Raw genomic sequence first — 72,089 nt, forward strand, 5'->3', positions numbered from 1 at the left:
CTCCTAAAATTATTTCACTTATTAATGTGATTTAACAGATTTAACCATACGTTTTAGTGCACAAGCTGCTACTCTGGCGAGACGGATTTAACATTTTAAAAAGAATGAGAAAGTGGGTTAAAATGTTATGGTCAGCAAGACATCCCAAGAACGGTTCACTGAATTTTCTTCATAGACATTCAGGACTTCTCTTGAATGTTTTTTGATAAGCAATTTCTTTATTTCTATTTTTGCATATATCATACACCATGACATTCATGTCATGGTCAAATCGATTCTTGAAAAAGAATGTATGTTTTAACAACTACAGAGCAAGATATCATGTAGCATGTCAGTGTATGAAATAATGCCCGTCCGACCGCCCGAGACGGGCTAGATTTCTGACGGACGGTCTAGATTTACAGCTAGCCAGCCCGATGATCTGGTAAAACTTTTAGATGTTCAATACATATCTTGGTGTCTGGTCTGGTTAAATCCATTTTGAAGTTACCAGCCCTGATGTCTGGCTGTGTTTTTGGCTTATTTCATACACTGATCATGTACGCATGTTCAGCCAACACTTTATATTCACAAATACACATCTGAAATATTGGTAGGAATATATTCTGTGAAGGAAAGGTCACGGGGGATAATTCAGCTGTAATTCAGATTAGTCCGAAGTCGTCGCCTAGTATTCTTGTGTACAGATATTATTGTCTTTTGCTTGGATAAATTTGTTGATCTACCTCACACTTTCTTGGTGGACGACAAGACATGTTCCCAGGAATGGACGTTCTTGCACACCCATCTTATCAAGAGATCCATTGTGTTAAATATGTTCATTGTATTTTCCGACCATCTGGGGCTCTGTCGCTTTGAAATAATCTGACTTAGCTTTACTATTGTGCTTTGACGATTTGATACTACTTTGTGGTTGACTGTGACACTGAGTCACGATCGCAAGATGACTTTGATTCGATTTGGGACGTGCCGGGTGCAGATTCTGCAGTCTGTGTAGCCACTGCAGGTAATCGAAGGTTGCCGGTAGCCAAGTCAAGTTCGTCTGATAGCTTGCAGATGATTTCATTGGTTGAAGCAGAAGGATACACCCTATAGAGTCCAGACTTTTGGCATCTGTTTTGAGTGAATTTGATCCTGTTCATCCCAAACCTGCTCTTACTAAATCGGACATTGGTAAATTCAAGTTGATCTCCGACTTGCAGCTCCAGGGATCCGCTGTTGATACAAAAAACAACAAAGGGAATATTTCCTATCAGACTTCCAAATGTCCAAACTTATTCCTTCCCTCTTTCCTACAATAGTTACAGATCATACTACTAATTGACCATTACTATCCGCGTGACTCAAATCACTCTTATATTCTAGACGTTTGTTTGCAGCATATCATGATCGACATCTAAAAGCACAATCAAATCCCCACTGAGCTCTGATCAAATAATGACATGAGTGTCTTCAATGGGAAGTTAAAGATGCAGTCTTTCAACATATTAGAAATAATAGACCATTTGCTAGCTACCAGCTGATGATTCTACGTTCGCAAACGGCGAATTGGTCAGATTATAAGATATGAAAGTGTGACTGATACCATGACGCAGGGAGGCAGTGATAGGGAATCTATGTATAGATCAACTGTTGCACACAATGACTGTGTGAAAATACTATCCGGTAATCCAGTAGACCAGGTCCAACAAAAAGCCTCTGCAAAGCCTTATTTCACATATAAGGCTTTGGTCGGACCCCTTGATCCAGCTATCATTACCCCTACTATGAAAAAGTTTGAGACGCCAGCGGGATACGAACTCCACATGTTCGCACCACTTAACCGACTGAGCTACCCAGGACTTGGCTGAAGTAGGTTGGTTTAACGGGTCTATCCTGGGATTGCATCATCGTTATACCGTGTTGACTGGAGGTAACACTGTGCCGTACGGCACGATCAATAATTCCGCTCTTACAAACCCTCTCCCTGGCCCATCTCTCAAGTAGTACAAGTTAGGCTCGTCGGCTTTCATGTCCACTTTATCTATGTTGTAAGTTTTGACTGACCATATTGGGTCAGTGGCTCGCTTAGTATAGATACTGGCCCGGCTGGTATAGATACCTCACTAGGGCCCTATCTGGTATCTGTTTCTCCTTCCCACGCAATGGAGCAGCCGACTCTGCCACTATTGATTCTAGTTTAATAGCGTCTACCAGTTTCTTGCCGGTGAGACGGGTGACTTCATGGTTGATTGCCGACACCACCTTAGGCAACCTTGTGACCCATATAGTCGATCGCTTCCCCGGGGTGGCCATCTCCCTCGCATACTGATGCCCGAATAAGCGCTCAGCCAAAGTCCTATTGAATCTCTCAACTATGGCTTGGCTGCGATGGGCTCCAGCCGTGCCACGCCTGACCTTTGTATCGTGTTTGTCTAGCAGGTGTGACACGACACCCATGAACTCCCGCCCGGGGTCAACTTGCAGCTCTGTTGGCCACGTCAGCGGACTGCGTTTGTATATGCGTTCGAATCCTCTGGCCACCTGGGCTGAATCTTTCGCGGTCAAGGGTTCGCCTTCCTTGTGCGACTGGCCACGTCCACTACGGTTAAGGCATACTTGTACCTCTTGTCGTGGGGTAGGAACAGTAGGTCTGCCTGGTGAACGTTATTAGGTATGTTAATACCGAACCTCCTTCTAGGCACGTAGCGTGGTGTCGGTAAATAGATCTGCCATAGGGCTTGTTTTTTCAAGCCACGCTTTGGCCTCCTCCGGGGGTACTCGCGCCATTTTAGCCAGCTTATCTACAGCGCTAGCTCCTTTCCAGTACCCACGTGGGCTATAGTAAATAGCCTCAAACTTTCTCTGGTTCCGTGACATGTCTTGGTTCAATTTTCTCATGCCCGTACGCGTACGTGTTTATCCCATCAATAACTATCCAACGTTTAGTGTCCATAGGTGACAGGGACGTCTTGTTTATAGTCAGTCCGTATATCTTATGCCCATCACTTCTAAGCTTCATTGAATCTGGCGTGTTTGATGTGTTGTTTAACCAAGTACTTCTTAACACCCTTAGCCTTCCGGATCTCACTATTGTCAGCCTTCAGGATGGAGTACATCTTAGGTCTCAAACCTATGTACTCGGCTATGGGCGTGCCGGCACACTCATCCTTCATCTTACCTAGGACCTTTTTATTTACCGTACTGTGTATGGCATGGTCCTTAGGGTAGTCGCTGGTGTCGTACAAATCGAGGTGTTTTTTCATGTCCTCGTACACGTCCTCGGTTCGAATCTCCATCAGCAGGGAATCCGTATCAGTGTACAGCACTTCACACCTGTCGTCGTACTGTTTCTTAAGCTTGTTGTAGTAAAAGTCGTACATCAGGTGTTTGGATAAATCGAGGATGCTCATCCCCACGTAAACAGGTTGAATTTTATGTGGCTTTTCTTCATGTGTAGGGCAACTAGGTCATCGGTGAATATCTTGCTACGGTTGAATGCCGGACTGGCTATCAGTCTCCTGAGCTTGTCTTCCTCATTCGACCGAACCAGCTTCATGGTCACGCGTTTCCTCAGGTTCTCCATAGTCTTACCAAACACCGAGTTGTTCATGAGCTTGTAGAGGTTTTTCTCAAAGTCACTGGTGGCAACCTTTCGGAGGTCTGTGTTCATTCTGATGTAAGGCTCCATCCAGGGGCTCTGGTTGAACACGAGCACCCTGTGTATTTTGGTCAGCCTCATACCCAACGACATGTACAGCTGTAGGTTGCGATAGTGAACGATGTAATTGGTCTTATTCATTAAGTTGGGCACGAATTTTCCAACGTCTGTCACCCGCCCACCTAACAAGTTATGTTGGTACTCAGACATCCAGTCTGGGTTAACCCTCATACCTTCGGGGGCCAGGGGGTAACTGTTGTGTGATGTGTGTAATGCCTTGGGGTACTCCAAGTCAACCTCGAGGATATAACCTTTGTTCGAATCTGGGGCGATGCTCATAACATCAAAATCGGGCGATACCCATTCGAATCGCCCTGTGGGTAGATACTGGCTCATGGCCCAACCGTACAGGTTGTTGGCGTCGAGGTAGAGAATGTGATTGGTTGGCTTGCTAGGGTCGTAGCCCTTCACGTATTGATTATTTGCTTCCGCGTATCGTTTGGTTGCCATGGAGATCCCGCCTCGCAAGCCTTTCTCAATGAATAGGTGCATGTCATAATCTGTGAGCAATTCCAACTTAACTCCGGTCTTTTTAAGCAAGGCATCCCACGACAGACCTGGGCTGGTGTAATACCATGCGGGGTCGAGTTTATACTGCTTGAAACATGTCCGCCTAAACGTCTCAAACACGTCGGATAACAGCAGTACATCTGTCCTCAAGTACAGGTCGTGATAGTCACCCAGATTCTTACAACTCAGTTTATTCCATACATTAATAGCGTGCAAGTAATCGTCTTGGGATATTGCCGAGTCTGTCAGATTGCTGTAAAACTCTCTGATGGGGGATAGTCTGGTCTCAGCGAACTTGGACCAACTATCCATGTACTCATAGGGGTACACAACCTTCCTCATAAGCAGGGGTCTAGTCTCGGCGTCTGTGTATCGATCGGTAATAGGGAAGGTATCATTAGAAACCGTTCAGCCGCGTCGGGACCCCTATACACTACCGGAGCTTTTGTTTCCCCATCACATCGGACGACAATGTATCCAAACCCACAGGCTTCATGCTCTTGTGTTTTCTGTGTGAAGCTCTCACCTGTGGGTAGAGTATTCGAAGTACCCCCAACAACCCGACCTGTGGGGGTATCCCCAACAGCCCCGGCGGTAGCCTCAACTGCTTTGACCAAGGCTTCAAAGTCGGCATATATGATATAAGGCACAGACATTTGGTTCTTGTGGTTACCGAATTTTAGGATATTATCACCTTCCTTAGGCATGTCGACTCGTATAGCTGTCTGCCCCACACCTTGGCAATCCTCCCGGTGGGATTCTAATAAATCAGCTCGTGTGAAGCCATGTAGGCACCGTTCGCAGAAGTGGGTCTTTTCTTTGTGTGCCCATTGGTCATACAACAGCCTGCTAAAGTGTTTTATCCATGTGTAGTGGTACTTGTCACCTCACTGGATCATGAATATATTGATAACACGAGGGGGGTTCCCCCCTTGCCCCCCCAGTTGGGGTTCCCCCAACACAGGGCTTACTCTGTGTACTATTGTTGTCTTACCTTCATGCCCAAAGACATTTATAGCTAGATTATTCTGTTTTTCTATTTTAGTTATCTGGGAAATGGGGGTGGGTTCATCTATGCCATCCCAGTTGAGCCCATCGTCTTGGGGATAGCTAGAAAGCCGGTCTGAATGAGTGTCAGCTGGAAACAAGGCTGACCTGATAGCTACCCTAAGGCAATCGTCTCCTCTATTCTTGACGTTGACCATGGCATGTTTTTTCCTATAGTAGGGGGGTAAGTCTAGGTATGACCTGCCTCTGAATGGCACGTAGCTGGCTATGTCTAGATAGACATTATCGATTTTATCTACAGCCCACCCGGACCCCAAGTGTGTGTAGCGTTCTAGGTATTCTCGTATCTGCTGAAAACTGGTATCAATTGATGCGTCTATGGTCTCTATATGGGTCACGACCTCTTGCCTACCTCTGAAGTAAGGCTGAACGTACTCAGTGACCCCAGTGGGGGTTCCCCCCACTCCCACCTGCTTATCGAGCGACATTTGAACTGTGATTTGAAATTTGATACTTCCTAGACTGTTTAGTTCCTGGTTGACCTTATCAGCTATCAGAGGCTTGATATCTGTGATATCTATATTCCTATCAACATGCATGCGCAAGCCTCTCAAATAATTACCTACAGCGCGCTCAGTGCGCATGAACTGTAGGTCAATAGCTCTATTCTGCCGTAATAGTTCTACAAGCTGTGGTTTTCTGATACGGGAATACCCGCCTAAACCCAAATCACGTACCTCGGCTTTTAATTGTTTTACAGTGGGAGGGTTTGCTACGGGGGCATGTGATAACAATGCGATTAACCCGGCTCTCCCCAGGTTTGAATAACCCGTGAGCCCAAGCTGTTTTGCTTGAGCTTTTAATTGTTTTACCGTAGGAGGGGCTTCTAAACCTAATAATCTCAACAAGGCTGGCTTCCTCATTCGAGAATACCCGATCACACTCCTCTGCCTGGCGATCCACTTAAGTTCACTAACAGTAGTCATAGTTGCGTACACACCTAAGAAGATCAATCTCTAATTGGCCCACAGTAAAGGGAGGTAACTCCTCCAACCTTGATAAAAAATATAGTGAGGTCACTAGATGGGCCGTTTCGACCCAGTACTCACATTGTTGGACATAGTATTCCTTGAAGTTGTGCATGTATTCCTGTATACTTGTAAAACAATTTATCTGGTATTGAGTCGTGATGTCCCCCTCACATGTGAAGGGGTGAGTATACTTAACACCCTCCTTAATCCATGCCACTTCCAATATGACCTGAAATCTGAAGCGTCCCCATAAGTTCAGTTCATCTTTGAGTATGTTTTTAACCAGAGATTCGAGGTCAATTTCTACAAACATAGCTGGCACGTGAGGGTGTGTATAATCTCTAATTGGGGTCTATCCTTGAGGAGGCGCCTACGTTCTTTTATGTAGTCCTTTTTATTCTCATAGATGAGATGATGTCTGACAACGTTCGGCCCCGTGAGCTTTGCATAGGCAGTAGTGCCCTTTTAACCCCGATACCACACACAGAACACACGAAGTTAGGGCTTCCCATGTGGAAACAACAGTACCCCTCAGTCCTGCATCTCCTATCACAGGCTTCTGTCTTCCCAATACGTATGTATTCGCATCGGTATGGAGCAGGTCTCATCTTTGGCATACTTATATGAGTATTTAGTCTAATGTTTTTTGCAGCCAACGCAGTGGCTGCTATAGCCAGCGCGGGATAAAGACCAGTTCCCGGTCCATTTGTCCCCTTGGATGGTGTGTAGTACTGAGCGAGTGTGGGATTGTAGTGGTTCTATCTGTTTACCTGTTAGTAGGTAGTATCTCTCGCTTCGTCGTCGACATCCTGGAATGTTTGAACGGCATGGTTCCCACGCCTGAGTTGTTCGTTAATGTAATCAATCCTCTGGACACGTTTTTTGGCGTACTCGGATTGGTGCGGCTTGTTATTTCTCCACAGCGAGGTTATGGTCTTTTCTTCTGCCTGGATCTCAGCCGCGTGTGACTCTCGTAGTTTCGAGAAGAGGAAATTACTCCTGGAAAATGCCAGGGCATTTACTAACGCCCCACCGACCATCATGGCGATCGTAGCCATCCTATATATATACATTTACTTCATAATATTTTCCGGTAGGATCCCTTGTTTTACTAGGATGTCCTTTGTAGCCATCGCCATGCCAAGGTTCATTATGAAGCATACCCATATCCTGCAGGTTGAAATCTAGCTTGATAGTCGGTTGTTTAAGCACCATTTTGGTCAACCGAAAGCGTACCCTACAGCTAGACTGGCGACCACGGTGGCGTGGTATGCATCGTTGACGAACGTTTCCCCTCAGACAATATGTATATGATATAAAAAATATATATTTTATAACATGATATGCGGGTTGACCTCTAATTTGCTCCCCAGGAATCCTCCCTGTGAGAAGCTCCTGGAACCTCCCCCTGTGTCGTGTATATAACCATGAGATAGCCACGGCAGCAGTTATGCGCCTGCAATCAACAAGAGTGGAGCCGGGTTCCACGTGATACTTTTATGGTTACACCACCCACTTTTTTACCCGGCAGCTACTCTCTTAGGATTCTTCTGCCTGGTGACTGTCACCTCGGGAGGGTTCACCTCCAGTTTGGTGCAGTTGTTGGTGTTGGGGTTGGGGTCTCCTCTGAAGGGGGGTCTCCTCCTGTGCAGTATCCATCTATACTATTATTATTATTTTTCCTCCTTAAATTGGCAATGCTTTGCCGTGATAATCGCCGCGCCGTCACCGGGGCTAAAACATACCGTATTTGTGGTACAGCACGCAGCTGATAGAGCTCAAAGGCGTGTTCAATAAAGGGTCTTTCTCAAGGGCCTCCCACAGGTAAAGTTGGCGTTCCTGGGGAATGGGAAGGAAGTATGATGCAATACCAGTGTATATCTGGGTCATAGCCGATCCTATAGTCTTTGTCATCTCGGCCCCTGAGTCTAGCCTCGTATCTCGTGTACAGCTTATCGATTTCTTCGGCTGACATTTTGTGAATTTTATCGGAAGTGTAGTCCCAAAGTAATGTTTTGCTTTGCCACCGACAATAGCGCCACCAGTCTCTCTCGCTTATCATCGTCCCCTGGCACCAACAGTTGTTCAAGCAGTTGTTCAGCAGTTCGTCAGACTCCATCTTATAATGTAACAAGCAAGTTTTAGTTTTAACAATATAGTACACGGTGAAGGCGAAACACAGAGAAATGAAGGTTAAGTTGCACATGACGAACACTTAAAAAAAAGTCATAGCTACTAAACGCTAAGTTTACTTAGCATTTGCTTAGCATTTGCTTAGCTTTGCTTAGCTTTGCTTAGCTTTTACTTAGCATTGGTAAGCTAAAACACCCTATAAGCCACGGGTTGGTCGGTCTTAAGCACTAGCTTAGCATGTTTAGTTTCAGCGAGCTGTTTCTTTACCCGTTCCCGTTCTAATTTGCTCATCACTTCATTCTCTCTCAAACACTCCTTAAACGAATCCCTGTCCTTGCAGTGGAATAAGGCCACCCATCGCGTCTGCTCCCTGAGGTCTTTCAACACCGAGTTGAACTTCTGCTTTAGCACCCAGACGTTGTGATTTGCGTGCCGGCCAGAGAAGGCCAGGTACGATAGCATGTCTTTCTTTTTTGTTATCTCGCGATTAGCGCTGCAGTCGTCCAGTATGAACAGCGTCGACTCCCCTTTAAATTTGTTGTGATAAGCTTTCAACCAGTCCTGCAGACGTTTCCCCGGGTCGACTCTGTGTACGTCCGGTCCGTCATCACCCAATGTCTTTCCGTGTACGTTCTATTCATTTGCAGAGTAGGGCAAATGATAACGATGTTGTCGAACACATCCCGGTAGTACCCCTCCAACATATCCAGCACGAAAACGGTCTTCCCACAACCAGTATGCCCGCACACTATGGCGCAGTTTGGGTCGCGGGGCAAATCAATAGATTATCTATATTAAGTTGTAACTCCGTCCATATTAAGTTCACATACAGATATAATTTCAACTTGCCCGTGGGTTGAGCCTTCTTGGTGATCTGGATTGTTATCCCCGCTCGCTGCCGTGTTGATGCGGCGATCGCTACCGCATGCAGTTTATCGTCATCCGTGGATCGCATGTCCAACCACAGCGTACTTGGTGGTCAGGTATTCACCAATCTTTGGTTATGTATGGGTGCTGTTTGATGGCCGGTAGCTTTTTTATCTCATCCCACTGCTGGTATGCCCTCATACCATGACTGAACAGCTGGTTGGGCACGCCCTCGATGGTCACTTCCACCTTTTCAATCTCGGGGTTGAAAAACTTCTCGCTCTCCCTCCAGAACGGCTCGTAATCCTCCACGGTGACGACCAGGATACCTTTCATCGATTGCGTTCACGTTCAGGTTGATATTCCACACAGTGTCGCTCTTATCCCGCACGACTGATCTATGCCTCAGTATCCGATCGTACAGCATGGCCACCTTCCCAGAGTACTGGCTTCGAACCTGCCTGGCCAGCTCCGGGCTAGTGACCATGTCGAACTCCAGAGAGAGATGTTGTCTATAGTGTAACTGGCCTCATCGCCGTTCGGCGTATGCACGACTTTGCTGTAGTCGTTAAACATTAGCTCGTATTCAAGCCTATCACCCAGCGCGGCCTGGTAAAACGGTGCATGTCCCGTTAGCAACTCGAAGTCGAGCGGCACGCAGAACCTGTTCCCGGGCGATGGCCTTTTCACCGTCCGAGATCTTGTCTAGCTGGTCTGCCGTGAAGCCGTATCCCACGCACAACCGGTCGATTTGCTGATACCTTGGTACACGTCATTGACGCGTTCTCCCTCGCTTTTCCAGAGGTCCCCATAGCAGTGAAACACGTTGCTGTCGTCGATGCTCAGCACCTCGTTACCGCTGATCTTGATGGTGTTTTTTTTATGATGGCTCGACCTACGTTCCGCACTAGCTCACGTTTGTCATTATCGTAGGTCAGCGTGAGGTTGAACGTCAGTCGAACCGTGCCTGGTAAAATGAGGTCATTCTCGCCCAGGTTTGGGAATCTAACCAGCAGCGTTTGGTTCTGGTCTATCTTGCTGGGATTGTTGGTGATGGTCACCGACTGGCGCACGGCTCTGACGCCTAGAGGCTCTCTTGATCTCCAGAAAGGATCTAGCTTCCTACCATACATTGTTATATAAATGGAATATGTAAGTTTTAATATTAAATAATGGCTGAAGGCGGTCATGAGTACATCCCTATGGATCAGATGTGGGATGATTGTGTGTGGGATGACACCACATTCACGAACAACCCCTTAAGTGCTGAACTTGTACAGCCTGCCGTCGACGATTATTACGACGCAGTTGAAAAGAGAGACAACATCAAGCCGTTGGGGCGGGACTATGCCAAGTTTACCATCGATAAGAAGGGCACGCTGCGATTGAAGGCTCACCCGGGGGTCGATATCATGAAAAAAGACGGGAAAGGACCGTATGCTTTGTCAACACTCACCAGTCGCCCTGGTGGGAGTCAACTGATCCGTGATGAACTAGGCTTCATAGATAACGGTGGCGCATGGCCTAAGCTTCCCCCGAAGGTCGTCCAAGATGTGCAAGCAGCCAGGGGCGAACTCAGTAATACTGGGGACGTACCCCAACGTGCAAAAGAAACGTCGGACAGTCTCGACAAAATATTGGCCACGTACCATGCCCACCCCTTGCCGGGTCTCGAATTTATCCTGAGGGAACTGCGAGGCCTAGACGAAGCCTTGAAACATGTACGCGGAGAACTCGTGAACAACATGGGGAAACTGAACAAAGTCGACGAGCACATCTTTTGCGAGAAAATAAAACTCGCCGAAATGGAGGACGATGATATGAAATGTCGTATCGAGGAGATAATTAAAAACCTGGAAGACGAGAGACGGACTCGGTTTGAATCCGCTTCTTCGAACCGGGAAGCCCTCCGATCCCAGATCAGTCATGTACGGGAAACCATCGATCGAGTCCTAAATGAGGACACCACGCTAGCTGACAGGATCCGAATCCTCTTCCGAGAGCAAGGCATCACCATCGCCAGCATTCTGACTGCATTGGGCTTCATCATATCAACCCTGGTGGTGTCATTGAGTGGGGGTACCCCCACACCCCACCAAGTGGTGGCGTCAAAGACTGGATAAAAAAACACCTGAAATCCCTCGGGGAGGCCCTGGCTAAACTGGCTGGTAAGGCCGCCGAAGCCCTGCCCGGCATCCTGGGTAGCATCGTCTCGTGGCTGCTGAGCGCTCTGGCTAAAACTGCCACGTGGCTTGGTCAAAACCTGTGGGCAGCCATCGTCGCCGTGGCGGGTTTGGTGTACGTAGCGGCTAAGGAATTTTTAACCAAATAAGTCCCAAACCGACCGCGACCCCACCAACCACCAGGGCTGTTTTACGATCGATGTGCTGCTGATTGGACGCCTGAACGTGTGCAGGCTGTGCAGGTTGGGGCTGTGGGTGTGTGGGTTGAACCCTGGACTCCGGGGGTGGCGCCACTATACCCGTTTCACCGGTCGTGGGTGGTGGGACGTGGGGGACGTTGACATCGGGGTTGACGCCCAACTTTTGGTCCGCCGTGGCTATGACTATTTCGTTGTTGTAGCCCACCACTTTTTTTACTCTCAGTTGCATATCGCTCGGAGCCATGTACAGTCCCACGTCGAAGACGTAGTCGACTTTCGACCTGGCGTATTCCAACACGTCTTGGTAGCGTTTGATGGCACTCGGGAGATCAACTGGAGCATTGATAGCATCCTCAACGTTAACAACGAACTGTTTCTGAGCGTCGTAAGCAGTCCCCTTACCGAGGATGTTGGAACGCGTTTGCGTCTGCGCACCCAACAGCGCCCACACGTACGTTCGAATCGAGTCGTTCAATCTGATTACCCGGCACGAGTGAACCCTCTCGACGTGTCCAACATGAACTTTTTCCAGTCATCCGCTGCCCCCTGCTCGAACCTCCAGACTCGGTAATCCTTGCTGTTGTCGAAAGCCATGTAACGGTCATCCCACTCGTTTGTTGTGAGGTGATGATACGACTTGTAACCCCATTCTTTCATCTTCTCGCTGGCATCCACGAGGGGCATGTTGTGAACGATGGGGATACCCAACCCGTGGTTCGGTCCCGGCAAACGCCAATCCGTCTTCGGGTTTAGTTCGAATTCGTTGCAAATACGTTCGTAGGCCCGTCTATCGTACTGGTTGTTTACTGCGTTCCACGCCTTGTCCTGTGGGAGCGGGGCGCTGATCTCATTGAGGATACGTCTGATCTGGTAGTACACGTGGAACGTGAACACAGACTGACTCAGCGGTCCACGCCGAGTGTCGGTCAATGTCACACCACACCCCGTTGTAGCGCACCACACGGCGAAGTTGAGTTGATTCTGCCAGAACTGCATCGGGTTGTTGAACCAAGCATGAACTACCTTGGCGTTAGTCACCGAAAACCTATACCGGTCGAACACATCTATAAACTGGGCGTTGAAATACAGCCCATCAGCGACCACGATCTTGTGCGGGAAATCTATGTCCAGTTTAGGGTAAAACACTCCAGGGGAGTAAAACACTCCATGGGAGTACATTTTAAAACTATTATATAATGAGCATATATACTCTAACATGTACATAACACTTCCAGGAATAACGAGCGGCGAGGCCGTTCAGCTGATGCATGCGATCGATAACACGTCGGGTCAACTCGAAGTCGCACTCTGCGATATCACCTACCTACCGCGATGGACTAACATCAACACCAGCAACAATAAGCTGTTCGTCAGTGGAGCTCGCAGCCAGATAACTGACGGCTACTACAGCGTGTGCTCGCTAAGCGACGAGGTCTTCAAGCCCCTGGGAGCCGAACTCAAGATGAACGACTCAAACGGCACAGTGGTGTTAATCAACAACGGAAGAAACTCCTTGAGGCTCGGTCGACCATTGGCGAGGACACTAGGTATGTCGCCTGACGAGATAAAACCAACAACTACCGTCACAGGCACGAAGTTACCCGACCTAGTACCGTACCGAGAGCTGTGCATTCATCTCGGCCAGGTGAGCACAACGGACAACATTCAAGGTGGTCACCCTTCCACGATACTGAGAGCCGTACCGGTGAAAACGGAGAAATACAACGACGGTAGAACCGAGTCGTTTTCACCGCGGCAGTATAAGAGGTTAACCCGGGGCAACATCCCTGAGCTGATAATATCGGTGTTAGATATAAATCATAATCCCGTGAATATAGGATACCTCAGCATAACGCTTCACATAAAATGACCAGCGCACAAGGCCCCGGGATGAGGTTGAAAAAATGCATCAATGCGGGGATCTCCGACCTCGGGGACACACGCGGTTTCGACGACCCCGGAGTAGATGGTAAATTGTACGCCTTGCAACTGAAAAACAACATTTACAAACGCGTTGAAGTCCCCTCCGGTGGAGCCCTAGGTGATATAGTAGATACCTCAAGAGCGGTCGTCAACACTCGGTACGCCCTAGTCAACACCGGTGATGATAAATGGATAATATACCCATCGTTCGGGGGCAAACTGTTCGACTTAGAAGATGTTGAGAGCACTACCGTCGCCCGAAACAAGCCATATACGCTCGTCTTCACCGAAGATGACAAGTGGGTGTTGTTACCCGCTAAAGGCGACTGGTTTCTCAATATTAGGCTCGGCTCCCCCTACGTGTTCACGGATAACAAAGACAACTACCTAAACAAAGTCGTGAACAACGGAACCCTGCTCGTGGCTTACGTCCCGGCTCAGAGGCGTAGCGTAGTCATCAGCCCAGTCGCCAGTATGGCAGCCCACATGCTATCGAGTAAACCGGGAGTGCAAGACGTGACATTGCAGTTGGTGTCTGAATTTGCTGGCGTGGTCAACGTCCTGGCGAGCCTACCGGAGAACGCCACTCTGATCATCAAAGTCTACCTAGGGGAACCATCGCAGGGTGAAGTCGAAATCGTGAAGGGGGTCAAACTCGGGTGGGCGAAACGACACCAGTATCACGTTTGCACTGTTTACGTGCGGGTGGGTGTCGACTCGAAAACCAGTCTGCAGGGAGTCACCGTGATCATGGAAGACACAATATCACTAACCAAGATCTTCCTACCCAACAACATCCACTTCATGGGAGTGAAGTTCACCCCTGAACTTTTATCAGAAAAACAGTTGGAAATGATCTCGTAATAGCATTATAGAAATGACCAGTCATCACCCCAGCGCTATGCTTAATGACCTAGGGGACACGGAGGGATTCGATCAGCCTGGTGAGGAAGGTGGCTCATATGTCCTACACTTGAAAGACAACGTGTATGGGCGAGCGGCAATGGTCGATCATCTACCCAAAACCCACACTCGGGGGTCTAGGAGGTATAGAGGGATTCGATCAGTATGGCGAGGAAGACACCTTGTACGTACTACACTTGAAAGACAACGTGTATAGGCGGGCAGCAATGTCCGATCATCTACCCCAAATCACACTCGGGGGTCTAGGAGGTACAAAGGGATTCGATCAGCCCGGCAAGGAAGACACCTCGTACGTCCTACACTTAAGAAACGGCGTGTACGTGTGGTGGCGTCTGCCAGACCACTTTATAGAACCCAAATGGTTGCTCAACATAACCCTCACCACACCTTACGTCTCTTTTCGTAGTGGTTGGCCTGTCACTAGTGATATCATTGAAATTAAGAACAGCGGTATCTTGCTCGGGGGGTTTCAATCCACGGGCCCTCTAATATAAGAGTTTCCCAAACCCCAAATCATCCGGGTTACATGTTAGATACAACCGGGAATACACAGTTATCATTTGGAATATACGCTGGCCTACCATTTTCTTGGTTTATGCCTCCAGGCTCCACATTAATAATAAAACTCGTTTTAAAAAACGTCCGTAGGGCCACATGGGACCTTTTATCTGGGGTGGAAATAAGATCATCTATTGATTCATTTTAAGGCCACCATTGTAGCATCATCATACGACGGGACTCGGCCCTCGGTGAGCGGTTGCTGCCCCGCTTAATAAGCCCCCCTATGTTTTGCATAGAACAAGAGTTACCTGACATTCCTTTTATTCGCCTACCCGAGAACGTAGGCCGTATAAGCCTCAAGTACATTGATCAACTGTTAACTGAAGCCCAATTAAAAAATATCTCATAAGATATATTAAAGGCACACAGAATGGGGCTGTACCCAGTCGTAGAGGAAGTAGACGGGTTCCACTTGAGACAGTTATGTGATGTAAAACGCCAAATAGAACAAGACCGCGACACACGGAAAGCACTATATAAAAAAGTACCATAGAGCTTTCAATATCGTGGACTGGACTGAAATTGCCCTTATGGCAACCAGCATGGGACTAGGGGCGCAGGTGTTGGGTTGTTAGCCACCATCGTGGCCCCACCTATAGTGCTAGGTATTGAAATAACAGCTGGGGTTGTAGGGGTGGCAGGGTTAGTGTTTAAGTTTGCATCCCACAGACTGCATCGTAAGGCATTGAAACACGACAAGATCAGGGTTCTGGGCGAAGCAAAGCTGAACACAGTAAGTGAGCGTATTTCCACGGCACTCACTGACAGTAAGATCTCGGAGGAGGAGTTTCATTCAATCCTCTCTGAACTCGAAAAATATAACATAATGAAACAAGAGATTCGATCCAAGTCTCGTAAGTCTGCTATCATCGAGGACGAGAAAAAAGTACATAGAACAGGGAGTACAAACACCCCAGCAAGCCTTTATTACGAACACCAAAGAGATCATAGGCAATTCACATTAAACTGTTTTATCGAGGTCAACGTGGCATAGCGGCACAGTACTGCCACGTGTGGCCGGGAAGTTAACTGGGGGCTCAAAAGTAGTAGATATACTGGGGGCGGGATCTAAGGGCCTGACAAAAGCTTTATTTGTGAAATAAGGCTTTGCAGAGGCTTTTGTTGGACTTGATCCAGGACTATCATTATATACACTACTTTGGCTGTGTGTGTAAAAAGAAGAATAAATGGAGACTTATAATTGATTTTCGTAGACTAAATGGACATATCATCACTCAGCATTTAGATATGAAGATGTCTCAGCTCTCAGTAGCATAGTTTGCCAGGGCAATCTTATGTTAACCTGGGACCCACAGACGTGACTTCCATCGTGTAGGCATTCATACATCCCTTGGAATCTTGGAATATGCTGGAGAGGACAATACTTTTAAGTCCAATGCGTTGGGTTTTTTTTCATAAGATTATTCTTTCCGTGGTGACATTATTGGGTCACATGGCTATCACATAGCCAGTTATGTTGACGACGGTCTATTGCCAGCTTCTCCACAAGACATTTTGAACCATATGAACTTTGTTGTGAAGACACTTGGTTCTCTGGGTGGCAGCTATGTGCCAACTACAAATGTTTGGTGTTTAGTTCTTGCGTTAGTGTCGGCACTCATACACACTCGACTTCCTGTAGTTAAACAGATTCAAAATGTTAAATGCTAAAGCGAGACGTAGTTTTAAACAAAGTAAACGCCGATCTTGGCATAATTATTTATCCAAAATACATTCACGAACACACTTGTCCAAGGTATGAAACATGATACAGAGAATTAAAGGTGATGGTACAAAGGGGTGCCTCGAAAATGGATTAGAGTTTCAAAATCAGAAACTAATTGATTGTATCAACGTTTGTCGAAAGTATAGATCTCACCGGAATCAATTTTAGATTGTTCTCATGTTCAGATTGAAAAGGGGGGCACCATCCTGGATATTAGATAACATCAACATTTAACTTTTGAGCCATAAAATACCTGAAGAATAACTGAGTGAAAGCCTTTGATATATTAAGTTGTTTCAAACTCGAAGTGACAACGGATCAGAAGACCCCCACTGATCAAACAGTTCGAAACTTGATACCACCTTTTAGGGTGGTCCTGGAAAAGCAATTATCATTTTGAAATCGTAGATTTTTTTCATCAACAAGACTGAGGCTTGCCTTGGAGCCTTCAGAGCATCGCGATTCAATGCTGATATGTCGAGGCGGATTAACCGTCATTAAAACTACGTCGTCTTAAATTATCTTTACAGTATATTTCTCAAATACGTTCTACATGCATGACATGAATCATCTTTATAAAGAACTCTGCAATAACAAATTATTACTTATTCCAACACATGGAATAAAAAGTACAGTCTGCTTTTTCTGCAGCATAAATCTTGAAAATGTAGTCCAAACCCAGGTTTACCCTCCTCAACCATGTCAATTAGTAAAGCCAGATGTGGACCTGGCATTAACTAACATGAAGAATCTGAAACAAACTAACTTATTTACAAACAACAATATAATGAATTAAGAAACGTGTGTCATATTTATAAATATATCTTCACAAATGGATCCAAGAATGGCCGTACAGTTGGTAGTGCAACCATCACTGGATTCAGAACTGTATCTTCCAGGTTACCTGATGAAGACTCCATATTACAGAAGAGTCTTATGTCATTTTTATAAACTTTGGAATATATCAATAACCAGTCTAAATATAGATATACCATGCGTTTGGAAGCGATTCTATGTGCCATTTGTGACACTATGGCTGACACCAATTTCGAATTCCTTTGCCTCGTGACAGTTCTTTAGGTGACAAATGATGTGGATTAACCATGTTTAACCATTATTGACCAGTCAGTTGTGGTTAACTGAAAACACCGAGGGACATTTCCTCAGTTTGGGACAATGCTCAAGACATGCCAGTGACATGTGCACGTGCCTGCCATTTTGCCATGCATCTTCATGTTTTGCTTCCTTCAGCTTTCAATCACTGCCTGTGCATATAGCACTCGTTATTCATGATTTTCCTATGCCATTAAATTATCAAAGGTTTTACTTGTAACATCCCATAGAGTTCGAGAAAGGCAAATCACACCACGGGATGACAGTTATCGTTTTATCTTTACGGTCCGAAGACTTCCTGATGAATACATTTTCTTCCATGGTTACAATTGACTCAATGCAACCAGCTGGGTCTAATTTGAAGTGGTGTAAAGTCATCTGAGATTGAATCTGTCGTCCAAGAACCCCTAGTTACTTTGATGCTATGGCTACGCCACCTGTTCTTGTATTAAATCCAGATGCAGCCTGCAGCAAGGATAAAGTTGGGCTTATTGCGTGCAAATTATTGAGCTTGTTGTGGACAAGCTGTTTTTGTACACAACAGGCCATTTCATTCATTGAAAATACATTTAACACTACGAGCCTAACTCTGGGTACAAAATCAAACACGGACTTACCTCTTCCACGAATATTCCCTTTCAAGATCCGATACGATGAATCCTCAAGCAACACTCACCTCTATCGCTTACATTCACGCATCGTGCAATACCGTGATCATTTGATATTTCCTTTTTAAATGAAACATCTATATGCAATATACGCATGAATATGAATATGAAAATGATTTGTGTATGAATATATTATCTGCATACGTTTCTACACAGTAAAATATACATACATGAATGCTCGCCTCCAGAGAGGGAGGGTAGCTCCTTTCAAGTCTTCAATGTTCGCGACACATCTGAGATGAGGACACAAAACACAAATTCTGGGTGTTTTCGTGTTTTCCGAGGACTTGATTCACAGGATAATCGCAAGCTACGAAGGAAGGGAAGTAACTTCTGTAACCCCACGCTGTAGATGTACAGCATCGGAGATTCTCAAATCAAGAGTAAATTCATTTATTCCTTACTTGTTTCGGGGATGACAGGAAACTGTCTAGTCGTATAAACAAGTCCTGATTGGTTAATTGTGTCATAACGTGAGTGAGTGAGTTAAAGTTTATAGTCACAGCGGCAGTATTTCAGCCATATCGTAATTGTGTCGTAAAGATATATGTTTAAAGAAAGCAGGTGTGAATACATATCGTGTATTGCCAGGTTTTATGTAATTGTATTGCAAGTTTCTGTTGTAGACCTTTGGCGGCTTGTACGTTTATATTTTATCACTATTTGCATGTATTCTTTGTATATAAGAGATGAGACACACATAAACAATTTCTCTCTCTCATATCATTGTGTGAGGTTAATTTTACAAAACATCTGTGACAACGGCATACTGTAAAGAAGAATTTACTTACTAATTTATCATCTTCGTCGAAAATAGTGTTTTGCCGATACATTTCCAGTGTATACAAATTATTGTAATGAAAGTACTAAATAACGCTAGTCTGTGACTAGCATAGAATACATCCATAGCTTGGCACTTTGTTTCATCTAGATTTAATGCAGAAAACATACGTAACCATACCAACATACATATAAAAATGTATACTACATATTCCTTGCATAGACATAAAACAAGGAGTCACATGGTAGGGCGTCATGAAATTTCCCGAATAGAATGTTCTGTACCTCAACTGTTCAATAAAGTGGCTGGTCATATGTTATCTGTGACCAGTCGTATCATGAGATACCTGCCACTGAGGAAAGGACATGGGATGGGGCGTGGGTGCAATTTATGAAGAGCGCGTTTGGTCACTCAACAGCTTGGATAGAGATTGATTATTGGCTGTATCGTTGACCAGTCGATATGCTGGGTTTCGGCTTTGTCAACTCAAGCTATCATGTAACAGTTTGTGTATTGTAAACATACACACTGGTAAAGAATATGAAATATACACAAATAGGAGTAGATAGACAATTTGGCGAGTTAATTTGTCCTCATTTGAGTGTTTTTCGATAATTAAAACAAAGGGATTGCAATCGCACCATTGAGTAGAGACAGTATTTATTTTCATATACATTTTACGCACACAACTAGTACATAAAGCATAATGGTTTGCTGTACATGTAAAAATAATCTTCACCTTGATAGGAATGAATATCCAAACTAAAGTACACGTATTGCGGAATTCACGAAGAGACACTATATTGAATTATTATAGTGTATAAACTTGCATTTGAACAACACCCCCCGCCCCCACCCCAATATTTATGAAGGTGGGTGTGCCTATATTTATACTGAATGCACACGAGGTTCATAAGATTACATATGTACATGCATGCATAAACATTACAGAGAGAGGCGTGACTCCATAAAGCAGGTTGTCCAATGATATAACAGCACATCTGTTTATTTTACACTTGTCACGGGACAAACCTTTCAACAAGGAAGTAACTACATATGTATTCTACCGGTCGAAAGAAGTGTTCAGTGATCTCCTTACTGTAGTCTGATTGAATGATAACAAGCATGTGTATCGTTACCGTAACAGATATACTATCCAGCTTTTATTGACGATGGATCAATAGAGACTGAGTTCATTGATACACGTGGTAATTACACCGGATTTGATAATTACAGAGATCAAATAGAAATGTTTTACACAATGCCCATGTAAATTGCATAGAAAACTGACAATTCAAATCAACATGAAACTTTCAACAGCTTGAACAAAAATACTTGAAATACCTTTGTGTGGCTTACATGTAATAACTTATGATATTACTTTTGTCCATGTGTGACAATGTTTTGAATTACCAACTTACTGTCTTTTGAAAAAAACGTAGTAAAAGATTTCATTGTTGTAATAACACTGACATGAATTATATTCGATGCAAAGGCGCGACGTATCACTTCATATTCCATTAGGTAACATTATCAACTTTAGATTATGGAAAATAACTAGTTACAATTGAGTAAGCTTCAAATTAGTAAGTTAAATTATGTCTAATCTATTCGAGCTTGGATGTATATTTATTTGTGTTTATACATTATGTTTCATCATATGAAACATGACAACGTAATAATGCCTAAGAAAGTAAATTCAAACTATTCTATTGTGTTTGAAATCTGTGTATGTCCTTGAAATTTCGTATATTGGTTCATGTTTATTAGGAAGTTGAAGAAGATATAATATTCAGTAGCCTCTAAACCATTACATCTAATTCAATCAATGTGCATACGAAGTATTTTAGTATCCATTCCAATGAAGAGTACAAGACAATGACCTCTGTAAAAACATCATAATCCCCTTTCCCGCCGACATGTGTTCATGTGCCAAACGATGTACAAGCCTATGATAATGATTAGCAATTGCTATCAAAACACTTTAAATACTTCTTCTGATTGACACTCAAGGTAGCATCTCTCGTAAGTAAAGCTAATATTTGCTCAGTACTACTGAATTGGTTGAAATAATTGGTACATTGCGAATTTTAAAAGTAGGACACACATGTGCGTCTCTCGCTGAATAAGAGGTGCTTTCTGCTGACGGATATATGTGGCTCTCTTTGTGAGAAACTGCCAATTACCTGCCCCATAAACACGTCACTCGCTGTAGGAGCTGATTAATTTGCCCAATATATGCGTCTCTCGGCCTTAAAGAGTTTAAGAAATGAAATTTTGCATGTATGAAATGGTGAGTCAACCCGTGGTGGTCTTAGACAAGCCCGCGCTTCCACACATGACTCAAGATGGTGTTGTTTATTTAAATGTGCCCCGAATGGCACAACAAATACGACATGTAGTGCACACTGCACAACAACATTGCCTGGGGAATGATCGCTCGGGTAAAATGGGGTGTGTGTATGAAGGTTGGGGTTAAGGAATCCTAAAAGTATTTGTTGTCATACGGGTGATCTCTTTTGCCAGCATCTAAATCTGATGACGTATCTGAATCTGCAAGGCTGAAATCTATATGTCGCACCGCTCACTAATGCCTTATTTTAATAACTTGACTTTCGGATTGTTGACATACCACTGTGATCTACAAGACTTTATTCGTTTCTTGCCTCAGCTTCTTTACAGTTACCCCGGATAAGTTCAGTGGGTTTGAGCTGCTTGCATTGTCTGGTATTTGTAAGAACACATGATCATGAAATTGCTGTGCCTCCAGGAAATCTGTCTTGAACCTTACAGCTTTCTTATTCAGGCGAGCTAATATTTTCAGAAGGTCCGATGCCGCCACTGCACGGTGCCAGTGTCTGGTCGCCGACAGATTACACATTCGTCAGATTGGGCGATAACTTATACTATCACCATTTATTTTTGTGCGTTTACCACCTAGCTTGCCTAATATATTGCCACATCACCGTTTTGTTTCTGAGGCATCTTTTTTGCCTTAGTGACCCAAGCTGTGTACGGATGTATTCTTCATCCTCCTTGTTTTCAACCGCTTTTAGCAATATTCCAGCAATATCACGTCGAGGGACATCAGGAATGGTCCTCACACATTGTACCCATATGGGGAATCAAACCAGGATCGTCGGCGTGACAATCAGACGCTTTAACCATTTGGCATAATACCATACTCGCTCACTCATAATGTTTATCTCTGTCATAATCAAAGGCACAGTTACGACATTTTCGAGGTGTAATAAGTCTAGAAGCTTAAAATGCATTGGGTTTATTTGGTTGTTGTTTGATTGTTGCTGTTTAACGCCGCATTGACCTACATTGGCCGTACATAACCACGTCTGGAGAGGATTAAAATTGATGTAGAGTAACCCATGCTTGTCGTAAGAGGCGACTAACGGGATCCGGTGGTAAGGCTCGCTGACTTGGTTGACACATGCCATCGTATCCCAGCTGCGTAGATCGATGTTCATGCTGTCCATAACTTGTCTGGTCCAGACTCGATTATTTACAGACCGCCGTCGTATAGCTGGAATGTTCCGGAGTGCCTCGAAAAACTAGACTGAATCACTCACTCTTTCAAAGACATTTCGTTTTCTTTCCATCCACTGCTCGGACGTTCAACTACGAAATAGGTACAGGATAGTATTATTCACATGAGGACTTACCTCTTCCATTTCCTCATTCACACTAGGAGACTCCGAAATTATTTAGTGTTTTTATTCAATTGATGCAGAGCATTCAAAAATGAAACAATCTTATGCAGCATGGCAATGCAATGAATATGAACGTGACTTGCGTGTCAATATACTATATATATATTATTAGAGGCACCCGCGAAGAGCCACCTACTCGTGGTGGGTGCAGGGTAACGCTAAGCGCCCTTCAACCCTCCGTTGTGGACCCGGGGGTATATTTGGTCGACCAACCCGTTCGCCATGGGTTGCGCCCCGTGTCGTTGGAGGAAGGATTCTGGTGGTTGAGGGCACTGGTTCCAGGAACAGTGTTCCTTTGCCCAACACACCACATCGGCCCTGATTTCACCTAGACGGGTGGTAGAACTGGCCCGGTTCTATCAATCGGCTGGTCACGCCAAGCCCTGTGCATGGACTATATATTTATATGTAATTGCACAAATTTGATTTGGAATTATTTCAATTTTGGTTTTGGTTCTCTTTGTTCATTTGACACATTTAGATTTTGAAATATGATGTTTTGAACTTTGCCTAGAGCCTTATACCCAGAAGGCGGTGGCTCATGGGCCAATCTGGTTGAAGCATTATTTTTTTAGTTTTTCTGCTGGAGTATATCATCCGAGTATCCTTGGTGCTGCAAGTTGGAGACCCACTAGTTTTTAGCATTGTCTTCATGATACTCCGTGGTGGGTGGGTTGGGAGCCCGGATGATGAATCTTTTAAACACTAACCATGGCTTACGAAATTCCCCTAAAAAAAACAAAACATCCTCTTCATACTGATCCTGATGATGATGACCATAGACAGCCCAAATCAATTGACTACTGGCCACGTTTTTTAGTGATGGAGACTCAAGATAACTCAAGATTGAAGTTGAATCCTTTTGTGAAACATTTGTCGGCATTCCGGTATCAGTCTCTCCTCTTAGATCGCTTAACACCAGCAAAGGAATCGTTAGAGACCGAGATCGATTGTTCACTGACATGTCCGAACTTGGCATTGCTTCAGAAATGAAAGATCAAAGGGTCACTTACGTTAAGCGTTTTACAACACGTACAAACCAGGAAACCATTCAGACGAACACTTACTTGTTTTCATTTTCTTCTCCCAATGCTCCCAGATCAATAAAGGCACGATACTGTAACATTACCGTTGACACCTACATACAAAATCCTCTGAGGTGTTTTAAATGCCAGCGGCCGTTTGCCTCGTTATATCACAGTTTTTAACAGCTGACTGACTGAGTTTAGTTCTACGCCGCTTTTAGCAATATTCCAGCAATATCACGGTGGGGGACACTAGTTTTTAACAGACAGACAATTTCAAGTCCGAGTGGGTTCAACCCTGTCTGATCATTACAATTAGGATCAGAGTGTCCCTCAAGGCAGTATTTTGTCTGTAACACTGTTTAGCATCAAGATCAATAGTTTATCAACAGTTTTAAACGATTCAATCGATGGATCATTATTTGTGGCGGATTTTAATATTTCTTGTCGTGGGAAAAATATGCATACTATTGAACGGAACATGCAGTTATGTTTAAACAAAATAAATAAATGGTGTCTTGAAAACGGCTATAAATTTTCTAAATCAAAAACTAATTGTATACATTTTTGTAAAAAAGTATAAGCCTCATAAGGACCCGGAACTATCTTTAAATGGCACTCCCATCAAAGTTGTAAAGGAAGCCAAATTATTGGGCCTAATTTTCGATTCCCATTTAACATTCCTGCCACATATCAAATCCCTAAAAACTATATGCCTGAAGGCACTCGATTTATTGATACCCTCCTACACCTATGTACATCACTGGTCCGCTTGAAGCTTGATTATGGTTCCATCGTATATGGTGGAGCCTGCAACAGCAACCTAAAACTATTAGATTCTGTCCACCACCAAGGTCATTCAGAACATGTCTTGTTGACTGTCTTTACGTCGAGGTCGATGAACCCTCTCTTACTCAACGCCGTATAAATTACCATCACAATATATTACCAAACTATATTCTAACGAGTGTAATCCTGCATTTCACTGTATCTTTCATCCTCTTTATGAGGATTTGTATAACAAAAAGTCTTCTCTTGTTCCGCCTCTTGGGCTCAGAATTAAGCCATTTATTGCTGCTGACGGCACTGAGCTGGAAATTATAGCTTCTTCCCGACTTCTTTTTTCTCCTCCTTGGCAGTTGGTTAGGCCACAAGTTGACCTAACATTAACCACATTTAAAAAATCCGAAACTAATGAATTACAATATAACAAGAACATAATCAATTAAAAAGTAAATATAATACTTACAAATCTTTATTTACAGATGGGTCCAAGGATGGTGCTGCAGTGGCATGTGCCACTGTCATTGGATGCAGGACAATATCTTCTAGAATACCTGATAATAGGTCTATATTTACAGCAGAAGCAAACGCTATATCCAAAGACACCCTAAATATAAACAATATATATAATCTTTTCTGACTCTCTTTCTTGCCTTCGGCCCTTCAGGCTATTAATTAAATCTTTCTTGTTAGCATTCACTTTAAATAGAAATCATTGAATTATATAATCATCTTGCTACTGGCCAATGCGACATCGTCCTCTCTTGTTTACCAAGCCACGTTGGGATTTCTGGGAACACAATGGCCGATCTTGCTGCCAAGGCAGCACTCAAAAAAATCTGTGACACCGCTTCTTATTCCATACTCTGATTACAAAGCTAGCATTAGAACCTACATCCGTGATCTGATGCAGAAGAAGTGGGACACCGAAGTAGGTATCAATAAATTACATGAAATAAAACCTTATATCGGTTACACTTACTTGGGTTGTCAGTCCAGAGTAGAAGAGGTCATCACACGACGATGTTGTATTGGCCACACAAGATATACTCATGAATACCTATTGATAGGTGAGGATCCTTCGTTTTGTATCCCTCGTGATGAAAGAATCACAGTCAAGCATGTCTTGCTTGACTGTGGTGGATATTTCATCACAAGAGATAATTATTTTAAATCACGAACTATGAAGGATCTTTTTCATGATATCAGTTCTCATTTAATTACAGCATTTTTAAAGGAGTTATATTTGTTACATGATTTGTAAATAGCTAAATCTTTTATGATTGGAAGTTTGAATTAGTAACTCAGATTGTTAGTGGCTGTATCCTCGAGGGGGTTAAAGTATTGTAAAATTATTGTCATCCTGAGAGGGTACGTAAGTCCCAAAACATTCCCAGTAAATTGAAACTCCCCTTTTTTAATCGTAGAATATGTGTAATTTTACTATGTAGCTAGATTTGTCTCAATTGCTTACAGCTGAAGAGATGAAGTAAATCCAGCTAGGGCCCATGCAGGAAGCAAATGGACTGTAAGTCCCTATGGTCCCTAGTATGGTGATCTACCTTCAGTTGTTGGCAATCTGTAGCCTGGTTTTATATTGTATTGTCGTGTATAGTTAAATGTTTTATATTTCGTTACTAGTTATACTAACTCCGAGCCGACCAGTCCTTGTTATACCCATTAATGCCGAGGGCCAGGCAGGGATCAGCAACTACCATTTTCAACGTCTTTTGGTACGATGCGGCAGTGACCTTCCACTCTCCGAGCGGGCGCTCTAGCCACCACACCATGGGGGCGGTCGAAGACAACCGAATTCCACTGTTTTTGATTGAAGAGGCTTAAAAATTGGTCAGTCTTGGGGTCTTCGGTCCAGCAGCACACAAGCGATATCTGACAATTTGTGCCATTACCTTTCCACCAGACATCTCCATACTTGTAGAAGTTGCAGTAACAAATCTGCTCCAAAGATGACGTAATCATGTTGCTTGATCTTCCTGGAGTTACGTCACGCGTGTCGGCAAGAGTACCGGTTTGATGCACTCTCATCCAAAGATTATAGATTGTGGCTCTTGCCACAGCGACACCTGACTTACTTATTATTAAGCTTCTCCGCAGCACGTTTAGGTTTTTGATTTGAAAGGCGTGGCATTTCCAAACAAAGATTATCATGAAAAGTTTAGTGTGTTTTTCAACATCCCACACCATGTGGGTGTTCAGTGTAAGCAAGCATTCACCGGATCCCCTCTTAAATTTGCTTTTCACAAGTGTGTTTCCTGTTTTTTAATTTTGTAGACTACAATGTCAACGTTTGAACATGAACTTAAATTTTCCCGAAATTAAAGTATTCACTCTGTATACTACTGTAAAGCAACAATGAATGACAATACAGATATTTAGTACAATGCAATTGAGTCACAAATCTAAAGTTATGGGTCATAAATATGAAATATTAAATCACCAGAGTCTTGGCATTTACAGTGAGAGCAGATAATCTAATTGAAGGTAGATTACTAAGTCAGTAGACAATCGGTCTTGACGATGTTGACAGACAGACGACGACGGTAAGCGGGTGACGGCAGAAAGATGTACACAACTCCAGTGATATGAAAAGTCTCGTGTAATTCCGTATGTGTCAACACAACAATCAGCCTTTATATATACTGATCGTGTCTAGAACATTCTTTATCCACTCAGAACATTCACGAATCATGTTGAACATGCGGCATGATAAAACAAAACAAAAAAAAGCCAGGGGAGGCAACTCTGCAGCGCTATCTCAAAAGGCGTACCGCTAAAAAATACTATCGCCATTGAACATAAATGATGCAAGATGTGAGCCGCAACTCGCACTCAAACCTTTAAACATTGTGACCCATCATAACTATCCTTAACTCATTAAGGCCGAGAGCCGCACATATGCGACACATTTATTAGCTTCTCACAGCGAGAGCCGCATATGTGTAACAACAGAAAGCACCTTTTATTGAGCGAGAGATGCACATGTGTGTCCTACTTTATAAAATCGAACTGTACCTATTATTTGAACCAATTTAGTAGTACTGAGAAAATATTAAATTTTCGTACGAGAGTTGCTACCTTTAGTGTTAATCAGAAGAGGTATTTAACGTGTTTTGAAAGGGGATTATGAGATGTTTTTACAGAGGAAAGAGTCTGGCACTCTTCAAAGGGGAGTGGATACTAAAATGCTTCTTATGCACATTGATTGAATTAGATGTAATGGTTTAGAGGTTACTGAATATTATATTTTATTCAAATACCTAATAAATAGGAAACAATATCAGAAATATCAAGGACATACAAACAATTTCAAACACAATAGAATAGTTTGAATATACTTTCTAGGTATTATTGCGTTGTGATGTTCCATATAATGAATCGTGACAAATACAAATACAAACACAAATACATGTACATCCAAGCTCGAATAGATTAGACATAAGTTACTAATTTAAAGCTTTCTGAATTGTAACTATTTATTTTTCATAATCTAAAGTTGATAATGTTACCTAATCGAATATAAAGTGATAACTCGCACCTTTGCATTGAATATATATACATGTCAGTGGTATTACAACAATGTCATCTTTTACTACGTTTGCTACAAAACACAGTAAGTTGGTAATTAAAAAAAATCTTACACATAGACAAAACTATTATCATAAGTTATTACATGTTAACCATACAAAGGTATTTCAAGCATTTTTGTTGAAGCTGTTCAAAGTTTCATGTCTATTTGCATTGTCAGTTTTCTATGCAATTTACATGAGCATTGTTTAAAAAACTTTTGTATTTGATCTCTGTAATTATCTGATCCGGTGTAATGATCACCTGTACCAATGAACTCAGTCTCTATTAGAACGCCTCCGTGGTGTAATGGTTAGAGCGTCCGCCCAGAGAGCGGAAGGTCGCGGGTTCGATCCCCGACCGTATCATACCAAAAAGACGTTAAAATTTGGTACTTGTTGGGCCCTGTCTGGCGCTCGGCAATAACGACTGGTCGGTTCGGAGTCAGTATAATGTGTCTGAGTTGGGTATTCATGCCTCACTGCGGCATGGTATCTCAGTGGGTTAGCACTATAAAACCAGCTTAAGTCTGGACTAGTACAAGCAGCCACACTTACACATACACACGCATGCACGTCGTCATATGACCGAAATATTCTCAAGCACGACGTAAAACCCAATTTCACCTCGCCTCACTCTCTATTAATCCATCGTCAATAAAAGCACGGTAGTATATTAGTTACGGTATCGATACACATGCGTGTAATCATTCAATCAGATTACAGTAATGAGATAATTGAACACCTCTTAACAGCCTCCGGTAGAACGCATATGTAGTTACACCCTTGTTGAAAGGTTTGTCCCGTGACAAGTAAGACAGCCTTTCTTTTTGTGTCCGTTAGGACGACCTCTAGCGCTAGGAGTGCTGAAGGTGCTGTCAGGCCTCGATTTGGGGAATTAGCTATAGGGAGCAAGCCTTGAAACCTTGAAACAAGAAAGGAGGCTGAGCTGTGAGATCCAGGGTTTATTCAAGCAAGTGTGCCTGAGATGGAAGAACCCAGGATTTTATACCCCACAGCTCTGCTCGTTTGTCATTATCAAGTTTCTATAAAGTTGAAGTTTCCATATGCGTTATCTACCCTATGCTGACAAGGTTTACTACACGAGGTAGGTGGTAAGAAGATGATTACCTAACAAGGTTTGATTTTCTTTATGCTTTAGCCACGGTCAGCTTGCGCCAGCTGCTTAAAAAAATATCTGTCAGCGCTTGACTGTTGCATTTACGACAGGACAAAGAGGATGGCATGATGGTAATCTCGTTCTTGTTCAACAAAAGTTGATTTTCGATTACGACTTAGTTGGTGGTAGACATGCTCCTGCTGGGATGGGACTACTTATCTGTGCTTGACCAAGGGATGTACCCGAGAAGAAAGGCCGGAGCCGACACAACTCGCTAGCTTCATCTTTGATTAATTAGTTTAAGGTTGGCGTGGATGCGTTTGCTAATTGCCTACTACTGCGCTTGCCATGCAGGGCTAAAAACAAGACAGACTATGCACAGCGACTTGCACCTTTTCAGATTTCCTATGTTATGAATAATTTGTGAAAAATATCAAAATGTATGATGAAATATATGCACTGTAATAATATCCCTATGCGTCGTGGAGCTTTTGTCCTCAAAAGCTTTTACAAAAACAGAAAAAGGGTTACAAATACCGTGGGTGTACAATGAGAATCAAAGAGGTGAGCATGATAGTGTTTGACAAACGTATACACAATGATCAAATAAAAAAATAGGATGGACATAGGATTGGTACCTTTTTTAAAAAAAATATGGTATAAGGATTGAAATACAATTATTTGACCTGAAATACAAATACACATGGCAGTAGAAGAAATCAGGGACAATTTAAAAAGATGGACAAGACATAAGGAACCTAAAAGGTGAAAAGATACATAGTAGATAATTGAGACAGGTTGAATGATGGGGGAGTTTTTAGCGTTCCCTAACAATTTGTCCTTTAAAAGACCTTTAAAACATGCCAGTTGGTTCCAAAACTTGAAAATACCCAACGTGGACTGTCGAAATATAAGCAGTAAACTGTTGCTGAAAGAGCTTGCGTAATTTGCAGGAGGTGAGATAGGAGACCGAGATTGAGTGAACGGTCGGTAAGTTTATTGGTGACATGGAAATCAGGAGTGGAGTGTGAGAGTGGGAAAGAGATATCATGAGAGATGAACATTTTCTTTGACATAAGGCAGTTGGGTGTGCAAGTAGGAAAGACACGGTGTGAGCGAAAAGAAATAGGCAATAGTGACATACTCAGGACCAGAAGTGAGTTCTAGGAGTAGACAATTGTTATGTCGCGTGTAAAAGACAAAGATGAGAATTGCTGGCAAAAAGAGAGTCGGGACAGGAAGCACAGATATCAGCAGTGAGGAAAGGGATAGTGACTCCCCATGATGGACCTGAGACAAAACAAGAAACTCAGATGGGATGACCATAATGCAGGAAAGTTGTGGCTGCAACATTTCACAGCGTAGCACTTATAAAACACAAGGTAATATGATTACCTGTAAGGGTTGATCAGAGCTCATCTACCTTGACCGAAGAGGACATGCTTTCAGGAGGAATACCATGGAAGGTCATGACCTATGATTTTGAAAAATATTTTGTGCTTCCGTTCTCGTCTGTGGCCTGATCGGGTTCTGTAAGTGTGGTAATCACTTATCATTTCAGGACTAAGGTTAGAGGCTGGTTCCCAGGTACGCTGTGGGTAACCTTCCCATTCAATTAAGTAAAGGGTTTCTCCTGATCGCGCTTTTTGGCTTTGTGAATGCGTTTTACCGCTTACAGTTGATCATCTTGTTGGGGAGATGATGAGTGGGTGTTGTCTGGTTCCTTATCTGGTTCTTGGCTTGACATGTGCTGTGTTGTGATAGGATTGTCTGGCTGTGAGGATGTTGACGGACTTGGAGTAGCTGCTTGTGAGCCTTGTCTATGTGCATTGTCAGGCTCGGAGGATGTTGACTGAGTGATGTTGCCAGATGCTCGGTGGGTTGGTTGTGACACTTCCATACGAGGAGTGGGAGGTGAATAAGGCTTGAGTCTGTTGGCATGTATGAATGATTTATGTTCCTTGTTTGTGCTTGCATTCATGAGTTTGTATGTGTGGTTTAGACCAATGCAAATGGTTCTGTAAGGCCCTATCCATTTCCTTGATAGTTTGGGTGAAAGGCCGGTTTTGACTGTGGGATCAGTCATTAGAACCTGATCGCCAACAGAGTAGGAAGGTTCCTTGGCTCTGATATCCTGAAAACCCTTGCTTTTGTCCTGTGCAGCAGACATGTTGTCCTTTGCAAGTGATTTAGCCACACTGAGGTTTGTTTAGAGATCTTGCAGATGACCCTGTGCATCCTTGCCAAGAGTAGTTTTGGGCAGTAAGGTAGTGTCAAAAGGGAGATTCATTTCCTTCCCAAACAGAAGGTAGTGTGGCAAATACCCAGTAGATTGACAAGGTACATTGCGCATGGCCATCATTACACATGGAATGAGTTTGGCCCAGTTGGTTTGGTCAGGGACAGCATATGTTCGGAGAGCCTGTTCTATTACACTATTCCTCCTCTCACACATGCCATTGGTTTGGGGACGATAGGATGATGTGTAATAGTGTTTGATATCCAAGAGTTCACAAAGGGCATTTACCAACTTGGACGTGAACTGCCTACCTCGGTCAGTAAGAAGTGTGTGAGGAGCACCAAATCGTGAAAACATTAAACAAGACTGATGCAACCTCAGATGCTTCTTGAGTGCGCATTGGGAAACCTTCAGTCCAGCAAGAGAAGGAATCAACGGCAAGGAGAACATATTTGTAGCCTTCTTTAGTCTCAGGTAGTGGACCAAGGATGTCAACATGGACACGAGAGAATGTGTCCTCAATAGGCATAGGCACCATTGGTGCTGGCTTGGTATTTGTCCTTCTTTTGGAGCGTTGGCAGTCATCACAGGACTTGATATAATTCTCAATATCCTGGTATAGGCCTGGCCAATAATACTTAGTGAGTGTTGTTTCACGTGTGGCGTCTTGTCCAAAGCAGCGTAAAACCAAACTCAGTCAGTCAGTCGTCCAAAGTGGCAACCACCAGCTTTGGAATCATGGTAAGCAATAAGAAGCTCTTTGCGACAGCGAACGGGGACAGCTAGTTGTGGGACCATGGGAGGGCGGTTGTTTTTCTGACCTCTATGCTTGGCATGATAGAAATGGTACAGAATACGAATGTCATACTCCTGGGAAAGGCCTGCAAGACTCTTCACTTGAGCATCTGTATAGGTGGAAGGAATTTCACCTTTCTCAATGTAGTCAATGATTGGACGAAGGTCAGATGACTTACATTGTTTTTCTGCCAAGCCTTCATCGTCTAGATCAGTGCCTATACTGAAAACCATAGGACCAGGTCGGGGGTTGGACCTGATTTGTAGACAAAGTCTACAGATATAGAGGATGACACGTCATCTCTGCAGGTGTCTTCTGCAGAAACATTGTGTGAATGAAGTCGTCGATTGTCAGTATTTGAATGTGATGCAGTTTTGGACTTGGTGTGTTGAGTGTGCTGTAGAGTGGTTTCTTGAGAGAAAAGAGATCATTTGTCTGAACATGTAGACACTAGTTGACTGGAGGGACGAGATATGAATTGTCGACCTTGTTGATGTTTGTGCAATAAGGCTATCGAGGGTGTAGACCTTTTGAATGAGCATGTGGATGAGAGGGGGCATTTGAGCGTGTAGAGCTCGTGTTGCCTGCGATAGAATGTGCATATGGACGCAGTCGAAGGTGTAGGCCTCATGTTGCCTGCACTGGAATTGGTAGAATGGCGGGTGGAAGCAGTTGAGGGTGTAGGCCTGACGTAGCCTGCATTGGAATTGGTAGAATGACGGGTGGAGGCAGTCGAGGGTGTAGACCTCATGTTGCCTGCATTGGAATTGGTAGAATGGCTGGTGGAGGCAGTCGAGGGTGTAGACCTCATGTTGCCTGCATTGGAATTGGTAGAATGGCAGGTGGAGGCAGTCGAGGGTGTAGACCTCATGTTGCCTGCATTGCAATGGGAAGAATTGCGAGTGGAGGCGGTCGAGGGTGTAGACCTCATCTTGCCTGCATTGAAATGGTAAGAATTGCGAGTGGAGGCGGTCGAGGGTGTAGACGCATGTTGCCTGCATTGCAATGGGAAGAATTGCGAGTGGAGGCGGTCGAGGGTGTAGACCTCATGTTGCCTGCATTAAAATGGGTAGAGTGTCGAGTGGAGGCGGTCGAGGGTGTAGACCTCATGTTGCCTGCATTGAAATTTGTAGAATGGTGAGTGGAGGCAGTCGAGGTTGTAGGCCTCATGTTGCCTGCATTGAAATTTGTAGAATGGCGAGTGGAGGCAGTCGAGGGTGTAGACCTCATGGTGCCTGCATTGGAATGAGCATAATGTTGAGAGGAGGCAGTCGAGGTTGTAGACCCCATGTTGCTCTCGGGGTGTGGAAATGACACTTGCTTCATTGGGTTGCTTGACTGGGATATGGTTTGTGAAGTGGGAGTGGGTAAGAGTGGGGATAAAGCGGTGGCAGTTACCTGTGTATATTGGCATGGTTTTGTTGAAATGGGTGGAGAAGGTATGTCTTCAGTGTTCGGTTCATGTACCTGTTCTGCATGTGCAATGTGAGATAGGGCATCTGCATTTGTGTTAGATTTGCCTGGTCTGTGTATCATCTCGAAATCATATTCTTGCAGCATCAGGGACCATCTACTAAGCCGACCAGAGTCATGCTTCGTTTTCTTTAGCCAAGTAAGAGCCTTGTGGTCTGTGTAGACAGAAAAGGAACCATTGGCAAGATACACTCTGAAGTTTTTGATACCCTCTAGGACGGCTAGGCATTCTAAATGTGTGATTCCCCAATTCTTTTCTGTAGTGTGGAGAGAGCGGCCGCCATAGCAGATTACTCGTTCTCTGCCCGGTGAATCAAGTTGGCCTAAAATGTACCCTATTGCAGTTTGTGATGCATCAGTTGTGAGTATGAAGGGCTTTGTTTGGTCAGGGTATGCAAGGATAGGTGCAGTTGTAAGAGCTTGTTTCAGCTTTTCAAATGCCTGCTGACAATGGTCAGACCATTCAAATGACACATCTTCTTTTAAAAGGTTAAACAGTGGGGAGGCTATACCAGTTAGTTGGCTACAAATTTGCGATAATATGATGCCAAGCCCAAGAAATGGCGCACATCATGGACATTTTTAGGAGGTTAGATGTGTGTGACAGAATCTATTTTTGAAGGATCAACATGGATGCCATCTTTGCTGAAGATATGACCTAAATAGGTGACTCGTTTTGTGACGATTTTACACTTACTGGGTTTTAGAGTGAGGCCTGCTTCTCTGATCTTTTGAAATACTGCCTTGAGGTGACTGAGATGTTCCGAAAAGGTTTTGGAAAATATTATGATGTCGTCAACATATATCAATATGTAACGCCAATTCATTTCTTTAAGTGCCTCTGAAAATGTGCCATTGGGGCATTTTTGAGACCAAAGGGGAGGCGATTCCATTCAAACACTCCATCAGGTGTAATGAATGCTGATTTGTGTTTTGTTTCAGGGTGAAGTGGTATTTGCCAAAAGCCACTAGCACAGTCAAGGACACTAAAAAGTTTGGCATGGCTATCGCCTACAGCATCAACGACATCTTCAAAACGTGGTAGAGGAAAAAATATGGGTTTGGTAACTGCATTGAGGCGTCTATAATCTACGGTAAAACGGTAAGAAGAGTGACGTTTTTTTAACCATGACAACAGGAGAGTGCCACTCAGAAGAACTAGGCTGAATGATATTAGCTTCTAACATTTCTTGTACTTGTCTAGAGCATTCTTTCCTAATGGCTGCATTCTGTCTGTAAAAAGGGAGTCTAATGGGTCTGGCATCACCTGTATCTATTTTGGTGATGATGTAAGTGAGTGTGTCCTAAATCTGACAAATCTGTGGCAAAACAGACCTTTGTGATTGTAGAAATGCATGTAAATGTTTTCGTTGTTCCTGTGTGAGATCAGCATCGCTGCGATCAAATTCAATGTCTTGTGAATGTGTGGTGTTAGCACTTGAAGAAGGAGAGTCAGAATCAGACGTGTCAGGGAGGTCAAGGACAGATGTAGGGTCAATCTCTGAGGCAGCAGCAATGACAGTTTTAGAAAACAGTGTGACATGGCTGTCACTTGCATTAAGTAATCTCATGCAAACTGATTTGGGATGGTTTGTAATGAGTCATTTTGCACCTTGGAGCTCCATGTCATTTAGCATTGGGATGGGTTCCAAGAGAAAAACGTGACCTTGTTGACAATGAGAAATTTTGATTGGAATGTCAGCTTGAGAGTGTGGAGGAATGACAACAGATTTGTATGGCCTTACATAACCTCCATTGATTGATGCAGGAGAGACAGACACAAGACCTTCGTGTATGTGTAAGCACTTTGAGGGCAGGTCTATGGTGACTTTGTTGGACTCAAGGAAGTCAATGCCAAAGATGAGTGAGTGATGTAGGTTATGGAAGACATGAAAGGTTTGAGAAAGATAGATGTGACCTATGTTGATGTCAAGAGAGATAGAACCTAGCACAGAGTGTTTTTCACCTCCTACACCAATGATTTCAGTGAGGTGAGATGGACCTAAATGAAAGGGTTTGATACCTATCTTGGCGTAAGAAACCCATGCTGACACAGCCAACTGAGGCACCTGTGTCAACAAGAGCTAATGTTCTGACTTGTTTCACCTTGACATGAACAGTGTTCTTTGTCAAGGGTGCCACAAGAGATACAAAATCTGACTCTTGCCTGACCCCGGAATGTTGAGAATCAGGCGTGCATGCTTTTTGTGACTGCCTACCTTGAGCATAATATGCACGCATACAAACTTTAGTATGGTGACCAGTTATACCGCAGTAGCTGCATATTGTGTTTCTATGAGGGCAATTGTGAGGAAACCGAAAAAACTCACCACATCCGCGACATCTGCCTTGAATATGCTGTGGAGTCGATAGTCGGCTGCTGGGGCTGGGTGGTGGGTGTTGCTGCGCTGAGCTGTATGGTTGATGAAGTGGGGTTGGATACTGCTGCTGTTGTGACGGTGGTGGTGGTGATGGTGGTGTCGGTTGGTACGGCTGCTGTTGCTGTGGTGGTGGTTGGTACTGCTGCTGCTGCTGTGGTGATGGTGGTGATTGGTACTGCTGCTGTTGCTGTGGTGATGGTGTTGGTTGGTACTGCTGTTGTTGCTGTGGTTGTTGTGCTGCTGGTGGTGTATGGTGCTGCTGTTGCTGTGGTGGTGGTGGTGCTGGTGGTGGTTGGTACTGCTGTTGTTGCTGTGGTTGTTGTGCTGCTGGTGGTGTATGGTGCTGCTGTTGCTGTGGTGGTGCTGGTGCTGGTGCTGGTTAGTACTGCTGTTGCTGTGGTGGTGGCAATGGGGTTGGTGGTTGGTACTGCTGTTGCTCTGCTGGTGGTTTGTACTGCTGCTGTGTTGGTGAGGAGGGTGTCTGTTGTCTGTGGTGGTGTTCCCAAGGCTCTTGCTGCTGTAGACCAGTTGAAGGAGTTGCTGACTGTACAGCACAGGCCCTGTTTGTTGTGATCAGCATTGCCACCAAGTTTGTTAATTGTTCAACTTGTTGGACCAGGCCGACCTCTGCTGTGCTGGGAGCCTACGACTGTGCAGCCAGCTGTGCCTGGTGGCGAACCTCGTCCAGGGTTGCTGGCTCCTTCGTGTACACCCACTGCTTAATCTGTGGGAGTAGCCCATTGATTGCAATAGCTACTATCACAGATTGTGGCAATGTGGAGTGCAACATGGATGATTGCACCTGGTGATGTAGTCTTCTATCGTTTTCTGCTCTTTCCGTGCTATGTGTAGAAGACCCACGTCAAAGGAACGCCGAAAACGTTGTTTGAAGGCTGCCTTCAGTGACTGCATGTTGCGTTGTGTGGTTTCAGGCAGGCAGAGAAACCATACAGCAGCGTCGTCCAAGTAGAATGGCAGAATTCTACAGGAAATGTAGTCTGAATGTCCATGGAGGATGTTAAAGTTGGCAAAATCTACCCACAAACTTTCAGCATCCTGTTGTCCGTTGTATTTTGGAAAGTGTACTTGCGCCTTTGTTGTGGGATGTTGCTGGTTGCATTGAGGCGAACTGTCAAGGGTCTGTGATGTGATGTCTGACCGTGTCTCATCCGTTGATAAAGTGGGTGATGGTGTCGTCTGACATAGAGTTGTTGTATTAGGCTGTGGAGATGGTGTTGGGGGCTTAGGTGTTTGGACCTTCTCACGGAAACTGCGCAGTCTCAACTTGTAGTTTTCAGGGTTGGCTCCAGGCATCGAGGATCGAACGTCTCCACCAATTAAGACAGCCTTTCTTTTTGTGTCCGTTAGGACGACCTTTAGCGCTAGGAGTGCTAAAGGTGCTGTCAGGCCTCGATTGGGGGAATTAGCTATAGGGAGCAAGCTTTGAAACCTTGAAACAAGAAAGGAGGCTGAGCTGTGAGATCCAAGGTTTATTCAAGCAAGTGTCCTTGCATGACATTCAATATACATCAGTTCATACATAATAATGACATACAATAATAGAAATAGTAATCAATGATATCCTAATACAGTTTAAGTCCGGTAATATAAGCAATGTGTGTTACAACAGGGTATGTACGGTAACTGCTTACAGAAACATAATGCAAGTAACTACGGTAGGAGTTTATGACTATTACGGTATGTCGCGCTTAGTGTATTGACTACGGCAGGATTTTACCATTATTACGGTATGTCGCGCTTAATGCATTAGCTACGGCAACGATTTATGACTTGTTTAAGTAATTTCCGTTATCAACATAATGCCTTGAGCAAATACGGTAAACGGCGCGAAGTGCTCAGATTTGACATATACCATTTAACTCCGGTATTGACTGACTGTACGCATTCAAACTGTAATGTTAACATTTATTTTCTCAATACAATAATTTCGGTAGATACGGTAAGTGGAACTAGGGGAGTGATATAAATATGTGTAACTACGGGGACAGACGATATAGTTTTAGCTAGAGTACTACTTCTTTGTCCCATCCTGAATTATTTGGGTGACTACGGTAAATGTATTTCGACGGTGATGTTGCTATTGGCAACGTGTAATTTCGACATATACGGAGTTAAGCCATGACCTAGAATATATGTAATGCTACATTTTTGTGCTTTACAAAACAAGACAGTAACTTAGTTAAATGAATACGTAATAATTACCAGGACGGCGCTGTTGTTATTGGCTACGCGTATTTCTTAAATTACGGAGCTAAACAAATACGGAACGAAGACTGTAATTGCAAACTACACAGATTTGAATGTATATTTTCTGGTAATATGAAGAGCAGACAATACCATTTTCTACTGATTACGGTAATGTGATTCACGTATAAACTGTTTTGTACGGCATACAACTGCACGCGGAACGGAACGTTTAATACATCAGTATTCAAATTCTTATAGTGTTGGAGAAATATCAAAACACAAATGTTGGCTGTTATACCTATCATGTGAGCGCGTATCTGAGGTAAATATACACGACTATCATTTCATCGGCGGACTATAGTAAAATACATAAACTTCGTCTTTGCTGGAAATGATTGTATAAACTCTCGGAACTGTTTTTGTGACTAAGCTACTAGAATCTAGGCTACTGAACGAGCATATAACCTGCATATACAGATCTACCACGCAAATGAATAAAAGAAAAACAAAGGCTGGGAATACACACATGTGTGTCAAAACATAGAAAAGAAATATTCGTTTGTACATGAAAAACATAAACTTGAGGAGCCCACGACGCAATGTGCATAAATAAATATCCCTGGAAAGTGCCTAATAATTAATCGGTTATCTAGAACTAGCATTTGCAATGAAAAAGTGCTTCAATGTTGTAGGAATGCTTCTAACCTAACTCTAACATTTTCCAGACGATAATTACAAAGAAATAACAAGTGAAACATAAACAATAATAAAGTTTAAAAGTTTGAAACAAGAAAGGAGGCAGAGCTGTGAGATCCAGGGTTTATTTAAACAAGTGTGCCTGAGATGGAAGAACCCAGGATTTTATACCCCACAGCTCTGCTCGTTTGTCATTATCAAGTTTCTATAAAGTTGAAGTTTCCATATTCGTTATCTACCCTATGCTGACAAGGTTTACTACACGAGGTAGGTGGTAAGAAGATGATTACCTAACAAGGTTTGATTTTCTTTATGGTTTAGCCACGGTCAGCTTGCGCCGGCTGCTTAACAAAATATCTGTCAGCGCTTGACCATTGCATTTACGGCAGGACAAAGAGCGTGGCATGATGGTAATCTCGATCTTGTTCAACAAAAGTTGATTTCGATTACGACTAAGTTGATGGTAGACATGCTCCTGCTGGGATGGGACTACTTATCTGTGCTTGAACAAGGGATGTACCCGAGAAGAAAGGCCGGAGACGACACAGCTCGCTAGCTTCATCTTTGATTAATTAGTTTAAGGTTGGCGTGGATGCTTTTACTAATTGCCTACTACTGCGCTTGCCATGCAGGGCTAAAAACAAGACAGACTATGCACAGCGACTTGCACCTATACAGATTTCCTATGTTATGAATAATTTGTGAAAAATATAAAAAATGTATGAAGAAATATATGCACTGTAATACAAGTGTAAAATAAGCAGATGCGCTGTTATATCATTGGACGACCTGCTTTATGGAGTCACGCCCCTCTTTGTAATGTTTATGCATGCATGCACATCTGTAATCTCATGAACCTCGTTTACATTCAGTATAAATATAGGCACGCCAATCTTCATAAATATTTGGGGGGGGGGGTTAAACTGCAAGTTTATACATTATAATAATTCAGTATCGTGTCACTTTTTGAATTCTATAATACGTGTACTTTAATTTGGATATTCGTTCGTATCAAAGTGAAGATTATGTTAACATGTATCTTTTATGTACTAGTTGTGTGCGTAAAATGTATATAAAAATAAATACTGTCTCTACTCAATGACTGGATTTCAATCACTTTGTTTTACCTATCGAAAAACACTAAAATGTGTTTTCGATCTCTGACATCTATCTTCTCCTATTTGCCTTATGTTTATATTTCACAGATCGTTACGATTATGTATGTTTACAATACACAAACTGTTACATGATAGCTTGCGTTGATGAAGCTGAAACCCAGCACATCGACTGTCAACGGTATAGCCAATAATCAATCTCTATCCAGCTGTTGAGTGACCAAACGTGGTCTTCAGATATTTCGCCCACGCCCCATCACCTGTCCTTTCCTCTGTGACAGGTATCTCATGATACGACTGGTAACAGATAACAAATGATCAGCCCCTATATTGAACAGTTCAGATTCCAAACGTTCTGTTCGGGAAATTTGATGACGCCCTTTCACATGACTCTTTGTTTTATGTGTATACAAGGAATCTGTATTACACAAAATTTAAATGTATGTTCGTATGATAACGTATGTTTTTTAGCATTAAATCTAGATGAAACAAAGTGCCAAGCTATGAATGTTCTCTATGTTAGTCACAGACTAGCGTAATAGCACTTTCCTTGAAATATTCAGTATACACCAGAAATGTATCGGCAAAGACGCTAATATCGTATAGATTATAAAGAATGTAAGTAAATCGCAGTATGTCACTGTCAGTTTGTAAAATTAAACCTCACACAATGATATAAGAGAAAAAAATTGTTTATGTATGCCTCATCTCTTACATACAAAGAATACATACACATGTTGATAAAATATACATGTACAAGCCGCCAAAGGTCTACAAGAGAAACTTGCAATTAATTTACATATACCCTGGAGATTATCGAGGATGGTACCAGTAGAGCAAATGTAAGCTATCCTTCAAGTAGTTAGTGAGTGAGTTTAGGTTAAGGCCGCGCTCAGCAGTATTCCAGCTATATGGCAGCGGCCTGTAAATAATCGAGTCTGGACCAGACAGACCAGTCATCAACAGCATGAGCATCGATCTGCGCAATTGGGAACCGATGTCTGACCCCCTGGTCCCGTTCGTCGCCTCTTACGACAAGCATGGGTTACTGAAGGTCAATATCCTAACCCGGACCTTCACGTAGAGTGTGCTGATGGTCAACAGTTGCAATATCTTGGATTTATCCCTCTCTGTCCCAGACATGAATAAAACAAACCAGAGTTGTCTCTTCTTCGCAGTCCCAGCTTTGATCACTTGACCAATATGCTTTGAAAACACATGGAACTCACAAGGGGAGAACACAATAACATATTTCTACAACAAGCCAATATTAATACTCCATGGCACTTAACTTCTAGGTGCCTGATCCTGATGGAGAAGGATTCAGTTCGTGATATACCTTCGAAGTAAGGTATCCTCTCAATTTGTTCTTGAAACATGTATCGCGTCCTGTCAGTTTCAGACTCTTGCTGGCAAGACAGGCAGATGTTATCCGATACATCGGAAAAAAATGTTGATTTCATCATCACCCAAAAAAATTATTGTATCAGCATCTACATATTATATGTACAAAATGAATGGACAATGACGACACAATTTATTTAAAGGTCACATGCAGTATGGACTTACCGAAACAAATCATCAAAATTGCAACGCGAATGAAAAAATGTAACGCGATGAAAAAAACCGCGCGAAATCGGAGTTCAAACGATTCACTAATTTTCCCCCAGCGCTTGGGGGGAAAGTGGTTTCAACAGTTGGGCTGCGCTGCCCTGGGCTGCGCTCATGGCACATGTGCAATGAAATAGGTTCGCGCAACTTGGAAGCTGGTTGTCCGGTGAATACTCGGTGAAGGCTTTGGTTTGAGCTATTTTTCCAATGTTTTGTTGATATTCCACAGGCGCGAGCTCTTTATATGTTATCACAGTAGATTACAGATTTAGCTGTTTATATAATTTCATTTGTCTATTTCGCCACACGTTCTTCTTACCGAGTCCTTTTCTCACTTCGATACTTAAAAGCAATGTCATTATTTAGCGTTGACAGAATGTCTAACTGTGATATAGATATGTCGTTGTCACAGACAAAACTCAATGTCTGTTTTATTGACACCTATGTGTCTGCCTGCCTGTCTACTAATGATAATATTCAATACACAACTTCGATCACTGACCACATGCAATTTGAACTTAACACCTATCAGGCTGTTCACCATAAACGATATGCATTGATGTATGGCCCGAGTTCGTTCCCTGTCACATTATATAATTACACAGACAGGCAGGTGTGATACTTGTACACATGACATGTTATGGTGTCTGTTGATTGCAAAATGTTATACACAAAAAATGAGCATGTATTTACAAAACCCAACATCTCTATATATACACACATAATGAGCCGTGGGGACATATGCAAATGAACCAGACGTTACACTTGATTGCTCACCCACCCGCTCTGACTGGGTTCGGTATCCCGGCTGCTTCATTTCTTGGGAAGTAAACCCAAGTACAAAATATTGCACTTTCGATTTGCGATTGTACGCTTATAATTTTGTTTTTATCTTTTTCGTTTAACTCCGAATTGATGTCACACTGTTTAAAGTGTTCTTATATCAGTACGATTTTGTGCAAATTAAAATAATATCATACAGTTGTAGCTTAGGTGTGCTTAATTCATTGCTGAAAGCAGATATGAAAGTGCTACTACATGCCAGTGGAGTGAGTGAGTGAGACGAGATCGGCAATATTGCAGGCACATCGTCACATCGGCGCACATCGTCAAATCGGCAATGTTGCAGACACATCGTCACATCGGTGCACATCGTCACATCAGCACACATCGTCACATCGGCGCACATCGTCACATCGGCAATATTGCAGCCATATCGTGACTATAACAATATATATTTTAATACTTAATAAAGTTACTTTATTAAATCTGTCAACAAAGGACAGCAAAACAGCTAGGTTATCACAGGTAGGAATTAACATATAAGCATTAAAACCTTTATTACAATACAGGACAATGCAATGTAAAAACCGGGCCCATGGCAGTGGAACTCATATCCATCAAAGTAATCGTTGATGTAACAGGTGGGACAACATGAACATGTTGTTTTATTTTTTCCCATCAAACACTTATGATTTGTGAAACACAACTGCAATGTATTTGTGGAAAATGTTCATAAATCAGAAGTGGGAAAATGTATATTTTACATTGAACATATATACATTGTAAGAGTATCACCTATGTACATCTTTGACAACATCATAGAGGGGACCTTTATTCTAACTGTTTATACACTTCTTTGAGAAGAGATCTTGACATTAACACATGTTGAAATATATGATCAAAGTTATGTAGTGTTGCTAATGTGAAATACAGATTGTCGCTACCACACTAATAATAATTCCCTTAGAAACTGTGCACATCTCGAATGTCTGTCAGAAACACAATCGTACCGAGGAAGCAATGCAAACCGCCTTGCTGATAACAGATGAATGCTACAAATGAAATTCACAATTCACTATGTATGAATTCTATATCATTCAGCAATTGAGTTGTGTTCCCCGAGACATACTGAGGCGAACAACTCCACTGAACACACACACAGCTGTATTGTAATATTTCCTGTTATATCAGCTTCCACATTCGTTTCGGATCAAATATTCTAAGGCGATTTTCCTGGTTGATAACATATTCTTTGTTTATATTGAATGACGAAACATTTAATCATATGTCGTTTTCCTGTAGTTTGACATTCCAGATACGATTAAAAGCAATGTTACGTGAAGGGAGCGTGCAAATTCGTTGTCCAAACTGGCTGGTGGAATACTCATAGTCATAACATCAAAACGAATATGGATTTGTTGGTAAGAGCATAAGTGTTGAAAAATATTAATATAATGTGTCTGACGAGACACCCAATATCACAAGTGACGTAAAACAGACTGACTGACTGACTGACTGAGCTTGATTTTACGCCGCTATTAGCAATATTCCAGCAACATCACGGCGGGGGACACCAGAAATGGACGTAAAACAGAAGCAACGATATATAAAGATATATGTTTGACTACTCTAAAAATAGATCAAACCCAAAAAAATGGAAAAATATATTTGTCATCTATATATACAACAGATCTGACATATTTGTCAAAGACAGGTAAAGGTGAGTGAGTTTAGTTTTATGCAACTTTTAGCAATATTCCAGCAATATCACGGCCCGGGCCACCAGAAATGGGCATTACACATGCGGGTAATCGAACCCGAGTTTCGGCTACCACTAGGCTACTCCACAGCCCCACTGAAGAAAATGGCTTACGCCCCAGTCAACAATGGTGGGATATTGCGCACGATACTTAGGGTTAAGTGAATGCGTGTTTGCTCGCCGCGCGCAACATTATTCCAGAGCCTGTAAATAATCGAGTCAAGACCTGACAATTGAGTGACCAAAATCATGAACATCCATCTACGCAGTAACGACGGGCTGACATATGTCAACCAAGTCAGCGAGCGCTACCACCCTATCCCGTTAATCGCCTCTTACGACACGCATGGGTTGCTAAAAAACAGTTCAAACCCGACTGTAAAGCGAGTGAGTCAGTGAGTCAGTGAGTCAGTCGGGTTTTACTGCTGCTTCTTAACGTTTTAGTTCGGATTTTAGATGCAGATGACAAATTAACACATTTTAACAACAGATAACGTGTTGCCAAACCGCGCATCCTAAACAGAACGTATGTTGGATTCGAACCGAGGGTCGACAGACCGTGTCTGGGCGGAGCGCAGTAATGATCCACCAATCCCACGATTCATGAGTCCCTCCGTTTGCAGTCCCTTGGGTAAGCGAGGGTTTCATTAAGTGTCCGACACACTGGCCGCACCAAAACAGTGACTCTTCGTCCATTCAGATTTCACTATACTCACTGTTGATTTCTACACTATCTGCAACACCAATATGTTATACCATATATACACATTCAGTCCATGTTGTTTCTACCACATATCGCACAAACAAAATGTCTGTCAGGAATAGCAACCTAGAGATAGTCGAGTCTGACCCTCGACCAATGGTTAATGTTATGACAACCTTTTGACGCACCACAGCTATAATGATGCACAATCAGCCAGGTCATGTTTGTTCTAAATGCTTCACTTAGCACCATTCCCGCTTTACGGGGAAGGTCTTAAATAATCTAGAATGGACCAAACTTTCCAGTGATTGCCATTCAAAATAACGACCTGCGCGATCTGTATACATCATCATCAATGGCACCGAGTGAGTGAGTTTGGTTTTACGATGCCTTGTCAGCAATATTCGAGCTATATCATCTCGGGGAACACTAGAAATGGGCTTCACACATTAAACCCATGTGGGTCATCGAACCCGGGTCTTCGGCGTGACGAGCGAACGCTTTAACCACTAAGCTAACCCAGCGTTCCCTGTTACCGAGCCTGGCCACTCAACATCTCAGTTGCCAAATTAAACATGTCACCGACCAATACCAACCCGACCTATATTGAGCGTATAACAAACAAATCCCGGTCAGACAGTACTGTATACCACCGAGAAACAGTACTCCATACTCCAAACGTCAAACATACTTACATGTTTCCTTCCGTGTTTCCTTTGACTTGTTTGGTACAGCATACAGATCAGCAACGTTTACAACACCGTCAACAGCAGGATGATGTTTAGGTGTCTTGTCTGGTACGGCGTATAGATCATCGGCGTTTACAACACCACCTACAGCAGGTTGGCGTTGAGGTGCCTTGTATGGCACGACGTATGGATCACCAACGTTGACAACACCGTCTCCATCCGACTGCTGTGTTGGTGCCTCATCGTCGGTCTCCACAGCAGAATGCTCTGGCTCACCCTCCATGGTTCTGTGTACCAGCGCGTACACATCTTAAGAGAAAAGGCGTAACCCTACTGAATTCAATGTTCGAACACATTATGTTATGGTCCAAAATGTCTACACTGTTATTAGGATCTGCCCTGTTGTCTTAACTGATTGTCGTGCAAATACATTTGTATCATGGGGTACAAATAATTCTTTTTACTATTTCGTGTGTTCGGTTGAACATATAATCATGGTGTTCCATTAAGTAAGAATATACAACTAACACGCCATATTCTCACTGAAATTACTGAACCTCCCAGACCAGGCAACACTCCATGATCACCACTCGAGTATACCAGCAGATTGGTGGTAAAGGGCAGGAGACGACAACTGTAAACACTTACTTGTTAAATGTCCCATGTTGTTTAGGGGTACATTATGGTTTCTAAAAGAACAACAATTTCATTTATTTTTCTTTCAAAAGTTATTGATGGTTGCGGGTTTCAACACTGGAATACATTAATATATACAATGATAACCAATTATTACATGTGACATGTGAAATGTACAATTTAGCCCAGTGATAGTTTCCCTATTTTGAGTTTCAGTTTTCAACTCTAGATGCGACATAATTGATACAGTGAATGACTTCGTATGTCATGAACTTAACTGGCTTTGGGCATCACCAGCAACCCGAACTAATATTATGTCTTCTTGAATAATGATTCTTGTGAATTATCTCTGGTCAGGTTTGTTGATACGACAAAGTTATAAAGAGCTGACAATCAATTTACTATATTATGCTACTAAAAATGTGATGATTTCCCGTGGGTTAATAAAATCAGTGTTAACATTAAGAAGAGATGCCACTTGTACTTATTATGCCAAACACTAATATTTATAAATGTTCCCAACAACGTTTCATTGGCAGGTAGCGTTTCGCAACAGTTCTGAATGGAAGAGTTAACTATTGTCTTCTGACCAGCTGTGTTAACTCGCATTTTCAAACCACTTCAATGAATGAAACGTTCATTTGGTATAACATACTCTTTACTTGAGGTAGTTACCTAAAGAACAATCATATAGCCATTGGTGGTGAAATATAAAACCTGACATGTCACACGTACAGTGAGACGACTGACGCTTTACTTACGTTGCATTTGTTGCTGTTTCCGGTAACTCGGCACCATTGTCTGCGTCGTTGACAGCTGTTAACCGAATTGATCATCCATGAGTTTTGTTTATTGTATCAGTCTTCACATATCTATTATCTGTTTTCCTGGGATATGTTTTAATAATAATGTGACTGTATTAAAAGCTTGAATAACCAAGTACCAGTTGTATGATACTTTCATAAAACTGTAATATAAATATACATACATGCATGCATACATACATACATACATACATACATACATACATACATACATACATACATACATACATACATACATACATACATACATACATACATACATACATACATACATACATACATACATACATACACACACACACACACACACACACATACATACATACATACATACATACACACATACATACATACACATAGGTAAATAAAAACAATGCCTTTTTCTCCAACATGTTTCGTTCTTTACTCTTCAGGAAGATTGTAGCGGTTACAGTATGACGTCATGACATATATGTCGTGACGTCACAATAGGGACAACATTCTAGAGCGACAAGGTCACAGCTTGTAATGGTTTAACATTGGTTTGAACTTGTCTATGAAGTAGTGTTGTTTTAAAATTCGTTTTACTTTGTCCGAATTTTGAACTTGATAAAAAGGAAATATTGTAAATTTAACATCGTTTCCTTTCGCACAGACATCTAGATGTTCACTCAGTGAGGTACATCGGGTTTCAGGACACTTTATTTGTTGTTTGTGGACACGAACCCGGACGATATATGTATATATATATATATATATATATATATATATATATATATATATATATATATATATATATATATGATGCTTTATGTGTTCATGAATGTTCGTGAGCGATAGTTTAATTACTTCCCATCAACTCAGAATATGATGCTAAATGATGGTAACGTGTAGCGTCCGTCATAAAAAGAGGTTCACTTACCTTGGTTGGCTTTCCTCTTTCTTCTCCTCCTAACACAACAGACACAGATAGCGACGATAGTGAGGATGACGGCGCCACCTCCTCCAGCCGAGATATATCTGATGTCATCTGGAAGAGAAAAATAAGAACTGTACAGAATTTGGTTATTGAAAATGGCAAAAGTATGATTTATGATTTAGTGGGTTATATTTCTATAGTGGCGAAATCAGGTTTGAACAGATAGGTAAAGATACGTATACAATGTTATATTTAATGTAGTTTTTTTACATATATTCATAAGAAGTCATATTATTAATAACTGTTCAAAACAGGGTCAGCCAAAGCTAGACCAGGGGCTCCTTTACTGAGGTTAACGTTAACTTCAATTCTTTAACATTGCACTAAGGTTACCTTAGTGATTTACGATCGACTTAGTGTTTTTTTAAAGGAGGCCCAGGTCTCTGGGGATCAGTACTCCAGTAGGATTTACGTCGTCACTTTAGTTACTAGTAGTCGTATTTAAATGCTTGCCAGTATATAAGATGCCCAGATGTATAACTATAGGTACATAGACAGCAGTTTTAGGAGTGAATAGTTAAACACAAACATATAGAGACATCTAAATGCGTCTCAAGAACCTCATATAAAGACATGCTAAGTCTATAGAGAAGCTATGCTATGACCTATGACTGTATGTATCATATATATGGCTGAAATATTGTCGATGTGACATCAGCTTTTTTGTCATATTTAATGTACAGAAACTTCATATAGGTGGCTTTGAAGGGGAATTAAAACATACATTGACTTGATTATTATAATATTATTCATTGTAATGTTGTAATATCGTATTTACTGATCTTATTTACTGTATCTGGTACATCGTTATGCACAATCGATCTCTCATTTTTCGTATTCATTCTCTGCCAAACACATGTGCAAGCAAAATGGAGCAAGCTAATAACGGGGCTTAATTATATTAAAATAACATTGATTATTAATTGTTTCACTAAATACACATGTAACTAAGCGTTTAACCGGTACACAACTACCTTGATTATCGCTGTGTGTGTCTGGAGTTGTCTTTCTTGATGTAGATATTCCCAACGTTGTTGGTGAATCAGTCAGTGGTGAAGTCGACTCAGAGGCAGAACCTGAGAAGTCTGTATTCATATCTGACGACGAAACATACATTGTATTTTGAATACTTCAACAACTGTACTTCATAGTACGTTTGTGAACGGACAATCAGACATCTTGCAGCCTACATCGTGTGGATAAGATATATCAGATGAATGCTATACATAGCACTGTCAGATATTTACCGCTAAATGGCTTACGTCGACATGGGTGTAAATATGTAACTAGCCTCAATAAAATGTTTAAATGCTTGAATAGGAGATAAACATTAGTTTAACTTGCACGCAACTACCATGCGTATTGTGGACGCTTGTGACTGGTGTTCCTGGATCAGTCAGGGGTTAAACTGGTTCGTTTTTGTTTCCTAAATAAAACAAAATAAAGCATAAATAATATAAACTAACTATGACACGAAACACTCATGAACAATCTACTTTATGTAACCGCCTCCGGGGTTCTGTTTTGATTGCTGTTCGGATATATATATCCATGTTTTCGAAAGAAACAGTCTCGTCTTCGAACGACTTAAGAATAACTTGGTGTACATGAGGGGAATGGTATCAATACAAGAAGTAACGGATGTATACATCTGTATTGGATTATGTACGAGTCATACAATGTTGTGTGAGGATAACAGGATACGTGTGTTGAAACAAGGAACATGTGTACATGAAATAGAACAGAAGGTCACACCTGACGTAAGGTTGTTACTACTTCTGAAGTTTTGATCTTTACATCTCCACACGTCCCCAGCTTCCAAATATTCAGTTGTAGTTAGTGTCAGGTTGTGCTGGAAGGTAGTACAGCTTACACTGAAATCCTTCGATGTGTACAGGTCATAACGATACACAGCAGTATTGTCTGTATTGTTGGGTGGGTGAATAAAGCAGTCATTGTTTGCACTCAATGTATTCAAAACTCGAGCTTCATCTCGAAACCATGTTGTAATTGACATGTTGATGGTGGTGTTGGCGGCAGTGCAGACCAAGGTGACATCATCTCTAGACTGGACCTGAGTGAGTTCTAGAGGGAGACCACCTGCAACATTCCAAGACACAACGAGTATGAGAATCAGTGAAACACACGGATCGTGATTTTCTTACTTTCTCATTATTTAAAATGTGCAGTACCCACTCAAGTTTAGCAACGACATACAACATGTATAGACCGTCGTTATTACACGCTTCTATAAACTTTCAATCGCGCCTATAATATGCAACTGATTCAAATTTTCAAATGATTAACTCAAACCCACTTCCGTTCTGTGTGTACGCAATCCATCCTATCCACAACAGAGTAACCAGGTAAATCCTGATGTCCATGTTTCCAGCACGTCCAGTACACTCTTGTCTACCATATACAGGCGTTGGTTGATGTATTCCGAATGAAGACACTTCACACGAAACAGGTTCGGAGTAACACTAAGAAACCAAGGCGGAAAAACATGGCAGCTGACCTGTGTGTGAAATACACCCCGATAACGGAGGTATTGGGCAATCTACAATCAGCAACCGCTCTTGTTTAAATGTTTTCCTGGTTTGGAAATTGATGAATACATGAATGTCACATGAGCACATGTGTTTAACACTGCAGAGAGTTACGTTTACGTTCTAATGAGCGGCCAGTTGGTCTGAACAGGGATTTACTGCTGCACCTTTGCATTCGAAATGTACTTGTACATCTCATAATAGAATAATTAGGATTTAAAATGACAACGGTGCACAGCATCAAGAGATATACAAAATTTGCGTTATGATCATTTAACCGTTTGGTGATACAAGCAGCCGTGACGTGTGCATTCATTTCACATTATAAATCACATTGAGTGCTATACAAATGTTGATGGGTGTCATAGTAGATACTATTCATAAACTTTGATCGTTTTTCTTTGATATTATATAACCATTCGAACCACAACGTCAAGTGTCGCTATAAACGAGCTTGGCGGGATGCGAACATGAATTCTTCCTGGTCGAAATGCATGTCTACATCATCTTGTGGTGGACATTTACTTAAATGTATACATTGCAATGTTTAATAATAAACCCAAAATGTTGGGGTTAGCTAGAAACAGATGCACACAGATGTAAAAAGGATTGATGATTTATTTATACAGTACAGTAATCTAATAATCATACAATAGAAACAAAACAGAAACAAAACGTCACAAAGCTAGTTGCAGAACATTCTCGGAAGCATATTGTGATGTGTCAATACTCAGTCATTCATTCCCAACAAACAGCCGTCCACGTTTTCAAATCATGTTGAACCTGTAAAGATACGGATTAGAATTGCTCTTAAGTAACCCATGCTTGTCGTCAGGTTCGCTAAATTGTTTGATCCAGGTCTTCGTATTCCAGCTGCGTAGATTGACGCTCGTGATGTCCACCACTGGATGGTTTGTCCAAACTCAATTATTCCCACAACACCTATTGATGATTTCGGCGTTTAACTACAACCGAACAAATAACATCAAATGGAATTAAGCATACGCGGTGTTTGCACAACCGATAACTCAGTGTAAACTGTTTAGAGGAAATCGACAATAACACTCAGTATTGAGTAGAGAGAGCCACAGTTATGGTCAAAACTTCATGAAGTGATCACTAAAACAAGCACTGATACTTGGTGTTAGGGGAAACGGTACGCATGTCATGATCTTCAGGTAGTATTCGCAACTCAAACACCGTTCAGGAGAGTGTTAGTTTTCGTGGTGGGTACACAAGCAATAAGCCTGCTAAAGAATGACAAAACAATGCCAGAAACGCTTAAAGATGCATATAACCTGATTACAAAAAGTATTTTGACATCACTATGTTCTCAAAGGTGGGTTTTCGTAGTCAGCATTAGGTACCGTGTTGTAGTAAACATCTATGACATTTGTGCCGGACTGTCCAGCATCTCCCATCCTGATCCCGGTGTAACAAGGGTCGTCACTGGCATCGTGAGTCAAAGTGTCGTACACAGGTGCAGCAACCACACCCAGTGACACGTCTATATCTGTACATAGAAATACACAAATCTGACACATAGATATGTTGCGACATAAATGTGCCTTAATATACTTGATATTCTTGTGTGAAGATACATACTGCATATACCTACTGGTGGCATGACGAAAGTGTTCCTCGACATTAAAGCAGAAAGCAATTTTCTACTAAGCCTCAAATTGCCGCTGATTCTTTCCTTGGCTTTGGAAATAGTATCAGTCATATAAGATATCTACTTAGCTTGTGAAGAAGGAAGAACAGTTTAGTTCATATCTTCAGAATATAAATATCAACAATTGGTTATCGATTGAGTGACTTTCCAGCAATATCACGGCGGGGGACACATACAATGGGCTTCACAGATTGTACCCATTTGGGGAATCGAACCTGGTTCTTACGCGTGACGAGGGAACGCTTTAACCACTAGGCTACCCCACCACCCCGGTTATCGACTGAAGTGTAATGGATGTGACAATCATAGTAACAATAAGTATATATTATACAAACATGGACATGTATTGGCATCGTTGAATGCATTTTTGTCTCGTCTTTAGAAACAAAATATTAGTACAACACAAAAGGGACTGAGAGTCATGTACATGACTGTGCATTTAGTTCACTTGTATCCTGGAGCCCTGCCCCAGGAGCGATTTTCATAGATTTTGCGTTACAGAAATGAAACGACAGACGGAAGTTGAGAGTCGATTTTAGCATTATCGATGCTAAAACAAGAACATCTTTCGGATGACAAATAATTGTAACATGACATGACCGTCATAACGAGGTGTTGTTTACCTTCTGTGACTTTCCGCTTTCTTTTCTTCCTTAAAACACATACACAGACCACAATGATAACGAGGAACACAGAGCCACCTACAGTCCAAGCCGTTATGTACATTATGTCGCCTTGTAGAAAAAGAGAAAAGGATAAATTAATATCAACGGAATTATATTTATTTCAGCAACACCGTGACTTGAACAATTCATATACTTATAAGTATAACTATAAGTGAGCTCATTTATTCTATGTAAACCTGGCAGTAAATCAACTAGAGTGCCACGTGGTTTTATGTAAATCTATCATGTTATCACAATAAAAAGATATCACAATAAAGAACGATAAACATAAAACAGGTTATAGATCGCCAGCAACTAAACGTATATCATAATACCAGGGGCCCTATAAGGACATATATTACCTGTATTGTATTCTGAATTAACACAATCCCTTCAGGGTTTTGCGGGTAATGAGAAATTTAGCCAAACATTAAAGGAACAAGTAAACGTCACTAAAAACACATGTATGTAATAAAATGACTTTTAATGACATGGGGTGAGTGAGCTTAATTTTACGCCGCTTTTAGTAATATTTCAGCAATATCCCGGCAGGGAACACAGGAAATGGACTTCACATATTGTACCCGTGTGGGGAATCGAACCCGGGTCTTCACGACGAGCGAGTGCTTAACTTCCCCACCTCCCCTGACATGGGACTTCTCAGGGGGAAGACGAGCGAGTGCTTAACTTCCCCACCTCCCCTGACATGGGACTTCTCAGGGGGAAGACGAGCGAGTGCTTAACTTCCCCACCTCCCCTGACATGGGACTTCTCAAGTGGAAGACGAGCGAGTGCTTAACTTCCCCACCTCCCCTGACATGGGACTTCTCAGGGGGAAGACGAGCGAGTGCTCAACTTCCCCACCTCCCCTGACATGGGACTTCTCAGGGGGAAGACGAGCGAGTGCTCAACTTCCCCACCTCCCCTGACATGGGACTTCTCAGGGGGAAGACGAGCGAGTGCTTAACTTCCCCACCTCCCCTGACATGGGACTTCTCAGGGGGAAGACGAGCGAGTGCTTAACTTCCCACCCCCCTGACAATGGACTTCTCAGGGGGAAGACGAGCGAGTGCTTAACTTCCCCACCTCCCCTGACATGGGACTTCTCAAGGGGAAGACGAGCGAGTGCTTAACTTCCCCACCTCCCCTGACATGGGACTTCTCAGGGGGAAGACGAGCGAGTGCTCAACTTCCCCACCTCCCCTGACATGGGACTTCTCAAGGGGAAGATTATACAACTTCAACGCCCTTTCAGGGCACAGCCAATAGCAATCTCGTTTTTAATATATATATATTTATATAATAATATATATATTTCCTACTAAAATAAAATACTTAAAATCAATACTAATTTGTCATCAAAATGTAACAACCAAATGGATGTCCTTTAGAAAAGAAAAATACTAAAGTATTAAAATGCCCCTTCGTAGATGGTGATTAGAAATATTAACCCCTCTTGATTGAAAAAAATCAAGCATGACATGCTTGACCCCGAGTCTTTTATCACGGAGAATCCTCGTTTTTCAGCAAATATTCATTCTTGGATGGTCAATACGACATCATCGTTAACTGAGTTCATCAATTCTCTACTGAAGAACTAAGTCGGTCCAAGCGATAGTTGGTTTTATTGCATGCAGCCTATTAGTACCTACATGGCGTCATAATTCCTTAGCATTCGATCCTGTGTGTAACTTCTAATAACAGGTTTGTAATGAAAACGAAGTGGTGTCACAGATTTGATGGACGCTGCCCTAGCAACAGAGCCAGCCTTAAGCCTCAAGTGAAGATAATCCATGCAATGAGTTGAATACAATCTGAATGCCGACTTTATGATGTCATTCACTGTCTAATGTTTCACGAACACGAAACAAGACTATGATGATGTGGAAGTTGTGACTTTGAAAGGGAAGTGAGACTACGTGTGTACCTCGTTTTGACGCAGATCAGTTGCCTAGGGCACATGGTAGTATCAGATGTTCGTATGAATGTGAGGCAAACATTAGTTTGATTAGTACACCACTACCTTCATTATCGGTGTTAGTGTCAGGAGTTGTCTTCTTTGATGTAGATATTCCCAACGTTGTTGATGAATCAGTGAGTGGTGGAGTTGACTCAGAGACAGAGCCTGAGAAGTCTACATTCAAAACTAAAGAAAGAAAGAAATTTGCTGGTTCATGTTCCTGGAATAAGAACAGAATGCACTCAGTTGTACCTTAAATACTTCTCAATATCAGTAACATATGTTATATTTGGCATTACACTTTCTTAGTAAAGTACAGATGAATACTGCACATAGCACACAGTCAGATATTTCATGGCTAATATGGTAAATCCGAAATATCGTTTACATCATCGACAGACGCTAGTTTAACTTGCACACAACCGTCATGAGTATTGTGGTGTCAATGTGGACTCTTGTGGCTATTGTTGCTGGATCAGTCAGGGCTGAAGCAGATTCGTGAATTGTTCCTTAAAACATTAAAACACACATTAAATAAACTAACTCTGACACAACCCCAACTTAAACATTCTATTGTATTTGACCCCCTCAATGATTCACTAGATGTATACTTGTGTATTGATGCATGTAGGGTGAGTCAAGGATGTGTGGGGTGAACAGGCTACGTGTGTTAAGAATAAACGTAAATGAAATAGGACAGAGAGAGAGTCACACCTGACGTAAGGTTGGTACTGTTCCTGTAGTTTTGATCTTCACATCTCCACACGGTTCCAGATTTGACGTATTCAGTTGTAGTTAGTGTCAGGTTGTGCTGGAGGTAACTACAGCTTACACTGACAATCGTCGGACATATATCTCCATTTTTTCGAAAGAAACAGTTTCGTCTTCGAACGACTTAAGAATAACTTGGTGTAAATGAAGGGGATGGTATCAATACAAGTAATAACGGATGTATACATAAGTTCCTAAATAAAGCAAAATATAGCATAAATAATATAAACTACCTATGACACGAAACACTCATGAACAATCTACTTTATGTAACCGCCTCCGGGACTCCGGGAACGAACGACTTAAGTCCAACTTGGTGTACATCAGGGGAATTGTATCAATACAAGTAGCATCTGTAGTGCATTATGTACGCGTCATACAATGTTGCGTGAGGATAACAGGATACGTGTGTTTAAACAAGGACATGTGCACTTGAAATAGAACAGAAGGTCACACCTGACGTAAGGTTGTTACTACTTCTGAAGTTTTGATCTCTACATCTCCACACGTCCCTAGCTTCCAAGTATTTAGCTGTAGTTAGTGTCAGGTTGTGCTGGAAAGTAGTACAGCTTACACTGACACCCTTTGATGAGTACAGGTCATAACGATACCCAGCAGTATTGTCTGTATAGTTGGGTGGGTGAATAAAGCAGTCATTGTTTCCACTCAATATATTCAAAACTCGAGCTTCATTCCGAAACCATGTTGTAATTGACATGTTGATGGTGGTGTGGGCGGCAGTGCAGACCAAGGTGACATTATCTCCAGACTTGACCTGAGTGAGTTCAAGAGGGAGAACACCTGCAACATCCCAAGACACAACGAGTATGAGAATCTTTCAGACACACAGATCGGGATATTCTTATTTTGTCACATCCCACACATTCGAATTCGCTTTCCAGGCACAAACCACAGTATTGAAAGTCTACTTTCCAAAGATTTCACGACGTCCAAATTACACCATAGATAATTCATTCTTCCTATGATAACAAAATGATACATACCGCGTGTGTCCACAGTCTGTCCTACCCACAACAGAGTTATCAGGTAAACCGCACAACCCATGTTACCGACAACCCAATAAACCCCTGTCGTCAACGTTCACTGAAGTTAGCTGAGACGCGCAAATGGATCACTTCTTCTATACACTACACCACATACGTGCTGGAGGGACGAGCTAGTCCAATGACACTGTTAGTTCCTGGTTCAGTTGTTGTCGAAACTGATATCTCTTATGAATAAGAAAAGGGTTTTGTTGCTTTTCGACAAGAATGAATAGATATCATGGAACGGGGCGCCAGCGGGGGCTTGAATGACAGACATGTGTCCATAGTATTGTAAACTGACCTGTCAGCGTACATTTGCCGTTTGAAAGAGATTTGGTTTCCTCAAAACCTAACAACGAGCAATACAATTCCCCATGAATCAACCTTAAGTCTATTTGGTGGTTGTCATACGTGTTACATTTGGGTTTTAAAGTCAAAGCATAGCTCAAAGGCCTTTGTCATGTACACGCCAGTCATCACAGGACCCAGTCAGATGCAGAACAGTCGTCCCAAACAGGCTACAGTAGCTAGACAAATAATGCATGCAAGGTGAGCGAATGTTAATAATTCGATGTTATATCCGATACTCGTGTATAAACAGTTACAAACCACTGTCATATGTATATAACAGCGGTATCACGTCATGATTTGAAAACGAACGAATACTTGCTAGGGGTTCAGGGATTTATTGTCTTGGGTGATGGATCAGGTGATAAAACCCTTGAAATAAAACAAACATCTCAAATTACTGGTATACAGCAACAAGTACTCATTAAACATATAATTGCATTTAATATTTTCTGCACACCACAAGGGTTACTCAATTTAAGTATGAATATAAGCTTATCTTACAAATTACAGACATACAGATGAAAATCTGATATGTAACATAACATTTAGAACATAACCCATGCATTTCCTTGACATACAAATACTTACCTCATCTCAGGGACGCAGGTAATCCACAGTCTACCGGTAAACACACGCACACGCACACGCACACGCACACGCACACACACACTTTTTCTCATATCATCCATAATATGTACCTAATCTACAATGTATACACTATAGTCTATATTAACCAAACGTGTAATAATTATAATACATAACAGTGTGTCATGATATTAAGCATATAAAATATTTACATCATATCATCATGTAGATGATATTACAGCACATAATATATTTCAGACATATGATTAAAATGATAAATTTACTAGACTAAAACATCATATCCTAACCTCCATAGATAACATACATACCAAGACATCTAAAGTAACTTACCCCAATAATTTCAGTGCTGTGATAAAGGAGACAGAGTTGGAATTGTTGCAGTCAAGAGTTGAAATTGTAGCAGTGACCAGGAAAATGAATGTTGGGGTACATAATACTCCAGATCTGGTCACATGCTCTAGAAACAATAGCAAATCAATCACTAGCCAAGCCGTGGCTGGACCAGGAGTCTGAAGAAAAATAGATCCCAATGCAGGCTTACATAACTTAATCTAAGGATTAGTTGAGTGCTGTGTTAATTCAAAGGGTTGTTATATTGCTTAACTAAATTATATACTTAGGTTTAAAATACAGATTATTTAAATTCTGCTACATTTACATAGAGGAAAAGGTTAAGCACCAAATCTACCCCCCCACCCCACACCCGACCCCTTCATTAACATGCCCGTAAACATGTATAAGTGAAACAGTGACAGTTTTTTTAGTTTAAATCTATCACTATGGCAACCCAGCAGTAAAATTGGGTACCTGGTATGATACGATGGTAGTCTGAATTTGAACCTTGAGCGCCTGACAGGCGACCGGTTGTATTCTCCACACGTTGACCAGGGGTAATATGTCAGCGCTTTGAGCATGCAATGTGCATGGATAAACGCGCAATATAAATGGACTATTATTATTATTATTACTATGGTTTTGTCAATATGTGTCCACGACTCTAATGACACCTGAGCGCCACAAAGCAACAAAATATGCACATGGATCCTGACAAACATGATTTTTCCCAAATGCAGTATGGTAATTTCACTATTTAATGGGCTGTTTTCCAATGGTTTATCATTACCGTTAACAATAGCAGGAGGTTGTCAGAAGCAGGGGAGATTGCAAATTTTTGGTTGCTATACAGCAGGGAAGTCCTTCAAGGCAATCGGAAGGCAAACAGGCTATCTTTACAGCGAAATTAGCAGACTAGGCAGAAAACATGGCCAGACTCATCAAGTGAAGGGCCGTTCACGTTCAGGGCGTCCCATGTGACGTCACATCGTGAAGACAGAGCACTTTTACGGCTGGCCAGGCGTTTTCCATTTGCATCCAGCACGGTCCTAAAGCGTCAGTGGCTGCCAAATCGTAACATTCACATTCTTGCCTCCATTCCAGAGTACATATATGCTAATGCTAGACCCCACCCTCCCGTTCTGGTGAATAACTTCGGAGCACCTTTAGAATACAGCACCACAACTTCTCGTGAGTAGGTCACGTGTCATTAAGACAAACAACCAGTTTATGAGAACCCGTCGGATGCGAACCCGCGACCTTCGGATTGCTAGCTCGACAGCTAACCGACTGAGCTACGTCCACACTGTTGCATAATGTGCACATTTATCGAGTCATTCCTGTGACGTCACGGTAATGAACGGAAAGCGTCGAATAGGTCACGGACAATTACGAAGGTTACGGGTAGACTAGGTGTCTCGTGATTTTAATCTACGGACAATTGCCGAATGGATCCGATGCCATTTGGTACACTCGTCCCATTCCGTAATCTGCAAGATAACGTGTGGCGTGGAATGAGCCGATATGCCTCAAACTGAAAAGGGTTGTTGACGTCAGGCGTCAGACGTAGATTTCACGGTGCATGCATGAATGACGTGCTTTTATATAAATCGGTGATTTTGTGACATAAAAGTTATGTAGGGAACACTGTAAGGATAATGTGGATCACACTAAGGAACGAGGGAGACATGAGCATGTGTAGTGACGGCACGAGGGTGAGTTAGCCTTCGAATCATTACTGAACAAAATTTATGTTGCGTGTGAAAGAGGCTTGAGTGCAAATTCCAGGCCAATTTCCATTAGCCCAAAATTTCTACATTAAATCATTTCATAGTGTACTTTCGACGTTTTTGGTTTCCCGTATTTGTGTGAAAAAAAGTATTAAAAAAAAGGAAAAACAACAAATGGTACTCACGTATTACACCGGACCATCTATATTGGATTATGTCCCTTACCCTAACCCTAAACCCTAAACCCTCAGCCCTAACCCTAACCCTAACCCTAACTCCTTGAAATAATCCTAATAAATAGAATGCATTGACCGAACCGGCATATGACATTTTGGTGGCTTCGGTATGCTCTTTGTAGGTGGTGCGTAGTATCCAGTGGAGTACTCTGACGATTTTTTTCGCGTGGCCGTGCTCTCCCGTCGTACATTGGACGCTTCCCTTGTGCTCACGATGTCTTTGCGAGATAGATAGCCAAACACGTAGAGGTCGTCAACAAAAGCTGGAAGACCAGAGAGTGGTTGCATGTGGGTTTCCCCGAGATTTCCGGCGAGATAGTCTACCGTCGAGATATCGGTCGCGAGGTTGTTGTCGTGCGTTTTTTCCAGTAGGAGGTGGTGTGGGATCTATTTGCTGCACCGAATACCCGTTTCTTGGAAAGTTGCTGCAATTTGTTTTGCCATAGTTGTTGTTGTCGGAGTGTATCCTGTATACTGTAGCAACTCCATATGTCTAATTGGAATTTCAAGCAACCTTGGTGTCGGGTCGAATAAAAAGGTTGCTGAAAAAATGGGTAGCCCTAGCGAAAATTAGATTCTTATAAAAACGAACCGAGTGGACATCAAAGACGACAAACCGAATCTGTATTACTTGCAAGACGGACCGGGTAGGGGATTCGTCCGAGAGGAATTGATGATCGTCCCTCACGACACAGTATTGCCCCCTTATTAAAGATTTGTTTTATGTCTCATTGTCAGCATGTGGAGATTGATCGAAAAACGGTTGTTCAGACGTGTCGGCGTTGACGTCCATAAACTTGATATTTACTCAGCCCTGCGTCGATAGTTTAGGTCTCGTGGGCACCGAACGATTACAACGCCTCATGGATATGTTAGTCGATTATAGCCTCGAGACCCGAGATTGCACCGCCCCGTACTCTACCTACTCCGTAGCTTACTTGGACGAGTTTATGGCAGACCCCATCCACAAAGTTGTCGTTCAATATTACGGATACCTTTTGTGAACCCTGGATTATGAGTTCAACGCTCTAACCATCACCGGCTGATACCTCAGTGCTCGGAACTTTGGGTCTAGGCTGGCGGCACATCGAAGGATGTCTCTCGCTAGACCATCGCCGTTTTTAATTGGGGCTGGAAGGCTTAATTCCCCAAAATAAGCCTCTTAGCCTCATCTGCGGCAGAACCCCACTGTACTACTACTTCATGCAGTATTCATTTTCGTGAAAATTACTTCATTTACATATCAGGCTCTATAGCAATAAACGTCGTAGTGCATTTGTCAATTCCGGTGTTCTTGTATTGCCAAATGCTTATTCATTGATATTTGTTGCTTTTCGCGCACGTGTACTATGTCAGTTACTGGAATATCATTTGTGTTCTCCCCGACATCCAAAAACACTGCTGAACGTTTTTTCTCTATTTTGTCTCTTGATTTTTCAAGTCCCGTCGCGCATTCCTTTTAAAGCCCAGCTGCATTAAGGTGTGTCATTTGTAATTTGTTAAAGCCGGTGACGTCATTAAAAACAAAGACAATTGTTTCCATATCTCAACTTTTACACTTTATGTACCTGCGTGATAGAGATGAGTCGCTCGGGATGCTTTAATGTACCCAGGTCAGGACCGTTCATCACGTCAATGTCGGATCATGAGTAATAACATGTCTCGTCAGTTGAAGATGCTTGTAGAAGTTGTGTCCTTGTGATTGAATTCATAGAGCATTGAGTCATTGAGCATCCATTGAACATAACTTGTTAGTTTGATAAGACAAGACGAAAACTATACAATATGTGAGTGACTGGCGCTGATCTGATGGTACAGGAATATATTGTCAACGTTTAGCCTTCCTCAGACATACTGTGGATAATAGCAATGCTCCATAGTCAATATCAGCCATGCAACATGCTGCAACACAGACGACCATCAGTGTGGTATTGAGTCCTGTTTTGCCCTCAAACAGTGAATGAGACATTAGGTCAGTTAGTCAAGGTCTGCGTCAGTAGTTCCTCAGCGTCAAGCGTCAACACTGAGATCAGGCTGATGGGTGGCAAAGCTTTAGGCTCGAGTCGCAGAACTTTAGCGGTGTTAGGGACAGAACAGATATTCAACGCTGAGGAAATAATGACTGATCTTAAATGTGCATTATTTTGTCTGGTTTTTATGCCTCACGCAGGATCACTCCAGCTAGATGTATGTACAAGACGAGCCATGAACAAAGTCCTATATCTGCTGGTTACCATGGCACGCAGTGAACAATTCATTTAGTTGCATGCACCTATAGTGTATACAGTTCGGGAAGTAAATTCCTGTCCACAAAACAGTATTGAGTGACTGCGATTACATTCGTTATGACACCTTATTTTGTTCTACTGATGCATGGATGAAATCTTACTGCAAGTGCCCTCCATTTATACATCACCACTGGCTCGTCTGTTTTCGATCATGAAGGTATGTATGGTAGTGCAGGCTTCAACGGAGAAGCGAATGCATATGTAGTATTTAGTGCGGCATACAGGCATGTATGGTAGTGCAGGCCAACGGAGAAGCGAAGCTTATAGAATAGTACAGGTGCGTATGGCAGAGCAGGCCAACGGAGAAACGTAGGCTTATGTAATAATGTAGGTGTGTATAGGAGTGCAGGCCAACGGATAAACGTAGGCTTATGGAATTGTGCAAGTGTGAATGGTAGTGCAGGACAATAGAGAAGGAAGGCTTATGGCACAGTGCAGGTGTGTATGGTAGTGCAGGCCAACGGAGAAACGTAGGCTTATGTAATAGTGCAGGTGTGTATGGTAGTGCAGGCCAACGGAGAAACGTGAGGTGAGGTGAGGCGAAATTGGGTTTTACGTCGTGCTTGAGAATATTTCGCTCATATGACGACGTGCATGCGTGTGTATGTGTATGTGCGGCTGCTTGTACTAGCCCAGACTTGAGCTGGTTTTATAGTGCTAGCCCACTGAGATAACATGCCGCAGTGAAGCATGAATACCCCACTCAGACACATTATACTGACTCCGAGCCGACCAGTCCTTGTTGTACCCATTAATGCCGAGCGCCAGGCAGGGACCAACAAGTACCATACTTTAACGTCTTTTGATATGACGCGGTCGGGGATCGAACCCGCGACCTTCCGCTCTCCGGGCGAACGGAGAAACGTAGGCTGATGTAATAGTGCAGGTGTGTATGGTAGTACAGGCTAACGGAGAACCGTAGGCTTATGTAATAGTGCAAGTGTGTATGGTAGTGCAGGCCAACGGAAAAACGTAGGCTGATGTAATAGTGCAGGTGTGTATGGTAGTGCAGGCCAACGGAGAAACGTAGGCTGTATGTAATAGTGTGAGTGAAGCGGTGTTTATGGTAGTGCAGGCCAACGGAGAAACATAGGCTTTCATAATAGTGCAGGTGTGTATGGTAGTGCAGGCCAACGGAAAAACGTAGGCTTATGTAATAGTGCAGGTAGTGGAACACAACAGAAAAGCGAAGGCAAATTGGCAGGTAATCAATATTTGAGTCCATATTTTAACTGTATTTGTTTGTCTGTATAACCGCCAGCACGATGTGATAGACCTCATTTGTATTTGGGTCCATATCGTATGCAGCACTAGTCTGTGTTCCAGTTTATGCATTGCTACTTTCTGTTTTGGATGCCTGCTCATTGTGTCCCATTCTCATCCAACCCACGTTCTCTTTTTGTTGGGGAAGTCATATTGCAACTGAGGTATTTCTGAGTTGACAGTGTTTGTCAGTACATGCATTGTTTCAAAAATGATTACAAGAAAGTGTAATCCCAAATATAACGTATGTTACATTTGACCATAGCCTAAAGTGCATTGTGTTTTTCATAGCTTTAGGCCGTGGGAGACGTGCCAATTTACACTTATCAGAGGGTACGCAAAATCCGCAGTCTAGACTACCAGTTGTCCGACTTCCATTTTTGTCGTGGTGCCTGAGCGGGTTAGGCGGCTGACTTTGTGTGCTGGCGATAAGAAAGTTTTCCTGACTGAGACTGTGGGTTCGAATACAGGATGGGACTCCAACCCATCAAAAGTACTAGAATCTGTACCTTACTAAGAAAGTGTAATCCCAAATATAACATGTACTCCCCATCAAAAGTTTAGACTCACTAGTGTAAATGTAGCCACTTACTTAAGTCAACTCTTCTTAACTAGATTTTGCACTGTTTACACATGAAATGATGTATTGTAAAACAAATTCGTAACGTTGAAAAGATTATTGTCATAGGTTAAAAAAATGATGAAACTGAGTGAAAATTGGCGATTCACATGCTTTTAAGCAATTTAATGCATGATCCTCGTGCAATTCATCTGCACAAAGTTTGCAGTTGGTTCCCCAAAGTTAGCGGAGAAATTAATTTTCTATGTAACCACACATATATGCATAACATATAGTGAGTGCTTTAAGTGAGTTTAAACTTTTGATGGGTAGTATATTTTAAGTTACTGACTTACCTAATGATAAATCTTGAAGTGTATTCTCTTTCAATATTGTTTACGGGTTTTGCTAAATCAATCGTCAAAACACGTTCTCCAATATGCGAGTTAGCTATCACCACCCAATATTGTCCTTAAAACACTATCATCTCTAATCACCTTGCTTGTATAAAACGCCCCAAAAGATTTTAAAGTTACAGTTGCACGAAGGACACCGGATAAGAGGCATGAACATGGGACTACTGGGCGACACAGCATGTCATGCAAGTATCTTCGGGCGACCCACCGTCATGCAGTCGACTTGTTCAAAACACCGTCAAACTAAACAAGGTTAAGGAATAGCAATAGGCCAAGTCAACGAAGACGTCTGATCGAGACTGGATTTAGCAAAGCCTTGTGAGACATCAGCTTTTCACAACAAAGGCGTCCTGAAGCACCTATGCCTGGCTCCCCAACAGACGATCTGTGTAATAGGACTGAAAGACCTACGCATGAAGACGCACATGGATGAGGGCAAGAAGGGTATTCAAAGCGTCCAGCCTTGATCAATCTTCACAAGAGAGCTCATTTTAGATTGGTGCTTGAACTCCCGACGTCATTGGAATTTGACGTCATGGAGGAAGAGTGCATTAGTTGGATGAGATCGCTTGTTGTGCACGTTACAGGTGGGCGCCAATTGAACTGAGGACCAAGAACGGTGATTTGTTGTCCGAAGATGAAGAAAACGTTCAAACTGATCGACACTCCACCTCCTATTTTTGAACTCTGGACTCCAAAGTTGTAATAGGGATACATTTTGTTGACAAAACTTCGTTGACGTGTTCAGCGTCATTTTGTAAATCAAAAATGTTGCCAATTCATGATTTTCTTGTTATTGTTTAGTCCCAAATGCAAGGCTTTCGGGAAAAAATGGCGTTTATACAAGTGACTAATGGTAATGGTTGCCTGTGTTTCATGGCAATATGAAAAAATCGGGGATCTTAATTAAGTTCCATGTGTGTGTGCTACGTTGTTTCAACAAGCCACACCGTTTGGTTTTGAAGTTTACCAGCTAACGCTTATAACTGGATAACTTCCTGTTACCTTTCATTGCAACGACGTGGAGTGTAATTCGCAACTTCCAAAGCCACATAATTTGACGTAGACGGTAAAATGAACAAGATGGTCAATGGAATACTGTCGCATTTCTACAACAGTTTTGATCCAAGTACTGTTAACATACTAATATAATATTCAAGCTATGGTAGAGAGTCACGCACCAGAAGCAGGCTTCAACAGCTGTAGCGAAACCGGGTTTCAGTCCGGAAAGTGAAATATTCCACCACTAGTCACTAACACCTGGTTTATGCCTTGCAAAACGTCTACAGCCTGTATGAAGTATTTAAAAGCATGATTTAGTGGGCTGAAGACAAAGCATCATGTAGCTGATGTAAGTGGATGACAGTAAACGTGAATAAAATTTCCAACATATGATAAGATAGATTTTTGTAATTAGTATTAGTAGTGATTAGTAATAACAAGTGCCGACATGGGGTGCCGACACGGCACGAGATTCGGGTTCAAACGATCGGATGTTTCTGGGACTCCTCATGGAACTGTAGCAAAGACGGCAGGGATCTTGTCACTGCGTATATGCACACGCGGAGGATGGTGGTGGTCCGTGGTCAAGGAAGGGGACCAAGATATTCGCATTGTTCTCGCTCTAAAAACGGCAAACCTTTTAATATGATGGTATCCCACGAACCATCCAAAAATGGATGTCCTATAACGATATATGACGCCCATCGGATTACGCTTGTATACACTGTTCAGCTAGAGGAAATGTACATAAGGCGTCGCAACAATCACTGGAGGAAAATGTTGCCTTGATACATGACTGATATTATTTAAACCATTGAGCTTAATCGTATATTTGCATATATATACATATATATGTGTGTGTGTGTGTGTGTGTGTGTGTGTGACTGATTTGAGTTTAATGTTACATGAGATTTGTTGATATGATGCCGCAGCTTCCTTGTACAAAATATACATGTCCTCTGGCCGTTTAACTTCCTTGTGCATTGCCCATAGATTTGGATAAAAACGTATCCCTTATCACTGACACTTAACAAATCAAAGCAGGAGTAATTGTATTCAAAGGAAACTATCATCCCTCATTTTTCACTGTTCCTTCCTTTGAGTATGGTGAGAGTGTATTCACCTCTTCAGCAAGCTTGCAATAACTTCATCATGCGTGTGTCCACCTGAAAGAGTGCGTCACATACTGTACCTGTCTGGGATGGGTGAGTGAGTGAGTCTAGTTTACGCCGCTTTTAACAATATTCAAGCAATGTCTCAGCGGAGGACACCAGAAATTGTACCCATGTGGAAATCGAACCCTGGCCTTCAGCTAGACTAGCGAACTTTTTTAACCACTAGACTAAACCTAGACACGCGGTGGTAATGATGCATACCTGTCCACTTACAAATGTGAAAAAGCAATAACACCAGGCCCCTGATCACCAGCCTACGAACTGTGCGTGTGTTTACCTGAGATAATTCATTCTGAGCTTTCAGCACACGTTGAGTTATCCGCGGCTCAAGATAATATTGGATTCAAGATATTAGTGTGGGCGATTTGGTTTCTGAATTCATGGTTTCAGTAGACACGTTTTATTTTCGCAAAACATTTAAGCGAGCTCGCTGTGCTTTTCGCGTTCGCGTCACGCGCTAGGGTATTGCCACATCAATCAGTCCAATGCTTTCGTCAGACCGCCCGACCTTCCTACTCGCCCTCTTAAAATATGAACCCCAGTTATATAATGTACCATGTCATTTCGAAGCTGGAAAAGTGCGTGTACCATAGTCAAAATTGCTGACTGAAATCTTCACGACCAGAACAGGAAACAAAGAATACACTCGAGTAAAAATTTCACATGAAAAAAATGAGCTCAATATATGATCTTTAACTAAAGATTTATTAAAATCGCGGTTGTGCAAATCAGAGTTTTATGTTTTATCTCACAACATAATTAAATGATATTTTTAGGAATATATGAAATCAGAAAGAATTGAGTTTGGGTGCGAGTTACCACGGCGTGGCGAATTGATGTGATAATGTTAGACGTTAATATCGTGTTTCGTGAAACCTGCAATCACCAGTATGGTGCCGACAAAACTATAAAATTAAGTTTAGCAGATTTCGAGAGACTAAAAGGCTTACAGACAAGGGTTTCTGGCATGCCAGGGAAATCACTCTTATAACTACACCTTTGGAGAAAACACCGCGAAAGAAGAAATATATTACCCCAAACCTGGTTTTACGACTATATTTATATCATAGATAATAATTGAGTAATAATGTTTTTATTATTATTAAATTTTTTATTATATGACGTTTTTTTATATTATTAAAATACGTAACGTTGAGCAATAAGCTCCTACGAAAACAATTTTCGTATATTTGGATATGCATATGCATGCTTAACAGAGTTCGACATCAGCCGCTAACAAAGAGCACTTTTGTTTTCTATTCGAAAGTGTTATATATGATAAGCCTTCGATTCAAATTGTGAAGTTACCTACATTGTTGCCTAAATAAATGTCAAGCACAAAGCACGCGCGTGTGTGTGAAAACAAACATACGAAATAACTAGGAGACCAGGTCACGATGATTCGAACTAAATATATTTGTAGCTGTCAGTAAATAATATAGGCACAACAGTTACTTTTTCAAGCGAAGTTCTTCCGATAGAATTCCAGGGGCTGTATTGAAATACAGTTTGATCTACTATTGTGATGTACTGCTGTACTTTTTCCTCTTGAACGATTAAGGCACAAGAGGGTATGCATGCCGAGTACACTAACTTTTAATGATTCCAAAATAGTTCTGGCCGACATGTTGTTTCTATATTGCTGCCTTGGCGACTATTTCGAAAATTTCATTATTATCTCTTGATCAGTTTCAGATGTAATCGTTTAGCATGCTAATGGACAAAATGACGAGGAGCGTAGATGCCCAGGAGAATTCAGGACGCCAAACTCACTTAACGTTTTTGAAATGTATACAGGAGTAAAAATCACTTTGAATGTGATGGATAACCAAAATCAAACCCTCATCACCTGCAAAACGCGTTAGAAATGCTGTGCATCGATATTGAGATTTATATTTGTAGCGCCTGACAGAGAGATCAACCCCGCGACAAATCAATCCGTAGTGCAGTAGTTTCTAAAAGAAACTATCAAATAATCGTGGTAAGTTTTATGCTTTTCTGTTGATATTCTTTTCTAGTGAGTGAATGATTAACATGAAATGCATTGACCTGAGTATTTATTTCTTCGGCTTGTTAGGTATGTTGTAGATGTCCCCGTTGTCTACAACAATGGTCAAATCTTCTGGGTTTTGTTCACTGTGGCGTACAGATCTAGAGGAATATATAATACAATGTTAAACATAATGTAGTAGCACTGTATAATAACATTGAGACCAGTAGTTGTTGTGAAACACCTACCCATTCATTTTCACAATTAAAGGAAGTTCAGTTTTGCGAAAAAAGAGAATCAATCGGTATTTTAGCATCAAGCATTCACCGTAATTGAGAAGCCGTGATCCACCTGAATCTATTACAAGCACATTGGGCTTATCCAACCAGCTGTGGTTTTTACAAAGCTTAGCCTTAAGGAACGTGGTGGTATACCTTTAAATAACTTCAGTAACTGGACCGCATACCATTATAACACGAAGATGTATAGATTGTCAATCAAACTTGAGGGCAAGCAGGGGCGTTTGGTACACTATTAAATTCAGCTTGGTTTTGTTTGGAAAATGGAATTTATAGCATTCGACAAACATATTCATTGCAGCTAAAGCCATTTAATTTAAGTTATTTATTTGATATGTGTGTTTTTCTAAGCAGGACCTCAACGTCAAGGATAAGTCCATAGGGAGGCGGAAAATTGTATTTGATGTAATGAATTGTTAGGAGATTTTTGAAATTATTCTAATCAGTTTTCTAAAATGTAGTTCATGTAAAAGGTATGCTGATATCAAAGGAAGCATATGGAATGAAAATGCCAAGTAAGGAGAATGTTCACAAATATTTTTACGGTGTATTTACGTGTCCTACATTCTGAGTGATAACATTCCGAGGAATTCGGCAATAATCGTAATCTTAACGAAATTTCCATTATCGTGTATTCCTTACCAGTTTCATTTCTCTCTCGCCGTCCGGTATCTCATTGGATACCACATTCCTGAAATGGTAAAGAAGATAATGCAGCGGTAACAGCAATTCCAATGTATCGGGACCGTGGCGAGGAATCTGTTGAAATAATGAATCTACACAAAAGAGCCTACATTACTAAGATTTGCATTTGAGTGAACAAATGGGACGCTTGTCTTTAATATGTAATGTTGGGTTCATGGAAACATTCAGTCATGTCTGTCGGTAGTATATTTTACATCAATGTATGTCACATGTCGTGGTATATCTAATATCATGTGCCTTCGTAAACTATACTTTTCCAACAAAATAAGAAACTTGACACTGGTAAAAACTCGACCCTACAAACACGCCTTTTAAAATTAGATGATTTCACCTTAAATTGCTCTTCAGACAGCATTTACTCAGAAAGAGACACACACAATATTTTCTCTCTAGAGCATTTTAATCGACGAGGAGGGTAAATGTACAGTGTCTGTCAGGAGAAGAGTAAAGTGAGTAAGTGAGTGAGTTAAATTTATAGTCACATCGGCAATATTTCAGCCATATTGTGACTTAAAATGTTATAAATTAACAATAAAACACAATTACATTATAAAACACCTGTCAACGAAAGGACAGTAAAATAACTAGATTATCACAGGAATAGATTTAAGACTAGTAATTAAATCTAAAATATTTTACCTATAAATGACAAAACAATATAAAAACAGACTATAGATTGCCAACAACTGAAGGCACATCACCATACTAGGGACCATGGGGACTTACAGTACATTTGCTTCCTGCATTGGCCCTAGCTGGATTTACATCAACCCCTCAGATGTTAGCAATTTAGATATATCTAGCCATACATTAAAATTACACATATTCTACCATTAAAAACGGTAAGTTGAAATTGACTTTGAATGTTTTGGGACTTGCACGTACTCCCTCTTAGGAGGACAATAATCTTACAGTACACTACATTTACAGAGGATACAGCCACTAACAATCTGAGTTACTAATTCAAACTTCCAGTCATAAAATATTTAGCTATTTACAAATCGTTTAACAAATCTATTTCTTTAAAAATGCAATAATTAAATGAGAACTGATATAATTAAAAGATCCTTCATAGTTCGTGATTTAAAACAGTTATCCTTTGCGATGGAATATTCAACACAGTCAAGCAAGATATGCTTGACTGTGATTCTTCTACAAAGGATACAAAACGGAGGATCCTCACCTTTTAATAGGTACTCATGAGTATATATCTTGTGTGGCCAATACGACATCGTCGTATGACGAGCCTGTTCAAATCTGAACTGACAACCCAAGTAGGTGTAACAGATATAGGGTTTTATTTCATGTTTGCATCAGATCACGGATATAAGATGTAATAGCAGCTTTGAAATCAGAGTATGGAATAAGAAGTGGATTGATTGAGTGCTGCCTTGGCAACCGAGATCAAACCATTGTTTTCTCAGAAATGCCTCAACGTGGCTGGAGGTAATTAACAAAGACGATGTCGCATTGGCCGGTAACAGAAGCTCATTATACAATTGAATAATTTCTATAAAAGTGGATGTTTACAAAAGGTTACACCCCAATAGCCTGAAGACACGAAAGAGAATCGGAAAAGAGTATGTATTGCTTATATTTGCAGTGTTTATTAATATATTTAAAGGCGCTGTTAATATGGCGTTTACAGCTATAATGAAAATAGGGCTGTTATTTTTGTAATCCGAGAGAGAGATTGTTCTGGATCAATGACGGTGGCACATGCTGCATATAGCCATCCATGGACCCATCTGCAATCAGGATGTGTATGTATTATATTTATTTTTTAATTGATTTATATTCTTGTTTATGTTATGAGATCTGATACCTTTGTTTATATTGCTCGCGAGTCATAAGTTTGGGATTTTTAAGGAAATTAGTTAATCATTACGGTCAACTTGCGGCCCGACCATCTATAAGGAGGAGAAAGAAGAAAGAAGACGGAAGGGCTATATTTACCAATCTAAATACCGGCGGCAGAAGATAGAATGGTTTAATTCTTCGCGGCTCAAGAGGCGGAACAATGAAGTTGTTATG

At 42.0% G+C, this 72,089-nt stretch overlaps 2 protein-coding genes and 1 long non-coding RNA gene across 4 annotated transcripts; all 3 read right to left on the reverse strand.

Annotated features, from left to right (window-relative positions):
• Positions 1–45,271: 45,271 nt before the first annotated feature.
• On the reverse strand, positions 45,272–47,431 carry LOC124274254. The gene is made up of 4 exons (XM_046709596.1): positions 47,416–47,431; positions 46,667–46,707; positions 46,025–46,327; positions 45,272–45,360 (listed from the first exon to the last, which is right to left on the reverse strand). Exons 2-4 carry the CDS (start codon positions 46,680–46,682, stop codon positions 45,323–45,325), a joined length of 357 nt encoding a protein of 118 aa, XP_046565552.1. The 5' UTR covers positions 46,683–46,707; positions 47,416–47,431; the 3' UTR covers positions 45,272–45,322.
• Positions 47,432–49,423: 1,992 nt separating this feature from the next.
• On the reverse strand, positions 49,424–57,073 carry LOC124274256. Its single transcript, XR_006897901.1, has 3 exons — positions 57,061–57,073; positions 50,192–50,536; positions 49,424–49,533 (listed from the first exon to the last, which is right to left on the reverse strand). It is a non-coding gene; the product is annotated as an uncharacterized LOC124274256 (long non-coding RNA).
• Positions 51,586–56,841, reverse strand: LOC124274255. Of its 2 annotated transcripts, none has more exons than XM_046709598.1 (4): positions 56,513–56,841; positions 55,349–55,459; positions 53,284–53,394; positions 51,586–52,498 (listed from the first exon to the last, which is right to left on the reverse strand). In XM_046709598.1, exons 1-4 carry the CDS (start codon positions 56,772–56,774, stop codon positions 52,311–52,313), a joined length of 672 nt encoding a protein of 223 aa, XP_046565554.1. In that variant the 5' UTR covers positions 56,775–56,841; the 3' UTR covers positions 51,586–52,310. The 2 variants fall into 2 exon arrangements, with proteins under 2 accessions (XP_046565554.1, XP_046565553.1); XM_046709597.1 differs by having other exon boundaries at positions 55,349–55,471.
• Positions 57,074–72,089: the final 15,016 nt, after the last annotated feature.

The sequence above is a fragment of the Haliotis rubra genome, unplaced genomic scaffold (assembly GCF_003918875.1).
Source record: "Haliotis rubra isolate DU_JTF1 unplaced genomic scaffold, ASM391887v1 Scf1895, whole genome shotgun sequence".
NCBI classification, from domain to species: Eukaryota; Metazoa; Mollusca; class Gastropoda; order Lepetellida; family Haliotidae; genus Haliotis; species Haliotis rubra.

Excerpts from the sequence above, each read along its gene's own strand:
- LOC124274255 (XM_046709597.1), bottom strand. The coding sequence starts at position 56,774 with ATGTCAATTACAACATGGTTTCGGAATGAAGCTCGAGTTTTGAATATA. Across the intron at positions 55,472-56,512 it reads TAGTAACAACCTTACGTCAG|TTTTGAATGTAGACTTCTCA; the intron begins GTGTGACCTTCT and ends TTCTTTCTTTAG. Across the intron at positions 52,499-53,283 it reads AAAGCGGAAAGTCACAGAAG|ATATAGACGTGTCACTGGGT; the intron begins GTAAACAACACC and ends TTCTATGTACAG.
- LOC124274254 (XM_046709596.1), bottom strand. Across the intron at positions 45,361-46,024 it reads GGAAACACGGAAGGAAACAT|ATAGTGTAGAAATCAACAGT; the intron begins GTAAGTATGTTT and ends TTGGTGTTGCAG.